Source organism: Dicentrarchus labrax, unplaced genomic scaffold (genome assembly GCF_905237075.1).
Source record: "Dicentrarchus labrax unplaced genomic scaffold, dlabrax2021, whole genome shotgun sequence".
Taxonomy (NCBI): Eukaryota; Metazoa; Chordata; class Actinopteri; family Moronidae; genus Dicentrarchus; species Dicentrarchus labrax.
Window position 1 is genome coordinate 1,252,547 of NW_026136723.1, and position 70,356 is coordinate 1,322,902.

At 40.8% G+C, this 70,356-nt stretch overlaps 4 protein-coding genes across 11 annotated transcripts in view; 3 read left to right on the forward strand and 1 right to left on the reverse strand.

Moving 5' to 3' along the window:
- Positions 1–9,988: 9,988 nt before the first annotated feature.
- LOC127357436 (glyceraldehyde-3-phosphate dehydrogenase) lies at positions 9,989–19,873 on the forward strand. The gene is made up of 12 exons (XM_051389665.1): positions 9,989–10,062; positions 10,332–10,379; positions 15,884–15,983; positions 16,294–16,403; positions 16,515–16,605; positions 16,735–16,850; positions 17,176–17,257; positions 17,759–17,910; positions 18,350–18,428; positions 18,622–18,705; positions 19,034–19,131; positions 19,489–19,873. The coding sequence occupies exons 2-12, from the start codon at positions 10,357–10,359 to the stop codon at positions 19,556–19,558; spliced, it is 1,005 nt and encodes a 334-aa protein (XP_051245625.1). The 5' UTR covers positions 9,989–10,062; positions 10,332–10,356; the 3' UTR covers positions 19,559–19,873.
- A 1,844-nt stretch (positions 19,874–21,717) lies between these two features.
- On the forward strand, positions 21,718–40,786 carry iffo1a (intermediate filament family orphan 1a). 2 transcript variants are annotated; one of them, XM_051389645.1, is made up of 10 exons: positions 21,719–21,837; positions 22,162–23,277; positions 31,076–31,136; positions 31,779–31,874; positions 32,461–32,601; positions 32,676–32,863; positions 32,939–33,056; positions 35,324–35,425; positions 35,883–36,013; positions 37,001–40,786. In XM_051389645.1, exons 2-10 carry the CDS (start codon positions 22,313–22,315, stop codon positions 37,152–37,154), a joined length of 1,956 nt encoding a protein of 651 aa, XP_051245605.1. In that variant the 5' UTR covers positions 21,719–21,837; positions 22,162–22,312; the 3' UTR covers positions 37,155–40,786. The 2 variants fall into 2 exon arrangements, with proteins under 2 accessions (XP_051245606.1, XP_051245605.1); XM_051389646.1 differs by having other exon boundaries at positions 21,718–23,277; positions 32,679–32,863.
- A 3,918-nt stretch (positions 40,787–44,704) lies between these two features.
- Positions 44,705–54,465, forward strand: vamp1a (vesicle associated membrane protein 1a). The gene is made up of 5 exons (XM_051389677.1): positions 44,705–44,921; positions 47,038–47,167; positions 48,189–48,347; positions 52,563–52,614; positions 53,003–54,465. Coding segments are annotated over exons 1-5 (360 nt in total). The 5' UTR covers positions 44,705–44,919; the 3' UTR covers positions 53,020–54,465.
- Positions 54,466–55,674: 1,209 nt separating this feature from the next.
- Positions 55,675–70,356, reverse strand: part of chd4a (chromodomain helicase DNA binding protein 4a) — a 26,401-nt gene continuing 11,719 nt past the window's right edge. For 4 of the 7 annotated variants that reach the window (XM_051389628.1, XM_051389625.1, XM_051389624.1 and 1 more), the window contains exons 10-41: positions 69,978–70,211; positions 68,877–69,080; positions 68,589–68,797; positions 68,147–68,278; positions 67,945–68,044; positions 67,439–67,630; positions 65,922–66,122; positions 65,669–65,806; positions 65,239–65,360; positions 64,370–64,543; positions 64,091–64,232; positions 63,844–63,975; positions 63,461–63,578; positions 63,164–63,288; positions 62,879–62,971; positions 62,446–62,584; positions 62,176–62,345; positions 61,675–61,864; positions 60,979–61,068; positions 60,535–60,626; positions 60,280–60,413; positions 59,993–60,137; positions 59,294–59,447; positions 59,084–59,184; positions 58,725–58,977; positions 58,236–58,301; positions 57,836–58,069; positions 57,611–57,719; positions 57,342–57,474; positions 56,863–57,058; positions 56,154–56,344; positions 55,675–55,980 (exon numbers count right to left, since the gene is read on the reverse strand). In XM_051389628.1, coding sequence (XP_051245588.1) covers positions 55,966–55,980; positions 56,154–56,344; positions 56,863–57,058; positions 57,342–57,474; positions 57,611–57,719; positions 57,836–58,069; positions 58,236–58,301; positions 58,725–58,977; positions 59,084–59,184; positions 59,294–59,447; positions 59,993–60,137; positions 60,280–60,413; positions 60,535–60,626; positions 60,979–61,068; positions 61,675–61,864; positions 62,176–62,345; positions 62,446–62,584; positions 62,879–62,971; positions 63,164–63,288; positions 63,461–63,578; positions 63,844–63,975; positions 64,091–64,232; positions 64,370–64,543; positions 65,239–65,360; positions 65,669–65,806; positions 65,922–66,122; positions 67,439–67,630; positions 67,945–68,044; positions 68,147–68,278; positions 68,589–68,797; positions 68,877–69,080; positions 69,978–70,211 — 4,728 coding nt within the window. In that variant the 3' untranslated portion in view covers positions 55,675–55,965. The remainder of the gene's footprint in view (positions 55,981–56,153; positions 56,345–56,862; positions 57,059–57,341; positions 57,475–57,610; positions 57,720–57,835; positions 58,070–58,235; positions 58,302–58,724; positions 58,978–59,083; positions 59,185–59,293; positions 59,448–59,992; positions 60,138–60,279; positions 60,414–60,534; positions 60,627–60,978; positions 61,069–61,674; positions 61,865–62,175; positions 62,346–62,445; positions 62,585–62,878; positions 62,972–63,163; positions 63,289–63,460; positions 63,579–63,843; positions 63,976–64,090; positions 64,233–64,369; positions 64,544–65,238; positions 65,361–65,668; positions 65,807–65,921; positions 66,123–67,438; positions 67,631–67,944; positions 68,045–68,146; positions 68,279–68,588; positions 68,798–68,876; positions 69,081–69,977; positions 70,212–70,356) is intronic. The other 3 variants (XM_051389630.1, XM_051389626.1, XM_051389627.1) reach the window with 2 other exon arrangements.

Genomic DNA, 70,356 nt, shown 5'->3' on the forward strand with positions numbered 1-70,356 from the left:
AAGCTTACCACCACCGTAGTTTCTCTCTATGCTTGGTTGAGTTAAGGGATTTTAGTTTAGTTTAGTTTCAAACTGCAATCTCACTGCTAAATCGTACACGCTGGTCCAACAATAGCCAGGTGCCCGATATAGATTTAAATAGTTTTTGCTTGCTGGACTCATCCTGGCCATTAAAAGATCCTTTCCTATTGTGCGCCTAATTTAAGTGATGGGGGACAAAATCCACAGTCCTCGCGCTGCGCAAACATTTATTCTAAAGTTCATCTGAAAGTAATATGAGGCTTCAGCAGTCTGGGTTAATCAAGCAGTTATCTTCCAAAGTTATTGTCTTCTTAGTAAAAATCTCCATCTTTATTCCCTTCTTGAGTCACAATGGAGGTAATACAAAAAGGACATTTTGCATTAAAAAGGCTGTAACTTAAGAAGACTGGAATGTACCTCCATATGTACATCTGCCTAAATTAACCAGCTGTAATGAGGCACTGAAAGCTTTATTTCTGTATTAATATCAAGCTCTTTTTCGAAATATTCAGCACTTTTATGTTTGACCCTTAGATTTGACTGGTTTGACTTGTCTACCTGTATTTACCTGAAAATAAACTCTTTTCCACATCTGCTCCAGAGAGAAAGTCTACAGAGGTTTTATTTCTGCTTTCGTTCTCTCAGAGGCTGAAGGAGCGATCTGAGTGACAGCAGCAGACCTCGGACCAGCCCCGAGTCTCATCGTTGGAGAGGCCGGCAGATAAGCTGTGGAGAGGTGACGAGCTCCTCGACACCTCAGCAGAAAAATCTTACAGAGCCCGAGACAGCACAAAGCCCAGGTGACACATACACAGAGTGGCAGTTAACTTAGCTGTGTGTGTGTGTGTGTGTGTGTGTGTGTGTGTGCATGTGTTTCAGAGAGATGCTTTGACTCCCTTCATGTTGTCACGTTTAGAGAAATGTTTCTGTGAATACTCAAATGAAGTTTTTTTTTATTTTATCTTCATTCATTCCACTGCAGAAATCTTTCATTTTATGAAATAATTTCTGTCTATAACTTAGTTTTTAAAACCTTATTTTCTTAAAACAAGTAAAACAAATGCCAGTTCAGGGAGAATATTTGGAGTTTTTTCTAGAAATGATTGTCAGTATCATAAAATAAGAGAGAACTGCACTATAATACACTTACAAAGCTCCAGAAAAAGCTACCAAGTGGACGTTTTAAGTTTATATTACGTTGCATTAAGACTTAAACTTGAAAGTTGTTTTCTTTCCAGAAGTGTTTTCACTGCACAGATTTCTTCACTTTAAAAAAAAAGAAATATTTAAACGATTAAATTACAGACTGACAAGATTGATAGTTAATAATAAAAAAGTAGCCTATACAATTATCTGAATTATTATTTAAATAATGATTTACCAGAGAGTCATTTTTCAGCAACAGAATTGTGCAGAATTATTGGGAAAAAGTCATAAAGTATGACCCCATCCACTAAAGACTGTGTGACACAAGATCAGTAAAAAAAAAAAAAAAAAGCCAGTAAGTAGACCTTGAGTTGGGATTATTTTGTTCCCTCTTGCACTCTTACAGTCCTGCTGCCAGGCTGCTGCTTCCCCACTGCTTAAAGGTCTTCTCCTTCCTCCTCAAACAAATAGTTGGTTTGAGCATCCAGATTAAAGCCAAAAATCGAAGACATTTAAAATGTATTTTTCATGGTTCACACTGAGCAGCTGTTCTGTATCTGTTATTTTTCTTTTGGTTACACAAAAAACCTCACAGCCGCTGCTTTACCTACAGTTTAATAATGCGTTCATTGAGAGCTGCAAACAAACACCTGCGTCCTATAGTTCACACTGTCCGCTTACTAAAAGTTCATCCACCACACCTTCCAGCCAATCAGAACTTAAAGTGGCCTTGGTATAAGTATCATAAAAACTACACCTGGAGCTTTCATAATGAAACTCCAGACTGACAGAGCGCCAACCTCACTATCTTTATCATCAGGCTGTAAGAAGCTTTTCTGTCCTCTTTTCTTACCCCATTGAATGAATTCATGAATGAAAGACAGATTTAAATACTTTGATAACCTCATGTAACCTAACATACCCTTAAAAAGTGCCCGCCACTTCAGTATTGAAGGACAGAATTAATGAATAAAATGATGAATGAGTTGGTGGAAAGACAAATTAATCAATGCAAGAAGAAGGGAAGGTGAGTGAACACTGCACAACAGGGGCAGAGTATATATATAAGTATTGAACATGACGTTGTTTGTGAGAGAATGTCCAAAACAAGAACATAATTTGTCAGTGCAGTACGGTTTTACAACTATACGATTATGTAAAACACAATGAATCACTTGTTTATCTGAGTAAACAATTCTTTGAATGTCATTCTGTGGTTGCTTTTTAATGTCAAATACATCATTCTTTCAGTGGGAACTAATAAACAACTGGGTGAATGAATTATGAATGAAAAATCCAACACAGCCCACCTCAGCCTACCTCAGCAGCATCCCGTCCCGTCTCACTTACCTCTCCTCACCTGGTTTCCTGCCAGTTATCCCAGCATCCTCTCTGCAGAGCTGATTAGAGGCCCCTTCCTGTAACAGAGGACAAGACAAGGACGATGCGCTCTCTCTCTCTCGTCTGCCAGGAAAGCTCTTAGATTTAGTCGGTCTGGCCGAGGCAGAGGCTGCAGCTCGATGAAGACGGATGGTCCAATCCTGCGAGGAGAAGGCGGGTTAAAATGGCGGTCGTTGGTAGTCACACAGGACTTCATTTAACGAGATAATCACAAACCGCTGTAGTTTCTCACTGTGATCTGCAAGTCAGCGTTGTTTAGTTCTATGTTATATTTCACTCACGCCGGGCGCGTTTGTTTGACCTCTGGAGCATCTCGTCCTTTAATTTTCGGTCTCTTTGCCCTCGTGAGAGTGAGATTCAAACACAGCTTGCAGCAAATAATGGCCACGTGCCACCTAGAAAATGATGTCTTTGCCCCCAAGTTAACAGCTGTGCAGTTTATTAGGAGCGAGAACATGATCTGAACTGGCCTCTGGAAATTATACCAGCAAGGAATCGAGAAAAAAATGATGGTCGTTTACATTTGACAGCTGCAGCGGTTTCTCATGCTGCTCCCAAAATCTGGACTGATGCATTCACTGCTCTGAACACCAGACAGGAAAAATGATGGCAAAGTGTCAGAAATCATAAAATACATGTCACACAACTCCAGTACACCATGCTTTATTCACATCGCCTGTCTGAGGCCCCAGAAGGATAGTAAGTGGACCTTGAGTTGAGATTGTCATATTCCACTGTTAAGTTAGTTTAAGCGACATTAGTGAGTCTACTGCTGCATCATATGTGCGTCATTAATCATTCTGTTGATGTGTGAGCAAATATTGTCAGCTGAAAGGTTCATGATCATCCTCAGCGGGTGGATCTGGATGTGACCCGGCTGCTGTCGGCGGTTCTGGTCTGATGTTTGAGTCATAGATTTTGTCATATAATACATAGTGTTTCTAAAAGCCAAGAATAAGCTCCCATGCTCAAGATGTGTTTGTTGGTGCGTCTCCTGGTGTCTCGGCATGTTTTCACTAGAGGGCGCCACACAGCAGTGAAAGAGTAAGTCTGTTCCTTTAACCCGACTGTAAAGATTTCTTCTCTCTTAGCTTGGTCAATGTTCGACTTTTTCTCTCTTTATTCTCTTTTTTTCTCCTGATCTCTTCTTACACCTGTCTCTCTCTCTATCTCACACACACACATCTGTCCCTGAACCTCCTCTCGCTCTTTATCCTCAAGGTTTGAGATCACTGCGTCTTTATTCATGTGGTTCAGTTTTATGAGATCCACATACGGAACAGTCACCACATTTGTCTGTTGGTCCAGAAATAATATTTATTTTGCTTTATTTTCCCCTTAAATGTGACTCAGATTTTCTAATCCTCCTGATCAATACAAAGCAGCATATATTTAGCTATGTTAGCAGTGTGGCTCCAGGGATCAGGTTAAGATTTTAATTTGTCCAATACTTATGTGCAAAGCAACTTTTCTTCCCTTCAGCCTTAGCTGATGACTACATGTAAAAAATGCCTGGCCACCCCAGTTTGGTGTCAAGTGTTTTAGCACATTAATTTAGATTAATTTAAAGAAAAAACTAAATAATTTCAAGAATTTAAGTATATATATCTATACAGGTTCAGTCTTAAGTGGAAATAAAACAATCTACTGATTTCTAATTCTACCTTTAGGTATTTCCATTCAGTGCTTTACTGATGTGCCACAATACTGTAATGTTGAGTTCAAATATCTTTATTTGGGGGCTTTTCCAAGCAAATATATGTGATTGTTTGCAATTAATTGAAAATTAATTAAAAAAAATAATGGTTATATAATAAATAAATATATACAAGAATACAGAATAATAGAATGATCCTATGAATACAATCCAGAAATGTCTCACTTTGATGATAACATTGAGACGCAAGCATGGTGAAGATATATGTCCACACATACCAATCATAAGTGAAAACATGGCTAAACTTGGCTGAATTAGTACTAAATGAAGAGCTGTTATTATCACACTTAAGGATGAGGATCCTTTATGGAGATGTGAGCAGACACGAATATGCTAAACAGACACCGTCTATATCGTCCTGGTGGCTCAGCAGGTTTTATCGCCCACTCCCGTCGTCTGCTTCTTGACCTTTGTGGTGCATCTTCCCTTTTCTTTCTCCCACATCCACTGTCACATCCGCTGTGTAATAAAGAGGAAATGCTATAAATGTCATCATCTTAAAATGAAATTATAAAAGGTCATCTCCATAAACAGTTTGAGCCTCCTGGGGCGACTCGGATTCAATCACTTCATGGAGAACGGTGAAGAAAAACAGCACAGTATCAAAGTAGTTACGCTGATTTCGTACTTTGTGGCTGCAGCTTCTTGCTGTATCTGATCTGACTGAATTATTTTTTACATTCTGATGTTTTTTTTCTACATTGTTATCAGGTACACCCTGCCTGGCTCTGTCACATCTGTAACCTGCTACCTGATCTGACCTGCCTGCTGGTTTCTGATATATGGTCTGTCTGCCTGCACGTTTCAAGCTGTAAGCCTTTTTATCTGCTCTTTGAACTTAGTAAAATGCCAAAATACTCAACATTTGGCTCTTAGTTTTGTGAATTCAGGTTCTCATTTATGTTGCCAGGGTCCTAAACTTCACCACAAATGTCTCTATGATAACAGAGCCAGTTTAATATGGAGTAATGTAGCCATAGAGTGTGTCATATGTATGGTTCTCATTTAATTGGTTTTACTTCTTATATAAGTGTGCTGCGCTCATTACCTTGTAGTTCTCTGTCTTTAGACACTAAACAACAACAAAAGATGATCACATGATAGATCAAGAGAAATATTTATGGGGTGGCCAGATAGTGGCGGATATATATTCTGATTTAATTACAAATAATCACATATATCAATATTTTCTTTACTTAAAATAAATAAATATGTTTTTAATACTAAGTTAAATTTGACAGCATTTGACACCAAACTGGGGTGGCCAGACATTTCAAGGGCTGCTGCCACCTGTCTAGATCCACCCCTGCACATGGCAAATCAGAAGGTACATTTCTGAAAATTCAATTCACATAACAGAAATATCCTGTTATGTTAAGTATACAGGGTACCATGCACTGTCTGTACATCTTGCCAAAACAAAAATGTACTAATTTAAAAGCCAACTCAGCATCTGACCTTCAGGAAACCAAAATAAATCAGGATTCTTTTAATTATTTTTTTTTTTCAAATAGTTGATTCCAGGTGGGACTTGGTCAGCATCACACAGATTATTTATATATTTGGAGAGACAATAAAGAGACAAAGAATACTCAAATCATTCAGAGTTGACAGATTTAAGCTGAAAATGTCGCGTTCATCATTTTCAGTAGCAATACTGTGTCGTCTGACCTTTAATGGTTGTATATAGTCGTACTAACCCAAGACGATGTGCTCACAAGGTTTTGGAGAAGTGCTGCCAAAAAACTGAAAGATTTATGCAGAAAATACAAAAATGTTTTGGCCTTCTGACATTAATCAGGTACCTTCACAGATAGTATGTACGTTTATGTTCATGTTATTGTGTCTCAATCATTGCTGCAGGTACTTAACACCTCAGACTCAGTAACCAGTGTCATTATCTAGTGTGGCTGATCTGTGTGGACATGTTTGGATTTTGCTGACCTTTATCGCATCATTTGATATCAATAGACTGCTCTAACAATGCTGACAGTGAAGGCATCACTGCTTCAATAATGGGCACAAAAATCTAAATAAAGAACAACAGTGCTTTAGAGTTCTTGGAGTATAAATTGGTGTTTTTAAAACAGGACAAATGAGGAAATTTTATTTAAATTTCTGTGAAAGGATTTTACAAGTAGGTCACTTTCTGGGAAAAGTACAGCAGCACAGTGTCACAGAATATAAATGAAAACGTGTAGTCGGAGGGCTTTAGCTCAACGGTAAAAGAGAGAGTAAGAAATGGAGGAAAAGTCATGAAAAAGTTGTGGAAATTTAAAACCAGGAACCCACACGTTTGTACAATCTGAGAAGCAGAAAGACAAATATCAGACGGGAGAGCGAGAGACTAACCAGCTGTCTAACCACAGGCGTTGCCATAGCCACCGGGTTCCCTTTTATTTGATAAAGCATGGTTGTGGTGGATCATGGGAGTTATCAGTGCAGCTGGAATGCACCGTTGACCAATGACAATGCATTTCTCAAGCCAGATCTTATATAAACTGCAGGTATGTACACCATTACACCATAACACGCATGTCCGCACAAAAGACCCACGTTTATCTTATCTTTGTGTTTTTACTCTTTTTTTTCTGTGTGCTGTTAAGGTTTCATTCAGTCACAGACGTTCTCGCCCCTGACGATGTTAACCTTTGACCCCCCGAGCGGAGGTGCCTTGCTCAACGTGTCGTCCTGCCAAATGTCACACCCTTTGACATATTGAGAGTATATGAAGAGGGCTCAGGCTCGGTGCAGGAGAGGGTTGCATGTCATATATATAGACTGACCTTTACCTCACCCTGTACCGCCTGACTTAAAGAACTGTATGTTCATGAGCCTGGAGCATTGTGAGTGCTCAACATGGCACAGGTTTGGATCCCACTGATTCTATATTTTTCTTCTTGTCAACAAACCCATGAAACAGGTTGATGCTTCTCACCAGTATTATGTGTGATATATCTTTTTCCTCTGTGCCGTAGAGCTCCATTGTCCATTGTTAGAAGACACAGTGAGGCTTACTGGCTGACATGTTCCATCATTACCACAAACACTGTAGTTTATCATGACCCAGTCCCACACACACCGTCCTGCTGCCATAAATACTCACTAAAGCACCAAATGTGTATTAATCCACTGCTGAAAATAGTCCCCAACAAATGCACTATTTCCTCTTGTTTGTCTGCTAAAGCATGAAGGGTAACACTTTACTTGAATAGTCCACATATACCTTATTACTTGAAACTCAACTGTTTTCTGATATTGTACCACTTTAAGGTTAGTGTACGTTGACATGAATTCTTCCATATATAGATAATCTGTTAAATATGCAGACAAAGCCAAACAGTTGAAATGTATCTGTAGTATCTGCAGTCCAAATAGGGCGTTATTGTAAAGTCACCAGTTGTTTTAGGACATTTCTGAGACTTTTTTAATAATGAAACTGTTCATATATTTTTTAGTATTTGTCAGAATGAACCAATAGGCAGAGATCAGGGCTGTAGCACAACGTTTTGACCCTGTACAGAGGAATTCTGGGGCGGCTGTGGCTCAGAGAGAGCGGGTCGTCCACTAAGCTCCTCCGGCTGCATGTGTATCTAAAACTTGATCCCTGTACCGTTGTCATGGCCAGAGAATTCAGCTATGAGACTGAAACCCGACTGTACACATGTTTATTTCTGCTGTAAAGTTGGGCATTGTAATATGGGGCCTTATGGAGATCGACTCACCTTTGCAGCCAGCCTCAAGTGGCCGTTAGAAGAACTGCAGTCTTTGTTAATTCCCTGTTGGCCTCATTTTCCAGCCATGGATGTTACTGCTTGGTTTGAACAGCGTGTCGACAGAATATAATTGATGTGAGTTATGATCTGTAGAGATCTGGCCTGCAGACTGATTATCCAAGAATAGACTTGGACAGTCTCTCTGTGAGGGAGACACAGGAGAATTTATTTCATAGACAGCAAGTCAACACAAACATTACAACAGTGTCTTTATCTGGTTGTGGGAACTGATGTCAAATTGGCTTCTTATTAGTTTAGATTATTAAGTGTTACACAGTAGTTGGTGATTTATGAGACAAAGGTTTAACGAGGGTAAATTTGGTTGTCTTATACATTTGGACGTCATATAGTTACTTAAAACCTTTGTTTTAACAGCATTTTACTGACTATATTAAAGCCTTAAAGGCAATACAGTAATCATTTTAGCCCAGTTTTGACCTTAAGTTCACCAAATCATTGCTTACTGGGTTACCTCACTTGTTTGTCATGATTAAGAAATACATTTTGTATTCTGCAGTGTTCACTGTTGTTCCTTTGTGCAGCATGTACAGCGGCTGTATCACTTCAGGGCTTTCTGCTGCTGCTACACGAGCCCACGTTGGAAAATGAATGTGCTGATTGTGATTCAGTCCTGCTTATGGCAAAAACGCGCAGTACCAGGGGAGCCATGTTGGCTCTAACTGCGCCTTGATTACAACACAGAGACTTAGCTTCATCAAATACACCCAGCAGGCCTCCAGGTATCACAGAACAACAAGAAACAAGTTCTCTGCAGGCCGCAAAAAGGGAAACAGATGCAGTGGTAGCGTTGTTTAAACATTAGTATTGATCTACTCCTGTCTGAACTAAACAGATGTAAAATATTGCACAAATGATTTTATTGCTATGGGACTATGAATAATGTACTCCTAGTTTTCTTTCCGCAGCTGTTCTCAAGTGCTGTGAATGATTACTGATTGATCAGGCGTAGCTCCGTGTCCAACAGTGAGGTAAAGCCATAGTGACTGAGGCAGCTTGAAGCCTGCGTGAGCCTCCCCTGACATTTCCTCTCCAGCTCCTCTGTGTGCGTGCTGTGGTTCATGTAGCATCACATGACCAGCAGTTTAATATATAGTGAACATGACACTGGACAGGAGGGTAGAAAAGGGGGGAGAGCTGGCTGGCTGGAGAGGTCTGGTTTTGGTTTGAGGACCAGTTGAAAGATCAATACTTTGCTTTAAGTCTTTCTCTTTGAAGCATTTCATGTTCAAAGCTCTGTTTGTGTCATCAGGAGGTTTTATTTCTTAATCAATGGCACTAAAACAAATATTGTGCTTGTTGCTACAGTGTATTGTGAAATATGAGAATATAATGATAATAAAATAATTTAATAAGTAGGCTTGATTAGCTGCCTGTCAGTCAGGGGTCTGGATTAAGCCAGTTCAATTAATTTTGATTTAAAGAAGTTATCTCAGGACACTTATTACACAAATTATACATTTTGTTTGTTTTATTAATGTGATGACAGGAAACAGTTAATGGTTGTGTGACAGGAGCACTTAATTTCACCTATACAGCAATGTCCATCTAAAGTTTGCTCTTATTATCTTTTTTTAGTTACATTTAGAAGGTATGTTTTATTACATATGAATTTTGAATTATGTAAAATCATCACATAGCTAGTTTGTCGCTTAGCAACCATATAATTTATCCCCTGCCCAGGAACTACTTTGCTTGGCGGAGGGTTGTTATTTTATAGGTGATCAGCCATTAAACGTGTCATTGTGTTGGATTAAAGGAAACTAGTCCCTCAGAGTGGGGGGGGTTCTCCAACCTCCTGTACACCTGCTGGCTCGTGAGTTTACATTAACTTTGAGGACAGCTTCACGCGACCTTGACGTGATGGCTTGGGGGGCGTGGCCGGCGGCGCGCGGCGGGTATAAATTGGCGGTGACACCTCAGCTCGTCCCCCGCTCTCACTTCTCCCCCAGAGGACAGCAGACCGAGGTGCCTTCACACACGGTGCGTCTGAGTTTCACTGGAGCTGTCAGGATATGAAGGTTTAGGTTTTAACTGACAGGCTGAACACAAACTGACAAAAAAACTGACCTTTTTATATAATATATAATATATATACTGACTGAAGGGTTGTCATGTGATTATAATTTAAGTTTTGTGTTATTATTTATCTTGTGGGTTTCTTGTTGCAGCGTCATACCTTTGCATGATGCTCTGTGTTGTTTATGGATAAAATATGAATTAAATGTGTTTTAAATATTTTTCCCTTCCAGTGTGGACTAGACCATATCAGACAAAATGGTGAAGATTGGAATCAACGGGTGAGTTGATGCATTTTATTTGAATTAAAGTCACATTTAGTCACAGAGTTTTCATCTGTACAACTTCCTGGCATGGATTGATCTCTGGGATCCATATAGTGCACGAGAACTCTCCAGAGTTAAGTGAGTTATTTAGTGTTATCACCTCATTTTGAGTGGCTTTGGAAAACTTTAAAGGGTAACAGTGTAACAATTATTATTAAAAATATGAATGAAACAGGGGCAAACCTCAGGAAGTACAACAACAAGTACTTACAATAAAAGAAAAGAGACCCCCCCATTTTCTATATCTGATGAAGATCTACTAGAGAGGAACCCTACTCAGTCAGCTGCATCCAAAATCCTCAAGTTCATCCTCTCCTTCCATGTCTGAAGAAGTGTGACACATTGGCATTTCGGGCTTCCTGCGGCTCATTGAGTGTGCATTAGAGGTGTCTGATGAGTGTGGGAAGTCTCCAGCAGATACACAACCTCTCTGGTTTACTGAGCCTGTCTGTGTTCTGTTGTTGGGCGGCTCTTCCAACTCAGAACGATGTGATGAAGAGGGCACGAGTAGAAAAAGCCTTCATTTCCTAAATCGCTAATATTATAAGCATCCAGTAGTCGGGAGTGCAAAGGTCTTCTAAGCACAGGACCCCAGACATTGTTCCTGTGACCCTCAAATGATTATCGGAGAGTGGATTTTAATGGTTTCACTCCAAGACGAGAGCGTAATAGAGTCAGTTGAGGGAGAGGAAATTGGAAATGAGGATGTGATTCAGTGAGGAGATGATATAACTTTTCTCTGAAGTATGGAAGTCAGAAATGTTATGCTTTGAGGATGTGAATGAGAACCAAGAGAGCAGAAAAAACTGACATATAGCCATAGCTGTCGGGTTTTTTTTATTTATTTAATTGTTAAAAAAAGTTGAAACGATGAGTTGATTAATCAGTTAATCGATATCTTGTGGGTTTTATTGGACTAAACAACTTGTGACAGGCCAATTTTTTTTATTTTGTCACATTTTGTGGATTAAATAATAATAATTATATTATAGAGGAAAAGTGAGGAAGTGAGGAAAAGTGCATATATAATTTTCTCACTTAATCTACACATACTAAAAATATAAAATATGTATTTATACACAATGAGTGGGACTGTAGCTCTGTGGGGAGATGAAATGTCGCTTTGAATTAAAGGATCTGCTAAATTAATCTAATGTAACATAAAATAAATATTTAAAGCAGAAACAAAGAACTTCCAGTTTTTGTTGATTCTGGCGGCCCCTGTGGACAAAAGTGGAAGTGTTTCTACCGCCTCGTTTCAGTGATTTCAAAGGAGAATTCGACCGAATCCAACCTGGGATTAAGAATAATTATACAGAAATATCAAATATTCTCACTGATGGTCATATATAATTGTACAGAATTGAATTGAGACCAGTTAAAAACTTCTTGTTGTAGATTGATATGTAAATTATACAACAATATTGTCCACAATATTCCCAAAAAATGAAGGGAATTTACAGATGCAACAATATAAAGTTTGGAATTCAACACAGTACACAGAGTTTATTTATACAACTCCTTTACTGACAGACACATTACGTGTGGAATTAATATCCTGCTGTGAGCATCAGCAGCCGAGCATCTGTTTATTTGAGACTTTCTTTGCCCAAATGCTGTTCAAGAGCCAGGAGAGGACTCTGTACAGGACCCGTCTATTCTCTGGTTATTTATAGTCCGGTTGGTGTTGTGGTGTCACGGTTGGCGTCCCCTCTTCTTCCACACGCTTCAATCCCCTCTCCGTCTGTACTGCTGCTCTGCTCAGCTGTCACATTCCTTTTATTCTCCCCTCGTCTATTTTTAACCCTCTAACCTTTCCGCTGAAGTTCAGAGATCAGCCGGCCGACGGTTCATGGACGATGCTCAGACTTGGAGATCGCCGGTGCAACATTTTCTCCTCCTCTGTGAAGCAGCTGCCGTCGAGCTGCGGTGAGATTTAGCTCCTCGATTCTGGCCTCCTACCAACACCAACACCGAGCCACAGAAGCACAAGACGGGCTCTGGTCCATTTTGGCCGTCTGGCTGCTTGGTGGCTGCCCAAAACTAACTGAGGAAAGCTGCACCACTGGCACCACCCCTCAGGCCCATTCCTTAGACAATGAGTTTTTATAATTGACAGTCTCAGCTTTATGGACGTCTGGCACTGCACTATGGCTGTCCACTGCTGCTAAAGAGTTAGACTGTTTCAAATACAGAGGGAAAGTGTCCCCACAGGGATTAATTAAAGTAAAAAGCCCTGCAGCTGCAAATAACCTCAGTTTGACACTCATCACTTTTTACGTCTTTTCACAGTAAATTGACAGGTTTTCTTTTTAACTCTCCTGAATCCTGAAAATGCCACTAAAAAGAAACTAGAGATCAGCAGGAGTGTGCAGACAGTTCTCTCTAAACTCAACACATCCTGATTGTCACTTCAGTTTTAATATGAATAGATGTTTTTTTTTTACTCTGCAGGCACCCATTTACCGTGTAATCAAGTCTCTCCTCCGCACTGGCTGCGTACTGTTTGATATTCTTGTTGATACCTTAGTTTCAGTTGAGTTTTTTTTTTTTTGTCATTTAAAGGTCCAGTGTGTAACATTTAGGAGGATCTATTGTCTAAAATGAAATATGTACATATTACATATATTATATATCACCCGAATATTGGAATCATTGCGTTTAAGATGTTTTTATCTACATATGCTGTGTGTCGCCATCCACGGAGTCCGCCATGTCTCTACAGTACCCCAGAAACAACAAACCAAACAATGGGTCTCCTACACACTTCACAGCCTGTTCTCATTTCCAGGCATTAAAGACATAGCGAGATGCGAGCAGTGTTCAGTTAGTTGCAATCTGAAACTTCACCGCTAGATGCCACTAAATCCTACACTGGTCCTTTCACAAAAGAAAAATTGTCTGATTTAAATCTGTAACTATCTCATTTTAAGTACAACAAGTACAATTTAATTTTCAATCCCAATTTTGTCTTCCAAAAATTATGAATCATCAATAATAATGTTTGATTGATAATGTTTGAATAGTGATTAGGATTTTTGCCATCAGAAATACTTTAATAATCCCAGGGGGAAATTATTTATTGCCATAATCAAGCAGCCCCAATTCGAGCAAACATTTAATGGCAACTTGTTGAGTTATCCCCGCAGTGTTAATGTTAATGAGTGTATAAGATTAATTAGTGATAAAAACATCACCTTGTTACCGACACTACTGTTCAGACTTCCTGGTGCGCTTTCAATCCTGACCTTTCTGGTGATGGACGGGGTCTCTTATTTTGGTACGCAGAGATTGTCTTAAACTGTCCCATGAGAACATATGTATGTAATGTGACCTCTGAGTGCGGGAGACATGTGATGTTACATAACAGGACTCATGTCAGTGCTGAATATCTGAATCATAAATAGTATAGTTACAGTATATGATGGCAGTGTGAAAGTCTTTATCCTCAGACTCAGCCGACTGGAGCCAGGCCTGTATTACTGTGGATTTTTAGAGTTATTATTACACACAATATACATTTTATTTATGTCATTTTACAAATGCATACAGTTTATCATATGTAACTCAGATTTTAGTCAAATGATTTAGATTAAATTGGGTTATATAGATAATAAATAGTGAATGAAATGGACAGAACACTGGGGATAAGCGAGTACACTGTTATGTATCTTAATCAGAAGTTTCTATATTTATTATAAGACTGTATACTACAGCTTAAGAATAGAGCTTCAGAGGAATGTTGCTATATTTACGAGTATGGATATTGACACATCGCACCGGATACTTGTTTCAACCGGGTACTCTCACTCAACCTTGCAAAACACCTTCAACTGCAGCCTCAAAATGTACCATAGAAAATAAAGCACGACACTCAAATGGCTAACACAAGTGTGAAAATTGTAGTAACCTAAGTAAGTTAATTAAACCCTCTCACTACTTCAACCTACTGAGTAAGATCCCAGACTTTCTCCTTCGTCCTGGCGTCTAAATGGTCCTATATGGCGTTTCCTTGTGATGACACAATGACTTTTGGTAGAAAATTATCATGGGAGTTGCAGTCAGTGGATATTTGCACATCCAGTGTTGACTGAAGTTAGTTCAACCTAACCTGATTTTAGTACGTGTTTCCACTGAAGAAACTTTACATGGGACTGCAGCAGCCTCCTCTGTGCTCTGATAAGGGCTCGTATCAGACGGCCATTACTTTTACAGTTCGGAAGAACTCACGCAAACTGACACATTTCACCAGCTGAACTTTACTTATCATGTGGCAGCTCTGCTCTGGACTTTTGACTGAATTCATTTATTGAAAGATCTTGCAAAGTAAAGAACCAAATCAGCTTTTTGGATGATCTCGTTATCAAAGAGGTGGTTTGAATTATAGCTTCTCAATGACAGTCAGATGGAGGACGTATGAACAACACTAGGGCTTGAGCTATTTCTTCCCTTTTAATTGCCATTAAAACACATGCCTTCAGCCAACTAATGAAGCTTTATCAGGCTCTCAGATGTTCTCTTAAGACACCAAACAGTGCTGTTTATCCCAAACTAGCTAAAAATCTGTCAGGAGGAAACCTGAGTAGACAGTTCTCTTGCAGTACATTTCTCTTTTCATGTACTCGATGTGACCTTTTTATAGGCCAATCTGTGTCTGGTAGGTCACATCTGCTTCCTCCTCCTCTCTCCTCCTGCAATCTAGAGTTAAAGTGAAGGATGGAGGAGATTTCTCTCCCCTGCTGTCTTTCCTCTCAGATGATCACTCATTAACAGAGCCCTCCTGTTGTCACATTTTACCTGCTGGATGAAATTATCAGTGAAGTGGTTTATATGTAAAATGGAAATCTGTTCTGCTCCTGACTGCACGTCCCTGCCCTCCGTTTGCTCCCCTCTCCAGTTTGAGGCCCCTTGCTGTTTGACCTGCTGTGACGGCAGCCATATTAGGCATAAACAGGCATTTTGCTGCCTGTGCCAACTATTGTTATCTTCAGTCAAGGTTGGCAGGCCTTGTATGGCCCTGCTGTCCTCCGCTGTGCCTCCCATCTTTAGTTTGGGTGTCAGTGCCACCTGCTGGTCAAAACGTGGTGTGAGGTGGATGGAGCAGGTTTTATTTTTCACATAAAGCTGCTCTAAAATAAAAGATAAAAGAGGTTTTTGAATTATTCAGTTTGGGCAAGTCTAGGGCTTAGAGCCAGAGGGACGTAAGCTCTGCTTCCTGCTACTTTGAGTATATTTTTATGAGACATTTTTTTTTCTGCAATCTAAGACAGCATACAAATGTTCATGTCTTCAAAGTATCTAAAATAGTATCTAATCTAATATTAGTCTGTTTTAATCCCTAAAGAACCTCATCTAAAGTCCTTTTTATCCATATTTAATACCCGATTGTCACTTAAATTTCTAAATAAACATGGGTTTTTACATCCTGACCCTGCTGTGATCCTCTTCCTGCATTTCAGATTCGGACGTATCGGCCGTCTGGTGACCCGTGCCGCCGCTCAAGGAGGCAAGGTCGAGGTGGTGGCCATCAACGACCCCTTCATCGATCTGGACTACATGGTGAGAGGACTGCCTGTACTCCAGTGGTCCAAACGGTTCATGATAATTTTGTAGATGTGGTTCTCAAAGCCTTTCCAAAGTTAATTTGGGGTAAAATGTGTTGAGTATCTGTATTGAAATATAGGCAAACGATCCTGTAAGGTAAGTTAAGTGGAGGCAGAGAGCTAATATAAAGGTTTGGAAACCTACCTGTGGAGATTTTATGTTACATGGAGCAGCCACACTATGATTACAGACACTCTTCTTTTCCTGTAAGATGCAGTTGTTGTGTTTTTAGATGTCCTCCTCATCCCATCTTGCCCTCCTGCAGGTCTACATGTTCAAGTATGACTCCACTCACGGCGTGTGGAAGCACGGAGAGGTGAAGGCCGAGGGGGGCAAGCTGATCATCGGCAACATGCAGATCATGGTCTTCCACGAGTACGTAGTCCTCACGCGTATAATACAGTATTCTAGCAACATTCCCCTGTGAGTGTGTTTCCAGCACAGTCCTGATGCTGTCTAACCTCTCTTATATGTGACTGCATGCAGGAGGGACCCCGCCAACATCAAATGGAGCGATGCTGGCGTGGATTACGTCGTGGAGTCCACCGGTGTGTTCACCACCATCGAGAAAGCCTCTGTAAGTATTGCACAGTACATGTAGAGTAAATAATTTTATTATAGAGCATGAGTGAACATGTGTTTAAAATGCACAAATACTATCACAGCTGTCATTTCCTGACCTTTGACCTCTTGTGTGTCCCTGTAGGCTCACCTGAAGGGCGGAGCTAAGAGGGTGGTGATCTCTGCTCCGAGTGCTGACGCTCCCATGTTCGTCATGGGCGTCAACCACGATAAGTACGAGAACTCCATGAAGGTTGTCAGGTGAGTTTCTGCTGAATTCTCTCATTTTAAACTTTTCAAAATGCTCTGTAGTTTTATGTCAGTTACAAAGTAAATCTGTTCAGCTGCAGTGACATCACCTGCTCACCCTGTCAGTGTGACACAGGATGTCAAGTGTTTTCAAATCTGGCAAGGACAGATGTGAACATCTGGTTGCTTTTAAGTGCTCTGCCAAAAAAGATTGAATGTCAAACCAAGATCATCTCTTAAAATGTACTGAGTGTCCCAAGTTTTAGCTTTACTACGCACATAATTGCACAAAATGGTAACTTTGTATAGTTTGTAACATATACTCTTGTCTCCATAGCAACGCTTCCTGCACAACTAACTGCCTGGCTCCCATCGCCAAGGTCGTCAACGACAACTTTGGCATCGTTGAGGGTCTCATGGTAAAGAACTAATTTCACTGATTAAAAATCACACACAGCAGTTACACTGCATCCTGTTCCAGTCTGTTATTAAAGAGCGTTTAAGGAACGAAGGAAACAAGCCTGAAACCTTTTAGTCAACTGGTCACATTAGTGATCATTTCAAGGTCATTTTCACATTTTATAGGCATTGTTGACGAATGCTAATTACAAACTACCAGAGCCCAAAGTAATGCCCTCTGATAAGGTTACTTAGTCTGACCAGCAGTCAAAAAGTTCTCAACGTGAAACACGAAAGCAAACAATGTTTTGGGTTTATAAAGCTGAAATATTAGAGTCAGTGTGGTTTGTTGACTCATATTCTTCAGATAAATTATATTTCCCAGTGTTTAAGAAGAATCAGACCAGCTACCTTTAACAGCCAACATTCCCCAGCACAAGTGTCATCTTATATCTTATGTCAATCTTATTCAGCACATAAATCATGGATCTGTCTTTTATTCTCTGCTTGTTCTCCTCCAGAGCACAGTCCACGCCATCACCGCCACACAGAAGACCGTTGATGGTCCCTCTGGTAAGTTGTGGAGGGATGGACGTGGTGCCTCCCAGAACATCATCCCCGCCTCCACCGGAGCTGCCAAGGCTGTGGGCAAGGTCGTCCCCGAGCTGAACGGGTACGACTGACTTCTACCAGGTTTTATTTAGGTTTGGGCAATTTGACCTGAGTTATGGTCGGACGCTGGTTTACCAAGCCTGCTGAACCGTCCTTGATGAAGACGCTCAGTCTCTTCCAATGGCCTATCCTAATATCGATGATGAAAAAGCATTTATCCTGACATAAGTTTGAAGGACAACATTTCATTCATGTATTTGTGTGAGCTCTAAGATGATCTACTTAATTATAAAACGTGGCCAAATGTGTTATCTCAACACACTATAAATACATGTACAAGTAGGCAGTGGAGTACTTATTATTGCAAGCATTAGGACAGACCATAGACCTCTGAGGAGAGATCATTTCCCTGTGGGGATCAATATCTGGGCTGTTAAGGGGAATAAAACCAAACTAAAATCATCTGTAACCAATTAGTTTTGTCTGTCTTGTTCTTACAGCAAACTGACCGGTATGGCTTTCCGTGTCCCCACCCCCAACGTCTCTGTCGTTGATCTGACTGTCCGTCTCGAGAAGCCCGTAAGTATCTCTGTCTCTAAAGTGATGACTTTTGACACATTTGTCATTCGCATCCCTGCGTTTGAAAGATAATTCTGTTCACACTTTATAATAAACACCTAAAATCAAGCTGCCATTTTGAAACCTAACCTTCAGTTTCTCGTCTACAATGTTAATCTTCCCTTTAGTTTAATTAAAACATCTCGTCCTTCAGGCCAAGTACGACGACATCAAGAAGGTTATCAAGGCCGCTGCTGAGGGACCCATGAGGGGAATTCTGGGATATACAGAGGACCAGGTACTGTACAGAATAGATGTCCACATATTCCAACAAGACACTCATGTATAATTCAGAGAGTCAGGTGTAGTTTTTGTGATGTTATGTTCATGTAGAGCCATACATGAACCACTAGATGGCAGCACATCTACAATAAGGCGTCAGCAACTTGTCCCTGCAACTTGAATTAGAACACTTTACATTCATGGACCTGGTTAGGACCTGGTTACTGACCCAAGTTTCATGTAGGATCAAAAATGACACACAGTAGCGTTCTTACTGACCATATGGACACAGCTCTTTATCCACTGTACTGTATAAAGCGTTATGTTTGCCTCTCTTTGCTCAGGTTGTGTCCACAGACTTCAACAGTGACCCTCGCTCCTCCATCTTTGATGCCGGCGCCGGCATCGCTCTCAACGACCACTTTGTCAAGCTGGTTTCATGGTGAGTTAACGCTTTCTAACTTTTAACAAGCAATTTTTTTTTTTAAGTATAGCCATATATATATATTTTAGTTTATAAAGGTCTATAACCATATTGTTATAGCTTCTTTGTTCAATTCTGTGCTGACAGTGCTTTTTTTTTTTTTAGAAATCTCACTTTCCTGTGCACTTAAGACTTTATCATTAAAGGAATAATTTCTTAAAACTTGCACATTTCACGATATAACCCTGACAAAAGCTACATGCCACTCTACAGAGCATGCATCCGTCTCATGAGCCAGGTTTTTCCATTCATAAATACCTCATATTTATTTCCCACTCTGTCTCTAACCTTAATCTATATTCTGTTTGTCTGCAGGTATGACAACGAGTTCGGATACAGCAACCGTGTGTGCGACCTGGTCCACCACATGTTCACCAAGGAGTAAAGTCCTGCTTCGACTCATTGTTCCTTCCCATGATTCCATCTCCTCACCTGTGACTGGATGCCGTGCCATCTACCCCCCCGGGAGCAAACTCTTCAACAACAACGTCTAGCTGATAATGATAACAATAATGATAATAATAATAATGATACACTAATAATGATAATAATACCTTTTTATATGATAAAGTCACCAGTGTTGTGTCCAGCAGTGAGGACTGCAGTAAGCAGTGTTTGTAGATCCATCACTGAACTGTATTGCACTGAATGGTCTTGTTGCACTGAACATGATAATAAAGTCATCAGTTTGTGGAAAGACTGCAAAGTTTATGATGTATGATTGTACTCGCTGTGCAAAATTAGTGTTTATACCTCCTTTCTTTAGACAGTATTAATTAATGATGGGTTCAAATGACAACATAGCATACATTAATACTTATTGTCATTCAATAATCTGCACTAATTCAGTCCTCTTCAGTCACATATTTAGTTCAAAGAGTGGGGCTGTTGAGCATTTTTCAGGCAGAATCCAACAGCTGCTCTAATGATCCTACTGAGACAAGTGACATTGAGTTTGGTGGAAAACAAGAAATTAATTCCTGGGAGAACGGCCAAAATACAATTAGTTAATTTGTCGAACATTATTAGACTGAAAGCCAGAGAGGAAGGCAGCACAGAAAGGAAGACACAGGAAGACACCTTTAAAGAGAGACATCACTCTTCATAATTTTATATAAATCATTTGTCTCCATTAATTACTTCTAACAATCCATCATGATAGTCTTACCGCTCCTCAAACTATGAGAGAGATGCTTTTTGAGAGGAAATGGACCCTGTTTACTGCAGAGATTTTTGTGATAGTAAGAAAACCACAGCTGTGAGTAAATGTTTGCCCCTGTCTGTATTGTATTGGTGCACTTAGTCAAAATACTTTAATTTAAACAGTGGGCAGTTAAAAGATATAACTTTGCAGCTGTTCTTTCAGTGCTGCCCAGACGAGTGTCAGTGAGTTTGGTGCAGACGATAAAATTATATTAGTTTCTGGGAGAAAAGCCAAAATAAGATCAGGCCTGTTTCAATGTTAAACCGACACCCAGAGAAGAGGGTGGGGGGCTGGACAGAGGAGGGTTTAACCCCCCCCCCAAAAAAAAGAAATCTCAAACAACTGCAGAGTATTTATCTGTTGTAGTCTCACTCAGTCATATACAGGTCTCACCTAGGGCTGCATGATAGGGTGAAAACATCATATTGCCATTTTTTTGCATTAGTGATTATTTTTGCATCAGAAATTGTATTTTTTCACTAAAAAAACAATTAAATCATGATGATGTGACAGAAATTTCTTTACCAAACAAACATGTTTTCCTAAATCTGAAGAACAAGATTTTTGCATTTCTGCAGCTCTACAGTGCTTCGAAATAGAAATAAACTTTATTGAACCTGTAAGTTAAAAAAACGTTACAGCCAGGGAGACTAAAGGTGATTAAAAGATAAAACATAAATAATACAAAATTGAAAATGTTTCTTGTAAAGTTTACAATAGTTACACATTTAAAAGCTTTTTTGTTTGTACGTTTACATTTAGATTTATGTGTTCACTGGTTCATTCACTCGTTACCCACCATCGGCCTCTATCCAGACCTGGACTGGAGGAAAATATGGTGTCTACTGTCTAAATATTTTATTTTAAATAAGGTCAAGGAAGTGTCTTTTAAAATAATGAATTGTTTTTATCTCCATTAGATTTATCATTTCACTTTATTTATTTTGGTCTTGTTCCCATTCTTTTTCTTTTTGGAAACATATTTCTGCTTTCATTTCATTTCATTGTAAGTTTCTTACAATATATATTTTTTTCTTACCTCTCTACCAAAAGAAATTCATATTATATCATCAATTTGATCCTAAATGCCAATTATAAACCATATTTTTTCATTTTGAAAGTGAAGTCTAACTAACTCCCATACTGCAAAAATAAGAAAATCCCAAAACTTGTACATGTATATATTGTTTGTATGTGTTACAAAAAGGATTATATTATATTTTAAAACGCTTTTGTTATCTAATGATAACGGACGTTTTAAAGCACAGGTGCGCCTCTACTGTGCTCACTACGGTACTGCCCGGTGCTCCTCTACCACCGTCAGTACGGTCAGTGAACGCCGCAGTCATTCAGTGTGTTTATCCCAGAGCTCTGCTGCACCGCTGCTCCACACTCTGCTTGGACCCGTTTAACCTCTCTATCTGGTGCCAAAGTTCGCCTTTTCCTCCTCTGACTAACAGGTATGGTGCTTAAATCTGCGCTGAAGCGCCAAAATACATCCGTCGCTTTATTCTAAGGCTTAGAATAAACATTTTAGGACCGGTGCGCGTCCCGAAATTGGTTCCTGCGTTGAAGTGAACTCGGTAATGTAATTTTGCTGCAGGGACCAGCTGTGTGTCTGCGAGTTTAGAGGCACCCTGTGGTACTTTATGTTATTTTATTTTTATATATTCCGTGTAGCGCATGAGCATGTGTTTACTGTAGTATCCCAGTGGGAGTTTGTTATTCTGCTGCGACTTCAGGCCCGTAAAGCATCCTCCTTACACCGCACTATCTGACTTCAGCTCACAGCTCCTCTGCATAAAGGTGATCCTCGGGTGAAACCAGGAGGAGGACTCTGAGGCGAGGCTGCTGGGCCTGATTCCGGTTCTGGACAATAATTGACGACTTTAGACGGAATTACCTGCCGTGTTGAGCATAAAGAAGTCTGGGTTCATGCCTGATTTCGAGCACTTCAGATTTTCCTATTCGAGCATGAATCCGGTTCTCGGGGAGAGTGGCTTTCTGGCCCCGCAGCAGCACCACCACCAGATGACGGGCCAGAACGACTCTGCCATCCCGGAGCCGGGCTACTTCCTGGGGGACCACGGTGGGTTCGGCCCCGATGGGTTGTCCGGGCTGGACCTGGGCGCCCTGCCGCCGTCGGGCCTCGCCTACCTGCACCTGAGCAGCCCCCTGCACCGCGTGCCCCCGGCGGCCACTGCGCTGCGCAACGACCTGGGATCCAACATCAGCGTCCTGAAGACCCTGAACCTGCGCTTCCGCTGCTTTCTGGCCAAAGTGCACGAGCTGGAGCGCAGGAACAAGGTGTTGGAGAAGCAGCTGCAGCAGGCTCTGGAGGATAACTGCGCAGGGGAAGCCCACCAGAAGCCGCTGACCAAAGAGATGGGGGTCCAGACTGGATTTATTGGGCCTATTCCATCCAGACCGGGCCTCATCCCTCTCCACAACGCCAACAACTCGGCCTACCTGCCCGGCGGCCTCCTCTCTCCGACCCTGAACCCTCCTCCTCTTTTTGACAACAAATACCTGCTGGGGAACAACCTCAACCCGATCACGGACTCAAACTCCAACCTCACCACATCCATCAGCCCGGCCCTGAGTCCCACCGACCCGTCCAAAACCATCACCAACATCAACGAGAGGTACGCCTCGCACGCCGGGACCAACACCAACAACGTCCCCCCTCCTCCCCCGCGCTTCCTCCCGGGGACGATCTGGTCCTTCAACCATACCCGCAGGTTCGGTACCGGGAGGGAGTCGTGCGTCACGGGCCCCGGAGTCTCCTGGACGCACCCGGACGGTGTCGGGGTCCAGATCGACACCATCACACCTGAGATCAGGGCCCTGTACAACGTGCTGGCCAAGGTGAAGAGAGAGAGGGACGAGTACAAGAGGAGGTAAGGGCTGTTTTTATCTGCACTGTATAAAAGGTTACCGGTTCTAATGCGCACAGTGTGGCGTTCAAGTGCCTGGTTTCTGATTGTGTGTGCACTGTTTGTTGTGTGTGTGTGTGTGTGTGTGTGTGTGTGTGTGTGTGTGTGTGTGTGTGTGTGTGTTTCCTGCAGAGGTTTATTCTTGTGTCAGGGTGAGCAACTTATTAAGGAAGGATATCTCAGGGCTGCTCAGTGTGTCTGACATTAAAAAAATAATATTTTACTGATATTTATTTACAGCAAAAACACACCACATTCACATAAACTTATGAATTGCTTGAAATCAGTCATTTAAAGAGTCACATTCAGTGAAATAATAACATAATGTGATCATATTGTCATCACGGCGTCAATAAAACTGATAACTGAAATATTGGCCAGCACCTGGATGACTCACCACACACATTCAGAGATAGAGGAATCAAAATGGAAAGTTTTGGCGTCTGGAGCTGTTTTTTTATTCTAATACATGAAGTCGCTGATGTTTAATAATTTCTATATTCAATTATTAATTTATCTCTCTTTTAAAGCTGAAGCCTGACAGCAGAGTTGAGCCACACAGTTCATGCTGAGGCAGTGATCACTGTAATGTCTCTGCTTGTATCAGGTCATCGAGGGCAGTGTTGCAAATCAAAGAGCAGGACAGCTTTATGGCAAGATGTGCTTTACAGGATGTTTTTTTTTTTTTTTTTTTTTTTACATTACGTGACTTTCATTTGGCAGATGATTTTGTCCAAAGCGACTTGCAAAGTGAAGCAAAGTGCATTATGAGAACAAGAGCTCAATGTCATAAAAACCAACTGGAAGTGTATTCCTTTGTGGATCGAAGTGAGAGGGACCTTTTTATGTCTCTGGTGTTTAATTCTCTATTGATCTGTTCATCTGTTTCTCAATTCAACTTAAACAAAAAGTATTATAGGCAATCTTTACAGCACATATTGAAACTGATATAACACATACAGTAATAGTTTATACATATATGGGGTAACTAGTTCTGTTTGGTATCTGAGCTCTCAGATTTGAGCAGATATATGACTGCATATATGACTTTATGATTGTTGTTTCTAGAGCTTTACCTAATTAAACCTGTAGTTATTGAATTCTTCTTTATTTTTTTGTGACCTTCATCACCTGTGAGTTTCTAATTTTTCTGTTTTACAACAGGAGCTTACACGATTGGTTTAAAGGAACAGCATATAAAAGAGACAAAAGTATTTAGCGTCAGGACATTAATGGCAGCATTTATGTTACTTTTAAGCAGCAGAAGAAAAATTAGTGTGTAAAAAAACTTCTGTCTTGTCCGTGAGAGGGTTTTGCTCAGCACGCAGCTTTTTGTCAGCACTGACCCTGTCCCCCACTCGTACACTGACACACATTAACACACATTCTCCCACTGCTGCTTTATGCTAAAAATCACTGACCTCGCTACTTTGTGCTTCAGCGTGCTGAGGCAGGACGCCTCTGCAGGACAAACCTTCAGTCACATCGATTTCAGAAGCAGCAGGATGTTTTACTGAACAGCAACAACTCACTCTCTGACCTGTGTGTTGCTGTGCTTGTCATTTACATTTTACTGCATTCAGGTTTTACATCTTTTCGAAGGCTATGAACGTGAGCTTGAAGTGGTTCAGGTGTTTACAGTTGTGTGCTGTAGTTTTTATTCCACAACATGAAACCATAGACCTATCAAGTGGGAGGATGATTTGAGGTGTCCAGTTAAAGTTTATTTTTCCTCAATGTCAAATGACTGATAGTTGGAGCACTTCAAGGCTTTGATGTAAAAAGTCAGAGGTACAAGCTTGTGGACATGAAAAGCTAAGGAGAGAAGTCAACTGTGGTGCATTTTAGAAAGAAACATCCAATCAGAGAGCTCAATACTGCTAGTGGCGAGCTAAAGTCAAAGTGAAACCTGATTTAAAAAACAAGTCTGTTGAAGAAACTGATGGTTTTGCTGCATAGCAATTATCGATGAAAGTTAAGGCTCATGGGTATTGTAGTGTGTAAAGCCATATACTGTACCAAAGTTGAATGATTAAAACTAACGTAACATAAACCTATATGATCCAGGAGCCTTCTGTGTTTCTATGCAGGGCAGTAGTGAGGACCCAAGTTCCCCAAAATACCCCTCACCACCCTCAACCAACATGCTGTCTTTAGTTCAGTTATACTTTCTGATACCGAGGACATGGCCTGGTTGCCCTCATTTTACTGAGGGCTGTTTCTTTGTTGAGGAATATTGAATTAAATTAAAAGAAAACTTTCAAATGGAAATTTACAGTGAGGGGAAACTATCTCCCAGATCTTCCGGTAAGGTTAAATGGTTCTTTATCTTGTGTACTGTGAATGTTTGGCTGCCTGTGCGTCTGAAGGGAGCAAGTGTCGGGGGGGAAAAGCTTAACATGAGCTGTTGTTTTCCTCTCACACTGTTGTCTCCCATCTTCCCCCTCCTTTCTTTCCTGCTCTTTTTCATTTAGTCTCTTTCTGTCTCTCTCTTCCTCTTTTCTATCTTTCCCTTCCCCTCCTCCTCCTCCTCTTCCTTGCTGGGTATTGTCCCGGTACCTGCAATGCAGCACTGGCCTGTGACCGCCAACAGTGATGTCACCCAGTCTGCCATCGCTCCTCTGTCTCCTCTCATTTTATTTTTTACCCTCTGCCTCTCTCTCTCTCTCTCTCTCTCTCTCTCTCTCTCTCTCTCTCTCTCTCTCTCTCTCTCTCTCTCCTCACATTACTCCCTCTCTGCTGTCTTGTTCTCTGTTTCTCTTTTAAATTGTTTGCTGCTGTCCCTGTTGACTCCTCATCCATCTCTGCCCTTCTGCCTGCCTCGTTTCACCCCCCCTCTGTCCCATGTGAGCCTCTGCAGCGTCAGGCAGCTGCTGACATCATCATTAACATCTTCATCCCCAAAGCCACACACCCATCTTCGGATTTCTTTCTCTTTTGCTTCTGTCAATTCGATTCAGTTGAATGAAGCTTCATCGTCACGTTGTTTTGATCAGAAAACACGTTATACGTGGCCAAAAATATGTGGACAGCCAAACCTGACACCCTTATGTGATTATTTGATATGTGATTCCAAAACCACATGCATTAATCTGCAGCTGTAACAGCGTCCACTCCTCTGGGAACATTTCCCATCCCGTTGGAACCTGGCTGCACAGATTTGCTCCGATTCAGCCACAAGAGCAACACTGATGCTGGGTGATCAGGTCTGGCTCACAGTCTCTGTGCCAGTTCATCCCAAAAGGAGCTGGATGGGGTTGAGGCCAGTCCACATCTTCCACACCAAACTAGGAAAACCATTTATTTATGGCTTGGAGCATTGTCATGTTTAACAGGAAAGGCACAAACACACACTTGTTGGAAACACTACTGTCTAAAATATCTGAGCATGCTGTAGCATGAAGACTTCCCTTAATAGGATTAAAGAGTTTGACCACATGCTTTTGGCCCTGTAGTGTTAATGCACACAGTTGTTTGTCTCTACAGGCTTAAATGCTCACAAATGTCAACTCTCTCACCTTACCGATATCACCTCTTAATAGATGCACTGTGAGGATGCAATGAGTCATACTGTGTGTGTGAGGGGAATAGAGTGAGAGAGATAAAAGTACATAGATACAAAGAGGCCACCCAGGTTGCTTGTTTGTGGTACTAATAGTTTGCTGATGCTGCTACCACCCATGCACTGTGCTATTAAAGGTGGGGTAAGCGATTATAATCCAATGCACTTTTTGTCGAATTCAGTGAATATCTCGTCACAGTCTGCTGGCTGTCCGTACTGTCTGTGTGCGCTGGTGTTTGTACACAGCCCTGGCTCAGTAAGTAGGAAACAAACAAAGTGGCTTGGAGCGAGCACATGACACTATTCCAGCCAGGATTTGTGTGTCAGGTTGTGTTAGAGTACTTGCCAACGAAGGCTCAGCTAACTGTCTGGTTTGCCAGGTTATGCTGTTGTTCTGAGCTGTTGTAGCAGGAGTGTTGTGTCGCTGTCTGGAGCTGTGTCGTTGTTCGCTAAATACAGGGCCAACCATAAAGGGGGGGGCTTAGCCAAATACTCCCTATTAATTCATAAAACAAGAAACTTTGTATTTATTGTTGCTCTAGTGAAATGTAGCTTGTTTCAGAATTCATAATAAGTTAAAAATGTGAAAAGTGCATTGGTAACAGCTGATCTTAATGAACTTCTGGCTAATGTTGGAGGGAATTTCCTTGCTGTGCCAGGACCTGCACGTAAGTCGGGATGCCAGAAAAGAAAGGAGAGGAAAAAAGAAGGCTTTAGACCCAGATAAAAGGTAATGACCAACTGTTTTCATTCGGCACAGAAAGAAACGAGCCGAGAGATGGTGTCAGTGAAGGAGCCACCGCCACTGGCTTCAATTAATTTCCGTACACTTCAGACTTCACTCCTGCTTTAAAGGAGATATTCCACAATAATGAATAGTTCCTACATTTGCTTTGTGGTCATATATGTGGTGTTAGCAGGGATTATGTTTTCTTTTTGTTATTTTTCAGATGTTTGGGAAATACATTTATTTGCATTGTTGCTGAGAGTTTAGAGGAGAAGATCAGTACCACTAATGTCTGAAGGCTAAAAACAAAGAGCCAGGTAAGGATTATCTTTGTGAGCACAGAGAATGGAAGGCAGGCTAGTTGTTTCCCTCTGCTTTCAGTCTTTATGTAAACTAAGCCAACTGCCTCCAAGTTCCAGTACCATCCCTAAAAACAGAGACATGAGAGTGGTATCGATCTTCTCATCAGCTCTCGCCAAGAAACTGTACATCCCGCAATGCTGAACTGTTCCTTTAAAGGAAGTCAGAGTTGACTGTTGGTAGGAGACTGTCGCAATGGCCGACACTTTTTTTCTAAAGACTTTAAATTGATGTCTGCATGACGTCCCAGTCTGCTGACATCACAGTTTGAGTGCAGTGCAGCAGCTTGGTCTCGTACTACCGACGGGAGAAATCCCAGATAAAACCCAATGGCTTGTGTAATTACCTGAAAGCTTTTATTATTCAGATGGACACTTTTTACAAGCTTTTGCATCATCCAGCGGTTATGCCATCATCAGTTTTACAAACAAACCAGCGTCTGTGTATCCAGTAAAACATAATGCCACCCAGCAGCCTCACTGCAGAGCCACGTGTTGAGACTGACAAACAGATCAGAGCAACAAGGACATCATCTCTCTCTCTGCTGTCTCTCTTTATCATATCTAAGGGTTTCTTTCTCTCCGTCTGCTGGTCACTGCAGCTGATATGTGACACACATCTGAGGTTTATAAGTATAAACACCCAAAAATCTGCATGGAGTCACCTTTCACTCAATGCATGTAACCTATATGTGAGGTGTACACTTAAGTTGGCAATCTGATCTGAGGTCAGCCAGCCGAGACGTGATCTCATAATTTCAGTGCTACAGCAGCTCAGCAAAAAGGATTCAAAGATGGAAAAGAAGACGGAACAGCAGCTGAGATGATTTAGTGATGCTATTTAAGAGCCTGGTGATATGATATGCATCAAGATACAGGGAATACAATTAAATATATAGCGATACTGTGAGCTTAGTGATATAGTGTGATTTAAAAATAAATAAATAAAAAAAGTTATAAAGTTTAAACAAATATTTGCATGTAAACTGTTAATTTAAAATAAATATACAGTGTTTTTGAGAATCGATACAGTATCATAAAAGGCAATATCACCATACTCAAGTGTATCGATATTTTCTTACACCCCTAGTATTTAGGAAAAGGAATCAGCTTTGTATTTGCATTTGTTGGAATAAGGTCAAAAATGTGTTTGCTATCGTCAGCACTAGTAGGGCATAAACTGAACAGGTTTGGCCTGAGGATGGCACCAGTTATTGGCTACTGTATGGTGGCCATTTAAGCATTAATGTCAAATTATAGAGACTGACAGGGATCTGGTTATCAGTAGTTTTAAAGGCTCCTTTTTATGAACTGAAGGGTTGGACAAGTAGAAATTCTGACCTTTTGTTGGCAGAGAAGAAAAGTAAATTCAGTGTGCCGGATTGGTGACGCTGACAGACAGACAGACAGACAGACAGACAGACAGACAGACAGACAGACTTTGTTAATCCCCAAATGGAAATTGGGTCCTTATAGCAGCCAGGTACATTAAAATACAATCAAATACAATAGAATATAATACTTGGATAGAAAATATAAAAAAAGATAAATAGGTAGGTAAGGTGCAAAGTTTTTAGTTTTTAGTTGCAAGATGGTGGTAATAGTACTGATCACATGATGGCAGTGTTATTGTTAATAATGATATATAATAATAACAGTATATAATGATAATATTAATACTATTTATAATATAATAATAATATGTATATATGATATGATGACTGAACAGATATATACATGTATACACAGATAATATACATTAATATTGATTGATAATATAATGTAAACATGTGTCATATATTCAGCCTGTGCAAAGTGTGCATACATACATACATACTGTAATATATATACTCAATATATATAATATGTACACACACACACACACACACACACACACACACACACACACACACATATATATAGACACACAAGATATGATATGATATATAGCATATGTATAATAGATACTTGACTATACAAGAAGATATACATACAATAGATAATATTTTATATATTGTTATATAATAATAATAATAGTAATAGTAATAATTGTAATATATAACATATAATAATAATAGTAATAACAATATAATATTATTAATATAATAATAATATATTGTATAAATATGATATATAATATCAACATGGTTTATATTAACACATATCACATATGATAGTATATGTTCCCCAGTTATATTTAGTCCAGTTCTGTGATTGTGGATCTGACAGAGGCAGATGAGTTATACAGTCTTATAACAGTGGGGGGGAATGATTTTCTGTATCGTTCCTTAGAGCAGCGTGGTTGAATGAGTCTGTTGCTGAAGCTGCTCTCAACTCAGTTTTTATTGCCACAGTAATCTCTGGCCTCGTGTTGTCTCGTATAAAAATCATTCCAGTCAGTTTCATGCAGAGAGGTATATTGGTTTTCAATTAAACGTGGGAGAGAGACAGCACTGGTATTGGATTGGTACTTCCTGAGTTGAGTTACTGGAATTACTATTGAAGAGAACTTTGGATTGGTGCATCCCTACCAAAGTGATCAGGATTCAGTCCTTTGACCTTTTGCCACCCCTCGTGAGTGTTACCTTTTGTCACAATCACTCTGCATGTATTTCTTTTCGTATGTTGCCATGAGTTTGTATTTGACTTCACAATAGAGTGACTATCATACTCAGCTCAGCTTCCGTCTATTTCTGTCCTCTGCATAGTGACTGACTGAGTGCTGCAGCGTGCTCTTTGGGCTCTACATGCACACTCCATGGTTTCTCTTATGTAAGCGTTGCTGAGTAATACTAGTGGTGGAAGGAGGAGCTTTAGTGTAGGTCAGTCAAGAAACCACAGGTGGGTTTTGCCTTGAAGCTGCAGAGAGAAAGATCAGGAAGCTCGACTTGACAGACTGAAACTCTTCACCCACCTCATCCAACCTGACAGTTGGGCCACTGTCACATGAGGCCAGACGTTCAGTTGTGCACTGAGATTGTTATTGTCTATTTTACCACCTGTGTCACGGCTTTTGAAGAAGTGTGTATGATCAAGTCTGTTTTTATGCTACAGTGCTGATTTATCTGTGTAATCTCTGCATCATTACATTCCTACTTTCTGTGTGTGTTGTAGATGGGAGGAGGAGTACACAGCCAGAATGGACCTGCAGGAGAAAGTGGCTGAACTGGAGGAGGTAAAGTGACTGTATTACCGAACTGCTCCAGTTCAGAACTCCATTAAAACGTTCTCTTTCTTCAGAAAAGGTTTTGGTTTTAAGATGCAATCAGCTTTTAATTAAAGCCACATTTTCCTACTTACAAAATGTAGCTCTAGTTCTTCTGAAGACATCTCGGCCCTTCTTCTTCCAAAGGATGAAAACCATCATGCTCTTTGTGGCAGGAAACAACTGGCTTTATGGCACATGTTATCTTTATTTTGAAATAGATAAAAGGCTATGCGAATATATGTGTATAACAAAATACACAGTGAATAACAGTCTCTCAATGAGATCAGAGAGCGCCTACCAATCATCTGGGGATTTCTGGGGAAGTAATTGATTGAATGGTGGCGAGAATGGCCGCTATGTACGTCCCTTACTTCAAGGACATGCCTTATCTGAAACAATCCTCTGCCCCCATTCTCCTCTGTAATTAATCAAACTGGAAATATAGCGAATCATTTTTTCGATTGAAGGAAATCAGGAGTCTGATATGTAGCTGAAACTTATATTTGTAGTTAGACAGAAAATAATATTGTCAACCACTGTCATTAATAACAGTAATATGAGTATTTGGGACATAGCTTCATACTGTGTGTGTCTGTGTGTGTTTTTCAGGACCTGCAGGAGAGCGAGGTGTGTCAGGATGAGCTGGCTCTGAGGGTGAAGCAGCTGAAGGCTGAACTAGTCCTCTTTAAAGGACTCGTCAGCAACGTAAGTCTGCTTTGAGCTTCTAAACAGGTAAAATGAGCAAAAGATTCAGAAATGAAGAAGATTCCAAAGTTTAGATTTTTCTCTTGTTTTGGTTCATTTAGTTTTGAGTTTTTAATATTAATATTTAATATTTTGGGGCTTTTATTGCCTTTTAATAGATAGTGACAGCTTAAGAGTGACAGGAAAGGGGGGGAAGAGAGAGAGAGGGGTGGGGGGGGGGATGATACGCAGCAGGGCCCACAGGTCGGAGTCGAACCTACGGATCCTGCAGCAAGGACTCAGCCTTGGTACATGCGGTGGAGCTCTGCCAGGTGAGCTACCAGGGCGAGTTCAGCCATTCAAATCTTATTTTAAAGCTCTCATCAGAGATAATGAAGGATGTGCTGGCAGAGGGTGTATTGTGTCTTTGTGATGTAGACGAAAGTGCGTGTGATCAGGGTGTGCCATGACGGGTTGGTCCTAGCTGTTCTCCGGGGTTACATATTGGTGGACACCTCGCTGAGTCCTGACAGTAAACATAACACATCAGTTTATATTATTTAGATGGATGTGAGCTCAGTGAGAGTCCTTTCTGTCTCTCCATTAGAACCTGTCAGATCTGGACAGTAAGATCCAGGAGAAGGCCATGAAGGTGGACATGGATATCTGCCGCCGCATCGACATCACCGCCCGCCTCTGTGACGTGGCCCAGCAGAGGAACTGTGAGGACATGATTAACATGTTCCAGGTATGTTAGTTTGGTTGTGAGTGTCCGCAACCAATCATCCACCTTCACTTTTAAATAAACACGTCTCCTTCCAGCAGGTGGCCACGCCCCCCTCCACACTGGGAGGCCGGGCCAGAAAACAGAGCGGGCAGTCGGCGAAGGGCGGGGACGGAGACGAACTGAGCATGTCTGAGAGTGAGGGAGGCGGGGCTAAAGACGAGGAGTCGTGCAGCACGTCGGCCAACCAGATCAACGAGCAGATGCACAGGATGCTGAATCAGCTGTAGGTGTTTTGGCCAATCACGTTTAAACAAACTGATGTTAAACCTGGTAGTCTAATGTGTGTGTGTTTGTCCAGGAGGGAGTGTGAGTTTGAGGATGACTGTGACAGTCTGGCCTGGGAGGAAACGGAGGAGACTCTTCTGCTCTGGGAAGATTTCCCTGGATACCCACTGGGACTGGAAACACAAGGGGAAGTGCGTAAACATACACACGCACACACACACTCTCTCACACACACACACTTTTTGCACACTTGAAATATCTCTAGGATATATCTACAAACATCTTGTTTTGTCCAAATCTCAAAGATAATCCGTTTAGAACGAAACAGAGACAAACCACAAATCCTGGTATTGAGAAGCTGCAACCAGCAAATATTTCACGTTTTCCTTTAATAAATGATTAAAATGATTATTTGATTATCAATGAATGACGTTAATTACCTCTCTGTAAGTTACTCAGTTAATCTTTTCAGGACCAGCTATGTTTAAACGATGCAGCTGGTTTAGCTTTCTGTAGCTGATCTTTCTAAATAAATCTCACAGAACACATTCAATTCAATTTTATTTGTATATCATTTTAGACATTCTCCATTTTTTTTCTAAGACTATAAATCTCCAGCCTGGGAACCAGACAAATCTGCCGAGCTCATGATGTCTCATTTGCTCTGACCTGCATCTGACGGGAGCGTACCTATGTTCCCCGGGTCCTATGTTCCTCGGGTCCTATGTTCCCCGGGTCCTATGTTCCCCGCTTTGTATGGGACCGGGGGACCCTACCCTAACCCGGGGAACATAGGACCTGGGGAACATAGGGATGACCCCCGTCTGACCACCCGTCCTGGGTCTGGTCGGGTTTTGTACTATATTCAGACCAAGTATGAATCAATATTTAGTTGCTGCATTGCCAGTTTTTAGCCTCAAATGTTTTTAGAAACACATTGTAGTGAACTGTTTAGCTGTAATTGGAGAAAGTTTGTGAGTTGCCATTTTTTCCTAAAATCGGTCCAAGCTCTGTCTTGTGTTACTCAGCGCTGCGTTACACGTTTGCTCAGATTGGTTGTAGGTGTACAGGCTTTAAAGTTATCATTTTGCAAGCTCAACATGGTATTGACCGTTATCGTATCCTATGACAGTTGTGCTCAGAATGACTGGTCAGCTCCCGAGCTCACCTACAGTATACGGTAGCTTTCTGTTCTGCATGTTTGATAAAAACTAGGATATAAAGTGGTAGAATGGACAGCTCTAAGTAGGAAATTGTTCATTATTGCTCCCAAATAAAATTCCTTAAAAACAACCAATAGCGAGACGTCAAAGCCACAGCAGCATTAGTTGGAACTTGTGAACTCTGTATAATAGAGAAGCAGTGAGTGAACACACAGGAGTCACCGTCCCCTCCCAGCTCCCTACAGATCTGTTTTCCCACTGTCAGGAAAGCCACTGGTGTTTCCTGTCGGGGGCACTTTGACTTTGTCCCACTTGGCAGAGCTGACCTGGTGGACCAGCTGTTTTTAAGGCGGCAGGGTTCATGCTTTTGTTGTTGAGTTCAGTGCAATGACGCAGACAGCTCGAGTCCATCCCGGTGACCTGTGAGCTGTTTTTAACTGAATAAGCCAGAGAGGCTAACGACCCGCTTAGTGAAGAGCGGAGAGACGCTGCAGGAAAACCAAAAGAGATTCAAAGACCTTCACACAGCCGTGGTGCACTCACACAGGGTGTTTGTTCATTTCATTTTGATAAATTATTATTATTATTAGTGCCAGAATAAAGTTATCAGTGTTTTTATTAATTGCTTAATCGTGTAAGTCATTTATGAAGGCAACAACAAGAAGAAAACTTTTAAAGTTACTAGTAATGACAACCACAAAGTTTCCTGTTTCTTCACAATAAAAGCTCCCATTTCCTCCTAATAGCAATGCAACCTGTCACAAATATTGTAATGATACATATGAATGCACATTAATACCTGGAGCTTCTCAAATGTGAGGATTTGCTGCTGCTTTTCTCTGTTTATTATATTTGTATGTTTTCAATATCTTTTAGGTTTTTAACTGTTTCTTCAGACAAAATAATCAATATAAGACGTTACCCTGGGTTCTTTTTTCTGCCATTTTATATAACAAACAGCCAAACTAAACAAAACTAATCATCAGATGTAGTAAACTGTTCAGTGTGTATTGAGGTTTTGTCGAAGATCCACTCTGACTGAGACTGTAGTTTGTGTTGTTGGTTTTTATTCTATATTTATATCATATTCTCAGCTCCTACATACTATTGGTTTCTTCACTCCGCTTACTAAGGTTTAATTTAACCAGTGACAAGATACAGATAAACAAAGTGTTACATATATGCCAACCGGACACAAAACACACATTTTATAAAAAAAGAAAATGTAATAAATAAACATCAAATGGACAATGTTTTATTCTTTCTCTCCCCCCACACACACTCACTGTATCCAGCTGCAGCAGCAGGAGGAGTCCATTGAGGAGGTCATTAAAGACACAGAGTGTCTGTTTAAAACCAGAGAGAAAGAATACCAGGAAACCATCGACCAGATAGAGGTGAGTCATTTCTTCTGCACTGCATTGTGGGACAAACGTACACATACGTACATCATACTGGTTTTATTCGTAGCTTGAGTTAAGGTAAGTTGAGGTAATTATGTTTTATCCCTCTTTTGTTGCCACGGAGTAGAGACACGAATCAACATTGTCATTACAAATCAGAACAAAAGGCTGCATCATAGTTACTGAATTCACCTAGAAATGAAAAATAAATTGATTTTAGCTGAATTTTAAGCCCAAATGTACCCTGGGAGTCGTAGTGAATGTCTTCTTTTTGATTCAAGAACCAGATATTTTCTCGTAACATTGTCTATGGGTAGAAATGAACGGGACCAGTGGCACCCGAAATGGCTCCTCCCACTTCCCGTCTCTTTAGTGGTATTAATTGAAGTAATTGGAGCTAATTGTGTCAGTGTTCATGGATTTAACGGACAGCGTTTCCTCTCATTGTCAGTTGGAACTGGCCACAGCAAAGAGCGACATGAACCGTCACCTGCACGAGTACATGGAGATGTGTTCGATGAAAAGAGGCCTGGACGTCCAGATGGAGACCTGCAGGAGACTCATCACACAGAGCGGAGACAGGTAACACACACACACACACACACACACACACACACACACACACACACACACACACACACACACACAGATCAAAACAAACCACTAGACATAATGACCCTGAGGCAGTGTAATCCAACAGTTTCTGTTTGTTTTAGAAGGTGTCGATTCAACTGGAGGATCATTTTGGACGCTGCAGTTTGTGCTGCTGTTAAATGACTATTTATAGAGTTTTTTTGAATATTTTGTCCACCTTCTACCCCTGGTATTAATGGGGTGGACAAAGTAACAGAAACATCTCTGTTAAACTCAATAAAACTCAACAGCATCACAAACTACAGCCATCAGTAGGATTTACTGCAGGGTTGTTGTATTGGACTGTATTAAGCTAGGTGTACACAATATTGTTTTACTAGACATTTTCTAAATCAAGAGACTTGAGAAAACTCCGATAGTCCTACATATGCTGAAAGACTTGCAGACATTTTGGTGTTCAGGGCTCTGGGATTGTGCATGCTGGGACACTGAAATAGAACAGAGCCATTGTTAATGATATTAGTTACTCCCAAGTTGCGACTCTTGGGAAACAAGTTTTTAATTCTAAACTAAGATTAACTGCTGGAAATGACCTCTTCTTGCTCATCAGCAGAGCAAAAAGAAAACTACAAAAGGAGAACAATAGTTTAAACAAATAAAACTGATAAATGTGTACTGACTGTACAAATAGCTTCAAGTAGCTTCATCTGGCGACCATCTTTGACAACTTGGTAAACGGGTTAAAAATCTTTTTTCGGTGCAGCAGACAATCAGTTTTTGGAAATGGAAACAAATTCTTCATTTATGTGTTTTAGAGCATCAGCAAATAGTGTTCAATTCCTGACATTCAACGTCCTATTCTTCAGAGAACTCCAGGATTTATCTCCCAGGAAGACATACTCAGCTGTGAATATAATGATAACTGGTGCTAGTCTGAGGTCTGCCACATTAAGCTCATGTCTTTTCCCTCTACAGAAAGTCCACCTCGCTCATCACGCTGCCGGTGGACGACTCTGACAGCGAGGAGAAGGAGAGGAAGAAGCCAGCTCTCCCTGCTGACTCTGAGAGCAGCGACTCTTACTGCGACGCCAACGCCGCCATCCCTCCTCTGACCTGGAGGAAACCCTAACACACACTCCAACACACACTGCTGGTACTCCGAATTAACGTCACCCGAATGCTCTCCTCCTCCTCCTCCTCCTCCTCCTCCTCCTCCTCCTCCTTCTCCAGGGCTGTTTGAGAGGAGGAAAACTGTAGAACTTCCGCACATCTAAACTTATGTTTCAGTGGTAGAAATTATTTTAAAACCAGCAGATGTAAACTATTTTTTTTTAATCTTCTCTGAAAGCAGCCTGTATGATGATGTTTGGTCATTTGTACTCGTCACAAACTCAGCTGATATGACCGCAGCTGAATTAGAGAAAGATATGATAAAGTTACACCAATGTCCTTACAAAAACCATAACTCGCTTACAAAGCTGATGTGTAGTATTAAACATTTTCCAGGCTGTTTGAGCTTCATCAAAATAGGCAATAATTCCTCACTTGAAGTTCCGCCGCTGCCCTCCTGTGGCCATCAGCGGTAACTGCACCTCAGTGAAGGTCAAACAGAACAAAATGGCACTTTAAAAAAGATCTTCACTGATTTTGTTTGCTGAGATGAAAAGGACGCATTTAGTTTAGTGCAGGAGTCAATTATTTGCACACTTTCTGTAAGGATACCTTTCAGCTGCAGGTTCAGACCCGTGCACATAGACGCAGCGATGCACAAAGAAATAGTTTGCACATAACTGTTCATTGTGATTAAGAGTGATCATATGTTTGAACAACTTTACTAATCAATTTCCACTTATTATAAAAAGGAAGTGCTTGTTTTTATTTATATTTGTATTTTTATTTATTTTATAATCCTGCAAGTACAGCAGAAAGTTTAATTGCTAATATATTGAACTACCCAGTGGCCATTTTCTGGGATTATACCTTCGGTGCAGCAATTATTTGACAGATCTCCAACTATCTAAGCCCAACTTGCCTTAAACTGCTATCCAACATTTGAGAAATATGACACCTTCTCTGATAAACTGTCCTGAGAATGCATCTTGAAGGTTTTAATTGTCCTGTTTGTATGATGCAGTACACAAAAGCATTATTCATTCACTGAAGTTAAAAGAATATTTTTAAAAGGAGACATTTGGGAACTCAACCTCAGATCTCTGAATAGGAAACTCTAAACAACACTCAGGGTTGTAGCCGTTGAGGACAATAAGGTAACAATATTGTTTCTGGAAATTTGGTATTTTATCACTAAGGAGCCGTTTATGTTCTACAGTTACAGACAAATTACACATGCTGGGTTTTTAAAGAGGAGATCTTGAAATCTTCTTGGGTTAAAATGAAATGAGGATTTAGTATTTCATGAATTGTGAGAAATTATTTGTACCACCATTTAGGACAGCAGTTCCCAACATGGGCTTTGGAAACCTTTAAGGGGGGGGTCACAAGATGACTGACTGGACAAGAAAGAAAATAATATTTTTATTCAGTAATCTTTGCTCTTTTTTAGAGTTACTACTCGTCAGGCCTCTACAATTTACCCACTCTGAGAGGCTAAGATCACTCTCTGCTGCTGACCGCTCAGGCAACCTGTGTGAGGACACATGGTTTCATTTAAAGGGATCACAAGCCAGAAAATGTTGGGAACCACAGATTTATTCCGTCATGTTGGTAGATCAAACTGAGATTTTTGGGGGGTTTACTGGAGGAATTTGGACTCTTTCTAAAACCCTGGCTACAGTCTGACCACACTGTCCATGTTAATGTCATACTGTAGTAAACAGGCCGATCTACAGTAATATCCATTCCTGAGACTATTTACATCATCAAGCAGGAAGAAGAAAAGATGATTATTTTTATAGATTTTCTGTTTTACATTTGACAGATGGGAGGTTTAGACAGGTGAAAGACAAATAATAATAATAATAATAATAACTGAATCTGTATAAAAGTAAGATATAGGGCTGTAACTGATGATTATTTTCATTATCGATTAATCTTGCCATTATTTCCATAAAATGTAAAGAAAAATAGTCAAAAGCCAAAGATCTTCAGTCTGCTACCACAGAAAACAAACAAGCAAATATTCATATTCCAGGAGGCAATATGGGGTATTTATGCTTAAACATTGCTAAACAATTAATTATCAAAATTATTTCTGATACATTTTTTGTCAATTATTAAACTGTCAGTTCAACTAATAACTGAAGTCTGTTTGCTAAGCGGAGTGTGAGTTTAGTTTTTAGAGTTCGAGGATTCTCACAGCTGCTTAATTTAAAGGGAAGGTGTCGTATTTATGTGCCATCAATCACAAGCCAACGTCCCCGTTAACATTCGCTCTCAGCACTAATGGAGAGTCATCGCTCTTAAAGTCCCACACGAAACGTTTCCTACATTTGTCCTGCAGAAATAACGGGCCACAGATCATTTGAAAGAACTCGTCTGAGACGGTTGACAACAGAAATTTAAGGGCATTTTTCCTTTTACTAAAGTGAAAAAAAAAAACTATTTTAAAAATGTATTTGTCCTCAAAAATTGTACAGTTTGTAAAGGCTAAATATTGTATCTAATGTAAATAATGAGGCTGTGTATAATGCTCAACTATAATGCTGTAAGCTTCATGTTCTTCTGATGTACATTTAGCCAAAAGCAGTGCAGTTTAACATTTTCTTTAGACCATCTTTTAGTTTTAGCGTTGTTATTGATATGACCTGAATAAGACATGTTAGTAGTATCATAGCGACTAAGAACAGTTGTCTTTCTGTAGTTGTTTGAGAGCAAATACACCTGCAGCAATGATTAAAAGGTGAGTTTGAAGACGTGTGTGTACAGATGTGGAGGGTTGAAGCCATTTTGCAGGAGGTGTGTTTAAAATTCAGGATTTTTACTTTGTCTGTGCCAGTTTTCTGACTTTTTGTTGACGTGCTGCAACGAACGTGTCACAGTTCACCTCTTCAAACACACCTGTGATTAAATGAATGTCTGCTTATTCAATAACCTGCCATGTTCACCACAGAAAACAGACTCATTAAAGGAACACTTTCAGTTTTAGTCCTGTAGTTTTCTCCACTGAGCACACTTCTAATCACATCAAAATGAGACTAATAAACCCTAAAAATGCTTGTTTCCGTATACTACGCTGTAATTTTACACTTTTTACAGATAGTTCTTAGTGCTCAGAGAAGAAATGGACTAAAACATTGAGAACTGTTCCTTTAATGTCAAGGAGAAACTAAACAAAGCAACTTGCAAGTGTACAGTCGACATTAAAGCAAAATAGACAAACATCACTCACCTCATGAAACTGTGTACAGATGCTGCTTAACCGGAACTGTTGACATCTATATTATCAGAATGTAAATAGCATCTGTGGAGAGAAAACTGAAATAAATCAAGTGTGAAAGGAAAAAAAAAAAAAGACTTGATGACCTCATGAAAGCGAGTTAGACCGTGTGATGGAGATAAAAGCTTTAGATGGTACAGGAAGGACAGCAGGAGCCCAAGAAGCTGAAGAACACAGTGTCCGAGCTCTCTGTGGCTGTTTGGGGGATTTTTATGAGCTGCGATTGAATTCTCCATCACGCCACGAGGGTTTTTTCATGAGGTCTTTAACGTTAACGTTTTTTTCCTCAGTCACAGTGTGCAGAGCTGAATGATCAATTTACTGAAGCAAAATGAAAAGTTGCACAGAATAAAAGACTGAAAGAACCTCTGTTGTGAGAGTTTGTTTACAGCGGCAGACATTATTTATTGGATTTCCACTGGATTGGAGCTACTTTATACTTTGATTCCACCACATTTTATTACAGTTACTTTGCAGACTCAGATTTTAGTTAAATGTAGCTCAGATATGATGCATTACTAGTAGTGAAGTACTCAGATTCTTTACTTCAGTAAAAGTAGCAAAAGCACACAGTAAACACTCGCTAGGAAGTAAAAGTTAGTATTGTTAGTCCGATGTCCTTCAAAGTATCAAAAGTAAAAGAAAGGCCCCCCTGTGGGTGTTATTATATACAGTAGTGTGTACTATAAGTACTTATACTCCACTACATTTATCCAATAACTTAAGTTACTTCTTAGATTCAGGTTACAAACACAAAATATCAAAACATTAATGGATGTATTTTGTTTTTTCATTCATAAAAGTAGTTCCACAGTATTTGCATCCCTGTCTCACATATTGACACGTTTTAATCGGCTCTGGTTTTTAAAAGTTTAACCACTGCAGGACCGACACTTTTAATCTAAAGTCTGGTTTTTATCCAGTGGCTGTGTTTGTCAGTGTGATCGCTCGGGTCAAGTGCAGGTTAAAGCTACACCCAACAGGGAAAATGGTGAGTCACCATGGAGTCACAAGCTAGATTTAGGAAGAACATGAGACTGGGAAACTATTCTAATAGCGAGGAGCTTCCTTTAATGCTCAGTGTATGTACTGATGCATTCAAATAAAACATATGTAAGTCAGTCACATGGCTAAAGGCCTCACCTGTAACCTTTATATAAATTGTGTGCTACTGAGCCAGAGGGCAAAGCAAAGGGGCGGAGTAGAAATATTTATTTTAAAGTTAAATTAAATCATATATATTGAGATCTCTCAGCTTTAATAACTTGTCCCACACTGTTGGGATCTAGTTAGAAACATTCACATTTACCAGCTGCAATGTTAAACTGATTCTTACAAGTCAGTGAATCAATAATAATGATCCAGTGATGTAATATTTATAATTCTGAATAATGAGTACTTTTACTTTTAGTACTTTAAACATATTTTGATGCTGATGCCTCTGCTAGATAGTTATTATGTGTGTAATCATTTGATACATTCTAGGTTTACAGGTGAATTTATCAATAATCTATAACAATCTTAAAAGGATTACTCTGCATTTAGAGTACTTTTACTTTTCTAAAGTCTACTTCAGTACACTACTTGAGTATGAACTGCTGCTACTAAATGAGAGAAATACTTCCTCCACTGGTTGTTTAGTCCCATTACACAAAACTAAACACTGAACAGCAATACAGTCATTTATTGATTAGTTACACTAATTACTAGAATGTATTCGGGCAGCAATGATCAGCTCCATTAGTTTCAGTTCAGTCGTCTCGCTCCTGTAATGATCTGATATTAATTGCCTGCTGCTCAGACGCAGCGGGTCCAAAGCAGCGAAACAAACAGCTTCACAGTGAATCGATGAGGAGGAACAAACAGCCAAACAGCAGCAGAAAGAAGAAGAAAGCCGCTGAGAGGAAGAAACAGCCGAGCTGCTTCAGCACGACAGAACCTCTACTGCAACATACTCACAAAGTAATCGAGTACATTTACTCAGTGACTGTACTTTACAATACGCAGATACTTTATACTTCGTGGGAGATATTGTTCTTTACATTTATCTGACAGCTTTAGTTTCTACGTGTATGAGTCAATATATGAATCAGTTTATTAAATATGACACATTTTATAGATTAACAAACTTTTTCATGTCAAAGACCCCCATAAAAGGTTTTACATCAGTCCACCGACCCCCAGTTTGAGAGTATTCTGTCTTAAAAAATTCCCTTTTTAGTGAATTTTTGTTTAAAATCTTCAGAATGGATCAATAATCAAACTAGGGCAATATTGTACTGCTACTTTACTGAAGTAAATGAGCTACATACTTCTTCCATTGGTGAACACAGTATATATACTTTATACTCAACTACATTTATCTGATCATTTATCTGAATAATCCTTTATCTTGATTATTCTGTAAATTAAAGATGAACTTAATGAATTGTTGAATATTAAACTACAAATAGTATATAGCACTGCAAATTCATTCCAAAATACTGCACATAACAATTTAGATAAAATAATGAAACATTTGTTTTTTTATATTTAAAGTTACTTTTTAGTTTTATTTTTGGAGTATTTTTCTAAGATTTAGGATTTAGGACTTTATTTGTCTCACATGGGAAATTCTGATCAAAAGCATCAGGAAAAAGATAAATAATAATGAAATTCAGGAGAAGTAATAGAAACATGTTTAATTTCAATTTGTTACTCAACTCAATTATTCTGCTGAGCAGCAAGAAAAACAGAAACCACCTAAAATCGAATGAAATATTAAAAAACAAATACAATGAAATAAAATACAATACCTTATATAATATATCATATAATGTAATATAATATGAGAGGTGCTGTATGTTGTGTTGCATTATACTGAGAGCTGTTCCTATTATTTGTATATCAGTGTGGATAATCAAACCAATAAATGATTGTGTATTATTATTGATTATACTGAAACTTTATTGATCCCTGTAGGAACATTCACAAGCTACAGAAAGTAACTGAAATGAGCTCCAGCAGCAAAGTGATGAACACATTAAAGGATCAATAATAATCCGATCATTATTGATTATTAGGAAATGGAACATTATCGTTAATAGTTTTGTATTTTCACACTCTGGTGCTGCGATTATAGATTATTTATCTGATTAAACATGAGTTCAGCCTCAGAATCAAACAAACAAACAAACAAACAAACAAACAAATGACTCAACATGTCAGAACCAAACACGAGGAAGAGGAAGATAATGAACTCACCTGTGTTTGAGTCTCTGAGAGGGTGCGTTTGATTTTATCACCGTGTGTTCTACGGAGTTCACGTCACAAATCTACCTATTTTTTTTCAGAATAAAGGTTCATTCTGACCCAAATAACAGCGTGAGGAAGCGATCGCAACTCAAGGCCCCCTTACTAACTTTCACCCGTATCACATGGTCTTCACCCTCATTGTTTTGACCATCTCCAACGTCAACTAATTAACCCTCAAATCTTTTACACACAAAATACACACAAACAAATCTTAACATGATCTTAACAAATAAACAACACAAATACAAACTGACTTTGATTCTTCATCTCTAAACCGGCTGATGATGATAATGATGATGACCATGTGGACCTCAGATACTCTATACTCTATAATACTGAACTATACTCTATAATACTGAACTATACTCTATAATACTGAACTATACTTTATAATACTGAACTATACTCTATAATACTGAACTATACTCTATAATACTGAACTATACTCTATAATACTGAACTATACTCTATAATACTGAACTATACCTTATAATACTGAACTATACCTTATAATACTGAACTATACTCTATAATACTGAACTATACTCTATAATACTGAACTATACCTTATAATACTGAACTATACCTTATAATACTGAACTATACTTTATAATACTGAACTATACTTTATAATACTGAACTATACTTCATTATAAAGCACTACTCTGAACTACACTGGGTCCTGTGGAGTCAGGGAGCTGCTGCTGTGTGGACACGATTTACTGCTTACCTGAGTGAACACCTATTGACTGACTACAGTGCATGTGCGCATGCGCGGCACATCTCAGCGCTATTTCAAGCAACAGTGTGTTAATATATGAGACAAATACTGATTTCCCTTACCGGTTATTACAGTGTGTGTGTGTGTGTGTGTGTGTGTGTGTGTGTGTGTGTGTGTGTGCGTGTGGTGTGTGTGCGTGTGCGTGTGGGGGCGGGGTGAGTGTGACGCAGAGATCTGCGCAGCTGCTTCAGTTGTAGTTTTTTCTTTTTGGTCTGAAAGAAAAAGTGAATTAAGAGGAGAGAGACTGAAGTCATCCTCCATTTATATTCAACTGGGATCTCTCTCGCTCTCTCTCGCTCTCTCTCTCACCCTCTCTCTCTCTCTCTCTCTCTCTCTCTCTCCCTCACCCTCTCTCTCTCTCACCCTCTCTCACCCTCTCCCTCTCTCTCGGACTCAGATTATCTCCATCATCCTGCCGCTGAGATGTGAGTACTCCAACATATTTGATTCATTTTAAAATATATATAAAGCAGAACTATGAGGAATGTCTATTTATTAACCTACATTAAAGTTGTGTAATTGCCACACACACACACACACACACACACACACACACACATTGTATAGAACATCCCTGTGAATGTATTAAAGCTGCACACTGTGAGTTGCAGTTGATATTTTCTGTCTGTCGCTGCTTTTTATGGCGTTTATTGCTGCTCAGATGAAAGTTGTCTGTGTGGAAATATCTGGAAACAGTGACTCACCGGCTGACTCACCTACACAACTATCCATCAATACTGTGATCGGCTAAAGTGCTTTTCTACATTTTACATCAGCTCTTATTTTCTCCAACAGCAGCATGAAGAACTCTGACTGCTGTTAGAACAAAAGAAAATGTGCCTTAAAACCTCACAGAACTACAAACAACTAAGAAACTTTAATTTTTTAAATATAAAAACCCCAAAATATGTTTTTTATCAGGATTTTATTTGGTGTATTTTGTCCTGTGGGGGGGGGGGGTGGGGGGGAGGTATTATTGCGTGCGTGTTTATCTCCCTCTGTCAGGTCCGGCCCTCTCTGCCTCTCTGCTGCTGCACTAATCTTTCTCCATTTTGCTTCTGGAAAACAAGCCTGTCTATTAGAGGCAATAAAAGTGAACTGATGTTCGGTGTAAATGTTCCTCAAACCACCTGCTGTGTGTGTGTGTGTGTGTGTGTGTGTGTGTGTGTGTGTGTGTGTGTGTGTGTGTGCTGTAAAAGCTGTTTGCTCAACAGTATTTCAAACAGTTTTTCATATTGTTTTGTTGGGGATTTTTGTCATTTTATTCCCTGGAACTGCTGAGCTGTTACAGCCTCTCATACTTTGATTATATGGATGGAGGCCCGAGTTTGATGAGTCATGTTTCTATTATTGAATTTTGTGTTTTTAAAATTCATGCTGTGTATAAGCAGTTTGTGATTTCATATTCCAGCTGAGAGTGAAAGACAGAGTAAGCGTAGCAACGCAACAATGTGGAAGTAATCAGATTACTTGTAAAGGAAAAGTCAAGCTTTAAAAAGTTTACTTGAGTAAAAGTACACAAGAATAGTCTTCAAAATATACTTAAAATACTAAAGTAAATGTATTCATTATGCCAAAAGGCCTATTTCAGGGGCGGATCTAGAGAATATTTATGGGGTGGCCAGAGGGCGGGGACTTTAAAGGTGGCAGAAATATTCAGATTTAATCACAAGCATCAATATTTGCTTGGAAAAACCTCCAAATGAAGATATTCTAACTAAAAACATAATTTTATTGTATAAAACATTGGATAGAAATATCTAAAGGTGGCATTAGAAATCAATACATTGTTTTATTTCCACTTCACTGAACTTTCTAAAGTCTAAATTGGGGCCATAACAGATCATTAAATCAATTTAATGATCTAGACCCCTCTCTGCCCTTTCAGAATAATATATATTATAGTATTGGATTGCAGTTATTGAAGCTTTAATCTGTAAACATCACTTTAATGTTGCAGCTGGTGAAGGTGAAGCTCATTTTAACATTTTAATCACTTTTTATAATTTACTTGTTTATATTTATAACTCTTCGTGAGAGTTTTTCAGGATCCAAACAAGATTTTAGCCCCATAACTGAAACACAAGGAGCCGTTTGTGTCACTGTAACATTTTATCTCATTAATATGGCAAAAACTTCAGATTAATAGATTTAAGATCACAACTGTCCTTCGCTCAGAGATCTTGGCATTCAGTCGGATCTATCATTTCTCCTCTCAGTGAACATCAAGTATTATCTGTGCAACTCTCTGATGTTACTACATTTCTTGAATAAGAAATATGTCATTCCTTCTCTTACAAATGAAAATGTACATTTATACGCAATAAAATCCACCTGTGGTCCGTTCAACACTCTCAGCTAATGGTGGCTGATGTTAGCAGAGTTAAGACGGACACAGACAAAGAGTACACAGTCTCCTGTTAGTGACGTGGTAACAGACTAAATCACCTCTGTACGTAAAGATATGACGTGATGGAGTTCATTTCTGTCACTTTAACTGTCGCCCTCTCTCCCTGTCTCACACTCGCTCTCGGCCTGCAGGTCGACTCCAGAAGCAGCAGGTGCTCAAGGAGCTCCCGGAGCCTCGGAGGGTGAGGGGGGGGCCCCGGGCGCGGCCCCAAACCTCACCAGCAACAGACGACTGCAGCAGACGCAGGCGCAGGTGGATGAGGTGAGGACACGGCTCTGTGTGTGTCTGTGGTGTGTGTGTGTGTTCCCCGAGTTCAAGTTCACTACAAACTGTCGAAGGCAACAACGTTACTGAGGAGAACTGAAAGCTCTAACACTAAACATAAGTAGGCTGTAATTAAATAATGGAATGAAATGATCAATAAAGGGAAAGTAGGAACAAGATACAGAGAGGCAGAAAAAACATACAAATAAATGAAATTAAGAAAGCTAAAAGTAACTGCGGCTAACATAAGAAAATATAGAAAATAATTCTTAATGATACCATACTACCATCCCACACTTGCTAGGCAGTACTGGAGGTGACTCGGTCAGATTGCATCTAGAGAGCATTTGTTCACTCGATTTCAAGTTGGGAGGTGATGCCGTAATTAAAGATAAAATAACTCAAAGGTTCAAGAAGCTCATCCTGTAATATATAATAAGATCGCAAGATGGTCTCAGCTTCTTTCTCTGTGCTAAACCAGCGTCACTGAACTGTTATAAGTAAAGCAATAAAGCACTCCCCTCCAAATCTGATGTGATGGCTCGCAGTGTGAAACGCAGAGTAAAGGTTTTTTCATTTATGTAAACTGAACAATTCGGCCCTCATTCACAGAACCTGGGCGATAAACGTGTCTCCTGTAGGACCAAAATGAATACATAAACTATTTAATTTCAACAAGATTGCATTCACTGAAAGAAGAAGAGGCTGAGCTCTTCTGTTAAGTAATTAAATGAAGGTTCTGGTAATGATTTAATGATGTAAAATTTGACCTATTGCACCTTTAAGGTTCAGTTTTATTCTCATTATATAACACAGGATGGCACACTGAAATGCAGCTGTAGCCCCCTTCTATTCTATAAAACTATTTATTGAATTTATAAAATTGTGTATAATATGTGCTATATCACTGTGTATAATGGGGTTAGCAAAGGTAAACAAAGGTGTTTCTGAGGCCGACGTGGAGGAGTTCACAGAAAGCTTTGTGGCAGTGATGCTGACAGGTGTCGCTGTCCCTCAGGTGGTGGACATCATGCGCGTGAACGTGGACAAAGTCCTGGAGAGGGACCAGAAGCTGTCGGAGCTGGACGACCGGGCCGACGCCCTGCAGGCCGGAGCCTCGCAGTTCGAGAGCAGCGCCGCCAAACTCAAGAACAAGTACTGGTGGAAAAACTGCAAGGTGTGTGTGTGTGTGTGTGTGTGTGTGTGTGTGTATACCTGGTTTCCCATCATGCATCGCTCCTATTCAGAATTACCTAAAGACTGAAGGATCCAACCCTCAGTGTGACCACAGCCTATCTGTAATCATTTAATTGTTGCATATATACATATACGTACATATGTATATACATGCATTTCACATCTGACACAATAGTTTTATTATACATATTTCTACATATTCAAACAAGTATTTTGTCCATGACGGATCAAAACATTGCAGCAGTTATAATTCAAATGGCTGCATATTTGCAACTGATTGCAAATATGCTTGTGGTTGATTTAATAAAATACCAGAGCTGGGAAATATCAATCTGAGAGTTTAAATGCAAATGTAGGAAACAATTTCATGTCTCCACTTGGTCAAGATGGGAAAATGTGACTCCAGCCAGCTTCTTTCAGCTTACACTGATTAGAAAACATGAGATTTTTGTTGCCAGGAAACCATTCTCCCTGGTTTTCAGCTGTGGAAGCAGTTTGTAGTTTAACGCTGCTGTGACAGTTTACCTGTGTATCATTAGTGAACAGAGACAGGGCTGCCTCACAGACAGGAAGTACACTGCTCGCCCTCTCATCACCTTACTGTAACTTCATCTGCTGCCAATAATGAGATTTAATTGTGATTGTGTTGGTTTTCTGAGAGAAAAAACTTTAAAACAGTGTGAGAAAATAACAAAAAAAGAAGTAAGAGTAAAGTGCACAGTGACAGAAAAGCTGCAGTCACAAAATATAATAGAAATAAGGCTGGAGGAAACAGAGAGACGTTTAAAACAGGAGTTTAAAAAGATCAGTTAACAGGTTTTTAATAATCAGAATAAACAGAATTTCTCCGCACAAACACACCTACAATCATAATGTAGATGACTTCAACCTCCATTAGAAGTCAAACAGAGCTCGTAAACACAGATCTGGACTCTGAAGCAGTTCATCCTCACTTTCTGCCAGGTTAGAGATTTCTGTTTAACTTCATCAAAAGCTTCAATCCCACTTTAATGAATGCTGAGCTCATCTGCAACTGATTATTGTGTATTCATTGCATAACTGTGTATTTATTGCAGCTAATAAAACAACAAGTACCTGAAATTTAGCATCATTCCAAACAGCACATCTGTTACCTGTACCACAGTTATTCTGTTTTTCTCCTCTGCTCATCAGAAATGTATTTTGTCCTTCTTTCTTTTCTGAGTACCACATGATGGAGGCAACTTGTGTCTGTCCCACAGGGCAGACACCCTCCAACTTACCAACTAACTTCTCTCACTTGTGTTGAAATGACAGCTGACGTTCTGCTCTTCAAATGCTAAAAACAACCGTTACTTACATTTTGCTGTAGGCAGACAGAGTGCAGGGGCAGAGGGGTTGTTGAGTTTAATATGTTGGTCTAGTCTGCCCGACTCACTGACCCTCATTGAGTCTGTGGCCCCGACCTCGGCTCTGCAATATCCGTAGTCTTTGTACTGGTAAATCTGAGGCGCTGTCCGTGGTGCTGAAGTAGCAGACGGATTCACAGCCGCGCCCTTCTGTGAGTTTCGTCTTTGATCTATGATATCTCCAAACTATGTACCATCAGTCCTCCATTCTGTACTCAACAGAGTAGCAACACCTCCATGATCAAAGAGAGAATTAGCAACGAGTAGTTGCAGAGGAGCGAGAGGATCAGAGAGACACACTGCCGCTCGTAGTATTCCTATAATATTCGTTGTAGTAGTCATTGTGCAGTAAATGGGTTTTATTATTATATAGGATGTTTCTGGATGTTGCTGCTGCATTAATGTGAATTTTACTGCTGTAGATGTTAAAGGTTGAGCTCATTTCAACTGCTTTATATGCTGCTGGTAGTTTAATGCATTATATCCTATAAAACCATGAACAACATTTTCCAGATAATCCTTAAACAGTTTACTTAAACATTCAAAATCAACACATCTGGACATTTCATTGGACTGGAGGTATAAAAATCTAAAAAGTAACTAAAGTTGAAAATGTATCAAATGAAAATACTCAAGTAAAGTACTTTGAATGTGCAGTTCTTCAGTAAATGTACTTTGTTACAATCCTCCACTAAAACCAGGAACTTATCGTCCATGTGAGACAAAGTTCAGTTTGAGTCCTGGATCAGCCGCCATCTTTATCTCTCATTCACCTCCATCACACAGTCCATCCATCATCCATCCATCCATCCATCCATCCATCCATCCATCCATCATCCATCCATCCATCATCCATCATCCATCCATCCATCCATCCATCATCCATCATCCATCCATCCATCCATCCATCATCCATCCATCCATCCTTCCATCCATCCATCCATCCATCCATCCATCCATCCATCCATCATCCATCCATCCATCATCCATCATCCATCCATCCATCCATCCATCATCCATCATCCATCCATCCATCCATCCATCATCCATCCATCCATCCATCCATCCATCCATCATCCATCATCCATCCATCATCCATCATCCATCCATCCATCCATCCATCCATCATCCATCATCCATCATCCATCATCCATCCATCCATCCATCCATCCATCATCCATCATCCATCCATCCATCCATCTATCATCCATCCATCCATCCATCATCCATCATCCATCCATCCATCCATCCATCATCCATCATCCATCCATCCATCCATCCATCATCCATCATCCATCCATCCATCCATCCATCCATCATCCATCATCCATCCATCCATCCATCCATCATCCATCCATCCATCCATCCATCATCCATCCATCCATCATCCATCCATCCATCATCCATCCATCCGCCCCTTCACTGCCAATCCATTTTTATCTCAGCATCAGTCCATCCAGCGCTCCGCCTCTGACGAACGGACGGCGCCGTCTCGCCTCATCCAATCAGAAACTGCCGTGTAGGAGGATTACATTAGAGAGAGAGAGTTTGACTGACAGCGAGCAGGAAGTCAGAGAGAGAGAAATCCCAATCTGGATTACAGTGACAGTCGGGGATTAAAGAGCCAGCTGTGATTTGTGATATAACTCCACCTACCGCCCCCCCCACCCCCCCTCCACCAATGCACACAAAACCACAAACACTTCTATACTTGTGAGGACCCTCGCTGACGTAATGCGGCCCACAGTCTCTAATATTAACCCTCACAACGCCATGGTTGTGTTCTTTGTGTTGGTTTGGGGGAGGTTTGATGACCTATTATATCTCACACACACACACACACTGTAGTTTATATTGACTCAGTCACACATACGCTAGAGCACCACCTGTGGATGAATCCGCCTCTGAAAATAGTCCCCGAACAAACACACTGTTTCCTTCCTGTTTGTTTGCTGAAAGCTTCAGTCAGCAGCTGTTTTAGGAAATTACTGAAGGCTTTTTTTAAATATGAAGCTGTTTGTTTGTAATTTGTTCAAAATAAGAAAAATGTAGAATAAAGTTGAGCCTTTAATTCTTTTTCATTCATTTCCACACACAAACAAACAAGCTCCCAATCAATCTGCTAACATCTGGTTTCTCTCTGCTCTACACACACACACACACCACACACACACACACACACACACACACACACACACACACACACACACACCAAGGCAGTACCAATCTCTCTCTCTCTTTCTCTCCCTATCCCCTTGTTATTGTTAATCTCTCTCGCCCTCCCCCCATCAGAGGTGATGTGATTTCCTGTCTGTCAGCAGCTCTGACTCTCACGTCATCATGTGGATTTATTTATGGAGCATCACACACACACACACACACACACACACACACACACACACACACCTTACTCTATCTGTGTTGTGTAACCTTACATATTGTACAACAAACAAACAAACAAAAGACAGAGAGAGTCTTGGGCGACAAAAACCTAAAAACAATATAACATGGTCTGAATTTTCTTTTTATATATAAAACATGTTGTAGCAGTGGTGGAATGTAACTAAGTACATTTACTTAGAGTACTTAAGTACAAATTTGTAGTCAGTTCAGTGATATCGGGATACTTTTAATTGAGTACTCCAACATGTCCCTTAATTTCCTACTAATAAATACACTTGCTTGAGGCTAAAATTTATTTTTACTGATTTGAGAAACAAAAGAAGATTTTTATTTTTTCAGCCTCCTTGTTTATTCACCTACGTGCAGTTTTTATTCTGACTTTGTTACTTCTGTTTCTCCTCCAGATGATGATCATGATGGCAGTTATAGGTGTTATATGTTTCGGAGTCATCTTCTGTAAGTATACACACACACACACACACACACACACACACACACACACACACACACACACACACACATGTTAGTCATATACAGTAATCAAGCTTCACTTTTAATCTTTTAATATCAACCCTCCTGTAGATCTAAAGTGGCTGTAAAAGGTTTGTAGTCTTGGTGTTTCACAGGAAACAGTAGCTGTGGAGTTCCATAAAAATAAAAAATTGAATAATTTATGTTAAGTTAATAACCCTGGATCCAGATTTCACTGTAGTTTGAGGGTGAGGCGAGCTGGTTGCAATCTGCAATCTCACCACTAGATGCCACTACATCCCTCCCACTGGCCCTGTAAGAGTTGTGGTTAATGTGAGTTTCATACATTCGTCCCTCCGCTCTCCGTCCGCAGTGTATTTCTTCTACTGAGCTGGTCTTCAGGGATGGACACACAAGTCGCAGGACGAGTCTGCACCAACACCACCGAGCCAAATCCAGCCTCTCCTCAGCTGCTCCCGCTGCTCTTCATCCTCCTCCTCTTCCTCACTGATGCCTTCCTCAGAAACTTCCATGCATGGTCTGTAATGTGCTCCAGTGCCTCCTTCTCTTTTTTTCTCGTGTCTCCAGACAGAAACCCTGAGTGGAACCACCGGTGGATGTGATGTCTGCTGGGAGCACCAGATGGGTTTACAGCATCAGGACAGTTTCAGTTCAGAGCTAATTCAACTAAACTCACTTTCTCTTCCTGTATTGTCCTGTGAAGTGTCACATTTCTTGTAGCCAAACACAAACAGAACTTGCTGCAGGTCTAAAATCCATTGACCCAGGTTTGTTCATCAAGGACGACGGACGAGTTTGACATGAAACTGAAAGCATCTAAAACATCATGTAACACGACCCGTTCTCTCTGGCTAGTGTTTGATTCTTTTCTCATATTTGTGCAAAAGGGAATAAAATATTATATAATATATAGTCATTTCATTTACTGAAGTAAATTCAGTAATATAAATGTAGCCCTGCAGTTAAAATCCTACTTCAGTAAAAGTTTTATCAGTAAAACTTACTTAACTTAAAGTATCAAAGTAAAAGTACTCGTACTTGTTCTGTTCATTCATTCATTCATTCATTCATTCATTCATTCATGGGCTGTAAAACAAGCTTTAGTCTTATAGTCTCTAGATTAAGATCAAGAAAGATTCAGACTAAATACACAATTTCTAAAAGATAACCCACTAACGTAAGATCAGTTGCTTTATTTGACATGAATCTGACTCTAAACTGACACAGTGAACACACAGCCGATGATGTTGAGTTGAAGCTGGGTTAATGGATCCTGCTTTTTCCTCTCTGTCCTCTTGTACAGTATTGTTCAGGAACGATGCCCCCTTGCTGTCAGCTTTGGTACTGCTACTGACGTATTTCCACTCGGAGCAGGAATTTGACAGGTTTTGTTCGTCTGTCCGTCTGTCCAGCGTCAGTTTGAGTTATTGTGATGCAGCAACAGTCCTGATTTTCTTCTTGTCGTCTTGTGAACCAACCTGTTTTGTGAACCACAGTTGTGGTTTTGAATGTTTCTTTCTTCTGAACTTGCTTGAATGTGATTCCTCTGTAATGAAGGATTCTGAGTGAGTGTGGGTTAGCTACCACGAGACTGTAGATAATAAAGGTTTGATTATTGAAAATGTGAGGAGAAATGATTAGATTGAAAACTGTGGATGAGTGAAGCTGAGCATTAATCCCACTGTCAGTGCTTCAGTACTGCTGGTTGTATACAAGGTCAGGAAACGTGAGGAACATTTGACATTTAAAGATTACAGGCACTGATATTCTGATTGTGGGCTGGAATTTCAAATAAATTCATGTTTGCAACAGAAATGTCGTGTTCGTGTCCTCATTTAAGTTCTTTCAATGTATCCTGCTTTTGGAAATGAACCCAAATGTTTCTCTCAAAGTCTTCATCTGCCTCTTATGGAAGCCCAATTCTGCCAATGTGATGGGAAATAAAATAGTTTCTTTAAGTCAATAATTTAATAAGAATATTTCTTTGTATTTTTTAGTGATAGTCAAAATATTGAGTTTCTCATTATGAATTACAGAATCTTTTTTTGGGCAGAAATGGGCTTCCATAGATCTCTAAAGAGGAATTGTAATAATAAAAAGTTGCCTTGTTTTAATTCAGATTCTAAGCAGGTTTTGAATTTATCTTCACCCTGGAAAACTGAGGAGCTGCTCAAAGCTGCAAAAAAATGGTGAGACAGCTGGAGACAAACCAATGAATTATAAGAAAATGTAGTAAATCTTTCAGTTTGATTGATGTCTTTAATACTTCATTTCTTTTTACATATTGTAAACTGTAATTTTGTTGTCAGCTCGTCTGAATGAGGAAATAAAACTGCCATTAAAATATAAAATAAACCAAAATTGGTGAGGTGGTTTAAGGAAGGGAGATTATTGCTTTACTTTAATGAAAAAGTCACAATTTTAGGACAAAAGTGGTTTTTAAACGCCTGGAGAGAATAAAGAAAGCTCTCCTGTATGACGCTTCAGGAAGGAGATTTTCTCCTCGAGCAGAAAAAAGACATTTAACCCAGAAACTTTTCCAGTCTCCTCTTATTCCCCCGCAGTTTTCCTTCATTTAATTTAAGATGCTTTTGGGAAAAGTTTCATCTTTGGAAAATATTAATATAAACAGAAATGGGGAAATAAACTTCTATCATCTCAAAATTAACAAAATTAAAGGACAGATGAACTTTATTCTGAAATATGAGTAAAGTCTAATTAAAGTTATATCATGGAGGGAATATAATCACAGATTACCCAACACGTTCATGGACTCAGATTTAAAGCCAACATTTCAGTTTCACTTTTACTCACCTTAAAATTTGTGTTGGAAAACCAAAATTCAACCAGCATTTCTTATTGTTAGTAAAAAATTGATCGTAAAAAGAAATTACACCTAAAAAAAATGATAGAAGTCCGTTAAACAGAGGATTTTAAGAATAAAATGATCTTGGCTTTATACCAATTAAGCTGGTCCAGTGTGACCATCCCTGCCCACCAACCCTAAAACTGACCACAGACAAATTCTTTATTACATTTTTTTATTTAGGTCCCAAAAAACCATCATAATAACATTATATCAATAATATTAATACAGAAATTGAAAAAAGGAGGAAAAAAATAAAATAGCTTTTCTGTCCACAGCCTCAAATCGGGAAGGGATTCGACCCTCCAGAAAAAGTCTGTTTAGGGGGGGAAAGTGAACTGGGCGTGGCTTCAAGCTTGAGCGCGCTGTCCATTATTCTGCTGTGCACCAATCAGGAATGTCAAGGTGAGGCAGGGGGTGGTTTTCGAGGTAACGAGTAGAGTTTCAGTCTACTGCTGCGACATCTGAAGGAGGGAAAACGGAAACAACAACGTTACTTTAATTTGATTTTTCTACATGTTTTTATTGATTAAATCTTAAAGGAACAGTTACACAGTTTGGGAAATACACTTATGGTTAATATAACCGTGTGTGTGTGTGTGTGTGTGTGTGTGTGTGTGTGTGTGCGCGTGTGTACCTGTTGTGTGTGTACCTGTTGTGTCTGTGCCTGCGTCTGTGTCTCGGGTCCTCGGCTCGCCAGCCGGCTCAAGATGTTCCTCTCTGACATCTGCAGCCGCACGGCAACCGGCGGTATCCGGGCGATGGTTGCTGGGAGGCGGGTGACATCTGCCTTCATGTCGCTCAGCAGCTCCTCCAACTGCTTCAGCACTGAGAGAGAGAAAGAGATATATATAAAGACCTGTAGTCGCTCGCTCACTGTCGGGTCTTCAGGACACATCTGTGCTCGTTCATTTATGATCAGGTTTCTTTTATTCCCCAAAATAGTTTAATTTCCTTCACTTTAGATTTTCCCTCAACTCCAGAATGTTATGTTCTGATCTGAGGATGCGTTTTAACTCGATGTTATTTTTATTAAATAATATCCCCCTGGGATTATTAAAGTATTTCTGATTTGCAGCAGGTTACATTTATAGTGCATTCAGCAGAACATAAAAACTATTTAAGATAATGAATAGAAGGGTAAATAAATGAGTAGAAGCACCAGTAAAGTAGGAAAAAGTAATAACGAATGAATTAGTTGCTGTTCGTCACTCTCACATCAGGAAACTGAAATTAAACCATAACCTCAACCATACTGGCCAACTGGGTAAATATTAATATTTTAATTAATTTGATCTGTGTGTATAGAAAACCCCTTCCTGTCCACTTCCTGCGTTCTGCCTCACCTTTGTGGAGGACGGCGTTGGCCGGTTTGTTCCCGGACATGGACTCCTTGCTCAGGTGCTGGTGGGACTCGGCCAGACACTCCACCTCGCTGAAGCGGGTGTTGAGGGCCATGGAGGGGTGGGAGGGGTCCTCTGACATGTTGAGGTAGGCGGCGCGGCGCAGCTGCTCCTCGATCACCAACGCCTGCTCCAAAAGCTGGATTGGGGGGGGGGAGAGGTGGCCCCCCCGTAAAATGCGTATCAACTGAGTTGCTGGTTTGGTGTTAAAGAACTAAAGTTTTGAGGTCTTGGGTTGATTTAGTCGTTAAGTGTTTCTATTTACTGCTTAAATTTACGCCACAGAACCCACAGCTTTTTTTTTTTTTAATTTTAATCTTTAAAAACCAGAATCTTTAAAAAGGGAAAAAGGGACCAGGGAGCAAACAAACAAACAAATTCAACGGTAATGTAATTCTCTCAGTCTATGAAGGCCAACCTACCTTGAACCTCCTGGCGAGGAACTTGTTCTTGATTTCCAGGAAGTTGCCTCGGTTCATCTCTCCCTTAAAAGGCTCGTTGAGGATTGCGAACTTCACGTCGTTCTGGATGTCCTGCCAGCGAGCGTAACCGTGTCTGGGAGAAGCCTTGGTTAAGCGGAACAACTACTCTGAGTGGACAAAACAACCCTTGCCTATTACAACCCCCCCCAACACACACATACACACACCCAGCAAGAGCAGTGAGCCAATCACAGGTGGGGAAAGGATACTGTATGATGCCAGCCAGCAGCCAGTAGTCATGACGACGGTGCCAGATCTCATTGGTTTTCTTGGTAACAGTGGCGGCGCGCTCCTCGTTCTGCCACAAAGAGTGAAGCTCTGAGAGAGAGAGAGAGAGAGAAAAAGACGTCAGTTATATAATGGAAACAAATGTATAGCCGTTGTGTTTCTGTGTGTGTGTTTCTGTGTGTGTGTGTGTGTGTGTGTGTGTTTACCTGTGAAACCTCCGTCTGCGATGTTGAACATGAATCTGGTCTTTGCCTTCTTTTTCTCCTCGGTGGCTGCTCCAGTAGTGGCAGTAGCAGTGGCAGTAGCAGTGGCGGTAGAGGTAGCGGTGGTGGTGGTGGTGGCGGTGGCGGCCACTGAGGCGCCACTCTCCTTGCTGCTGTCTCCGTTCTGCAGTTTGGTCGCCTCCTCCGGCTTCTGAGCCTCCTTCTCCTCCTTCAGATCTGCAGCAGGAGGGTGAAAGGAGACAATTAACGACGACAGGCGACAGGGCGTGAAGACATCAGGGGATTAACCTGAGAACGATACTGAGCTGTACTGAAGTTATGTCCTTCATTACGCTGTCCAGGGTGAAATATTTAAAAAGAAAAACAGTGCGGGGTTTGGTACCTTTCTTTTCGTCAGCAGGAGAAGTGGTGTCCATCTTTTCTGTCTTTTCTTCTTTCTTTTCTTCTGCTGCAAAACAGACGGAAACAAAGAGGGAAACATTGAGGACAAAATAAAGACGACAGGGACTTTAAACAGCGACTTCAGCAGGTTACACTCAGACAAAGACACTGCAGTAAAGTTTGTGTCAGACTGCAGAATCACTGTCTGTGACTCAGTCTGGAGACGTGAATCCTAAATTTCATACAATTAATGTTTGGAAAGTGAGAGAGCGAGCACAACAGTGGAAGAGATGTGCAAGTTTAAAAATGACGTTCTGTTAAAATTCAGCCAACGCTGGCTTAAGCTGCTACACCCGTTTGATGTGGTTGTGCTTTTGCTTTAAATACAGAATAGTAAGTTGCTGAGCTTTGTTTTTGTGAAAAATAAAAATTGAACAATACTGATGAGAAATTGTTGTGAAAATAGTAAAAGCAGAACAAACTGTTTTACCTTTGACCTCAGAGTCCTCAGATTTGACCTCTGACCCCTCCGTCTTGGCCTCTGAAGGCGACTTTGTCTCCTCTCCTCCCTCTGGACTCTTCTTTTCGCCCTCTCCCTCCTTCTCTTTCTCGCCCTCCGTCTCTTTAAGGGTCTCTGCTTCTCCGTTGCTCGGTTTGTCCGTCTCCATCGGCTCCTCTCCGTTCTTCTTGCTCTCCGGCTCCGCTGTCGGACTCTTCTCGTCGTCGTCTGGGATGGCGATCACCTGGAGGGAAACAAATCGATTTCGTCAAGCATCGTGAAAAAATAAACGCAGAATGAGAAGATCCTACTTTTAGTTACGTCACTCAAACACATCATCGTGTCTTTACCTCGTTGCTGGCCTTTGTGGGCTCTTTGCCGTTCTTCTCCGCCTCGCCCTCTTTCTTCACTTCTTTCTCTGCCTCGTCAGTCTTCGAGGAGGCGTCGTCAACTACAAAGACAAACAGATTCATTCATTATGTTGTTTTAACTTTGTAAAGTTCCCGTAAAAAGAGCAGTGTGTGTGTGTGTGTGTGTGTGTGTGTGTGTGTGTGTGTTACCTGGAGCAGGTGTGTTGGGCTGTGTGTCGGCGGGGGTGCCGGTGGACGGGGTTTTTCCCGGCGAGTCGGGCTGAGCTGCAGCCTTCTTGCTCTCCTCCAGCTCGGCCATCCAGGGCATCGACCACTGACCGTTCACATGCTCGAACTCCTGAACCTGGGAAACAACGACAGCACAGACCTCAGTTAGTTACCTCAGAGTGGCACATAATAGCAGCAAATCATGGTTTCTTTCATTATCAATTAATGTCATAGTAATAGTTTTGTTTTAGTTTTGGTTAATCAATGAAAATGTCAGTAAACAGTCAAAGCTGCTAATCCCAATTCACAATTTCATAAAATGAACCAATCGACTGACTCAAAGATATTCAACTTCAGTTAAAAGCAGCCAATTTTACAAGCTGGAACTTGTACGTTTTCCCTTTTTGCTTGATAAATTATTATTAATCACAGTTACTTCATCAGAACTGCTGCTGGTTCATTTTTGTTAGATTATCTACCACAGAACAGTTTTCAGGGGACAAACTGGACTTGGTGAACTGAAATGTTTCGATTTTAAACCCAAATATGGATCTCAAAGACGATCAGCAGCTTCTTCCGTCTTTTTCTGTCGTCATTGCGTTCTCTCTCTCTCATTTTAACAACAGAAGTTAAGTTTGAAGTGAGACAAAGAAAAAAAAAAGGCAAAGCTGCGTTTGTTACCTTCTTGCGAATAAGTGACATAACACCGATACGGGTGAGGACATGTTGCCGTGACAACCCTTCTCTGGGGACGCCGTCTGCGAAGGTCTCGGCCCCGTCGGCTCCGGGCTCGCAGAGGTGACGCATAAACAGAGAGACATAGGCCCTGAAAGGGAGAGAAAGAAAGGGTTGATGAAGGACATCTCTCTCCTTCCGTATTCATTCATCTTAAATTTTAAGGTCTTTGTCCCACTGATGTCCTGCTGTTCTATACATTTAAGGCCCAGAGACATTTTTGCATTTCTTACTTGAACTCTTTCTCAGATTTCCCTCGAAGGTCTCGGACCAGCCACTGGGTGGTGAAGGCATCTTGGGGAGGCATCCCATAACGCATCACTGCGTTCAGGAAGGCTTTCCTCTGCCGAGAGTTGAAACCCAACACCTGGGACACAGAGAGCGCTCATTTACAAAAACACTACAACACTTCAGAACCATGAAAAATCCAACGCAGCTGTTTGAAGGAGGGATAACAAACGGTCCCAGACGAGCGCTGAGCTGCTCACCTCGATGTTGCCTCCCACCCTGGCCAGCAGGGGGGGCAGCGGTTTGTCTTTGTCGTTCCTCAGGCCCTTCCTGTTCGGCCTGCGAGAGTTGGCTGCAGAGAGGAAACAGATGTGGTGGTTATAAACAGCTGCTCTGCAGGGAGGCAGGTGTGCTGCATCAATTATATCTATATGAGAATAAACATGTAATACAACAGGTCCTTTTACTGCTTCTTTATAGTATTTGTTGTTCATTAGCTCTCTTTATGGTTTAGGAGCAAATGAGGGACCGTTACCTCTCCTAATTGTATCCTGTATATACAATAATTAAAGAATCATGAGAGGTTGGAGCTACTTAACCTCTGGTGCAGAAGACAATTTATGTTTTATAAAACCAACATTAGCTTAAGATCAATACTGTTCAATGCTCTTTACCTCTACAGACAAACACATACTGGTTCTTACCTTCTGTTCGCTCATCAAAGTCCTCGTCTCCCTCCTCAGATGCCACAGAGTAATCTGATTGGCCGTCAGACTGGTCATCCTGCCAATCAGCTATGAGAGAAAAAAAAAAACAACAAAAAAATTAATTTACAGTCCAAACTTCAACAAGAGCTATTTCGTCACAAGTGCTTGTTGAACCGTCATGGCAGTTGGAACATGTGACCCTCCCAGTGTGACTGTAATTTAGTGTGATTAAAAGAACCCCAAATTAAATCTGCAGCAAAGACAACTATGAAAAGGTTAAATCAGGGTAATTTGGTTTCACTGCACAAAGTTAACAAGCCTTCTTTGGAAAGCTCTGTGTCCTCTTTCTACCATCTCTTTACTTAGGTAGTAGTCAGATTAACAATCAACAGTTAACAGATAATCAGCTGACAGACATCTGTAACTTCACTCCACTAGTTCCCAACATGTGCATGTAAACAAAAAACACAATAACCTATATGCTGAAAGTCTTTGAGAACACCAGCAGGAAGAGATGAAGTCAGCACATTCTCCTCTAACCTGAAAGTTGGCTATTTTTGCCTCCCATTATGCAACTTTGAAGGTTGAATGTAAATGTGTATGCAAGTGTTCCCCCACGCTGCCATTTCTTGTAACGAAGCATTGTCCAAACACTTTAAAAAATATATTTTTGAAGATTAAAGCGAATATCACCTCTCCTCGTACCTCTGTCTTCTTGAGAGCCGTCGTTGTAGTTGACCTGTTTGCGTATACGTTTGCCTTTGCCCAGGTTGCGGGCAAGGTCTTCTTGCTGCTGCTCATAATGGTGACGCAGCAGCTTCTCCCAGTAATCTGGGTCTACACTCTCCTCCTGCTTGATGATCTCTCGCTGCACCTCCTCCTCCTGAGCAAAGGAGAAAAGATGGAGAAACGCTGAGTGTTTACGTAATATACTAACATTTCCAAGAGAGCGCCGGCCTTTTAAATGCTGTGATTAGTTCTGTTACATCTGTTTTTGTTCTTTATGTCAAACAAATACATCATCAGGACCATCAGTCGTATAAGAAAAGAGCTGACAAAGTCCAGATGTTTAAAATATAAAAGCATTTATAATTTGAATGAAGTTTGGCTCACTGCTGTGAAACAGACTTCCTACATTAAGCAATGACTGATTTGCACTCTTCATCCTCACTCCACATAACCGCAGGGGCTCACCTCTTCCTCCTCGTCTTTGACCACATACTGAGCCACCTTGAAGGAGCTCAGGTACTCGTTCATGCTCTGCAGCTCCGTGTCGTCTGTGGCGTCCTGGTTCCTGTCCAGCAGACGGTCGATGGCCTTGTCGTCGTAGTGAATGATGCTGCTGTCCTCCTCCCTGTTCTCACCTGAACACAAACATCAGTTAAATATAAATACATATATCTCACTTCTTCAGTCCCACCGAGGCTCTCAGCTCCTGCACATCTGCACTGTTTCAACTCTCACCTTCGGTCTCATCCTTGAAGAGCTCCTCTGTTCCAAATTTGAGGATGTCGTCCAGTTCCTGTTTGGACATGGAGCCCGTCTTGGATCCGAGACCAGGTCGGACCACCAAGTGAGTCAACATCATCTTTTTCTTGGCAACCTGGACAGGGGAAGAAAGATAGAGGGAGCACAGGAGAAAGAGGGCAATTTCTTAATATGCCAGGTAAGATTAGATCTAAAATGTGACAGTTTCTTCCTCAAATATTTGTCACAAATCAGGTTTGCTTTGTGTACATGGCTCAGGGCCGATGTTTCAAGGTTTTTTTCCCAGTCTGGTAGTAAAATTATAAAGTAAAATACAAGTTCTCAGAAAAGGACAAAATGTATTGTTCCTCTCTGGTCATGCAGTAGCCAGATCTAAGCAGCTGTTTAGTATTACACCTGTCCTGTTTACCTGAGTAATCCTCTCCTCTACAGAGGCCTTGGTGACGAAGCGGTAGATCATCACCTTCTTGTTCTGACCGATACGATGAGCTCTGCTGAAGGCCTGGACACAGAGGAAGAGGTGGTTAAAATACAGACAGTTAAAATATAAAGATACAACAACCTTTCAACAAGCTACATAAACAGCAGTTTCTAGAACTCGTTCTCACGCTCATAAACAACTTGTGCCTTCAGCTGCACTTTATTATCATCAATAAAAACCACCAGAAAAGGAGTAGCAGTGATCCTGCTGTACCTGGATGTCGTTGTGGGGGTTCCAGTCAGAGTCGTAGATGATGACGGTGTCGGCGGTGGCCAGGTTGATACCCAGACCTCCGGCCCTCGTTGACAGCAGGAAGGCAAACTGTGGAGCTCCAGGAGCTGAGGGGAGGGAATTGAGGAAAATGTCAATTTACATATTGTTTAAATGGACTTAAATTTTGAACTTTAATAACACATCCAACTAAAAAGTTATTTAAAACTGTCGAAAGAAAGATTAAGGAATCACCACAAAAGAAAACAAAAAAGGTGGAGTTTGTGATCTCAGTCTCACCATTGAAGCGATCAATAGCTTCCTGCCTCATGCCTCCAGTGATCCCTCCATCAATCCTCTCGTACTTGTAGCCCTCGTTCTCCAGGAAGTCCTCGAGCAAGTCCAACATCTTGGTCATCTGCAGCAAAACGCAGAGGAGATGGCTTGTTAGGAAAAGCTGATGATATTTCTGGCTTTTAAACCTCTCTTATTCAGTTCAATCCATCTTGTTGCGGCTCCATTTGCAAATACTTCAAGGCTTTTTCAACTTGCAGTTAAGAGTCAGAACCGTAGAGACCATGTTCCCCCCTTTTCTCCAGACAGAATATACACGAGCCTGGGTGCCAGTTAGAGGACATGTACAGCTTTTATGAGTCAATACTAAGAGTCAAGTTGTGTCTTACCTGAGAGAAGACGAGCACTCTGTGTCCTCCATTCTTCAGCTTCCTCATCATCTTCTGCAGTAACAGTAGTTTCCCAGCAGCCTTTGTGAGAGCGCTGCCATCGTACATCCCGTTGGGCATCTTTGGAGCTTCCTGTTTGGAGTGACCAATAAAACGTTTAGGTTTTGACAACACTGAAATGACTGCAGAGAAAGTTATATCCCATATAAATTGCTCAACAGTTCACTCAAATGATCTAATGTCTTACAATAGCAGCCGCGGGGAAGAGGTAGGGGTGGTTACAGCATTTCTTAAGATCCATGACGACGTTGAGCAGAGAGACCTGGTTTCCTCCTCCTTTGGTGTTCAGAGCCTCAAAGTTTTTCGTCAGGATGAATTTGTAGTACTTCCTGCACACAGACGATAAACACATTTACCCTTTTCTTTTTAAGCTTCCTTGTTTTCAAACTTACTTCTCCATTTGTACACAACTCTGATCTTTTTGAGGGATCAACATCTAAAAAAGAAAAACGCACGACCGACTCACTTCTGCATGGGGCTGAGCTCCACTCTGACGATAAGCTCTGTCTTGGAGGGCATGTGTTTGAAGACGTCAGCCTTCAGCCTCCTGAGCATGTGTGGACCCAGCATGTCGTGCAGCTTCTTGATCTGGTCCTCCTTTGCGATGTCGGCAAACTCCTCCAGGAAGATCTCCAGTTTACTGCAGACAGAAAGGCACAAACAAGCCAGCTCATGTTAATGTTTTTGTTTTTGTGTAATCTCCTAAAGCTCAGCAGATGTGGACTACGGGCCACCTGCCTAACATTACTCATCAACAGTAAACCGCTTGTGCTCCAGCAACTAATTTGTTTAAGTACACAGTACAGTAATTTTTTTTGATGTAATATTTTAACATTCATGCACTACTCAATTTAAAACCTTTTTTTTTAAACTCTCAAAGTCGCTTCAAATTAGTGTCTATTTATTAGGAGAACAGCCGACAGCTAAAAAGCGTTTCTGATTAGGATTATTTCTGTAGATTGTCTTATAATCTTCGCTTTTTCCCCTATTTTTAGTGTTCACATAGAACAATTTGAGAAGGACAGCGGTGCAAACTGTGAAGAAGGGGTTACAAGAATATTAAGACGACTATCTGTTCAAGACAGCAGCCTTATGAGTACCATTGCATAGTCATAGATAAACTCAAAAATTAATTACATAAGCTGTCAGAGCAGTAATCTGTGAATTCCCCCCCTCAAAAGTCCCATATCAGCTGGGCTCTTAAAAAGGTTGCAAACACTAATTTTGCAATTAATTAGCATTTATTATGATATAGACACTTCAGTGCCTGAAAAATAGCACAACTTCCCTGGGAAAAAAAAAGGAATATCTAATACAACAGAGTCCGGAGCCTACCTGAACCTCTCCGGTGTGAGGAAGTTGAGCAGGTGGAAAAGCTCCTCCAGGTTGTTCTGCAGAGGAGTTCCAGTCAGCAGCAGTTTGTGTTGCAGAGGGTAGTTGTTCAATACCCGGAAAAACTACAGCAGGGGAAAGAAAAGGACGACATGTTTACACCAGTTTCAGCTTCAGTTAAACTTCAGTAACAGCTGCCTGCACATGCTTCCAGTTCAGAGTGTTTCATTCCAGCTGTTCACAAGAAACAACTTCAGAAAAATAAACGGTAATCATTCAGATTGTAGAACCTCTGAATCATAAAGTAGTAAAATCTATTTCCTGCTCAGAAACATGGTGTAGCAATTACAGCTAACAATTACTATCTTCATTACTGCATCTGAATTCTTTAGCCTCTCATTCAGGGTTTAATAAAAATGTATCCTTATCTCACCTTGGACTGGTTGTTTTTCAATCTGTGGGCCTCGTCCACCACCAGGCAGGCCCAGTCTATGGAGCCCAGGATCGCCATGTCGATGGTGATCAGCTCGTAGGAGGTCAGCAGGACGTGGAACTTGATCGACGAATCTTTCTGTTGGTGGAAATTAACACAAAAGATGTTAAAACTAAAAGTTTCAACCCAACTCCAAAACGTTACTTGATTTATCTGGACTTTTATCTATGTCTTCAATTCCTCCTCCTCTCACCTTCATCCTGGAGGCCTTCTTCCCTCCTCGGATGGCGTTGTCCTCGAAGGAGAACTCGTTCTCTCTGATGACGGCTCTGCTGTCTTTGTCGCCGACGTAGGTCACCACGTACATGCCGGGAGCCCACATCTCAAACTCTCTCTCCCAGTTGATGATGGTAGAGAGCGGGGCGCTAACCAGGAACGGTCCCTTAGAGTGGCCCTGGAGGTGCAGAGAGTTAGTCCGTTTAACATGTCCTACTTACCAGTGGTTGTGTGTTTGTCCAGCAACTGGACTTTTGCACTAAACGTAAAGGATCGGTGCACAATGCGTCATTATGCAATAATGCTAGTACAAGTTAGCATCACTGTCACGGGACACGTTACTGTACATTCAACTGTGATCTCAATTTCCATTTGCAGCTGACTCGAGGCAACAAAATCAAGAGCAAGCAACCAACTCTGTTTCTCGTTTCAAACTAATGCCAACTGAAATTAAGAGCAGAAATTAACGAATAATGGGAAAAATAAAAGGTTAAAAAAAAATCCCAATTTGCACATTTATCTTCCAAAACAAGATATTAGCCTTTTGATCACATTGACATCTACATTTGAATATTGATGGCTCAGAACAAACTTTATGGTTCCAAGAATTACTTGTCATAAATGCTCGTTTATGTTCTTAGAAGGAAGTAAATATTTTACAGACTGGATCCTTAATCATGTTAAAGCTTCAGATTATAACTTTTAATTGAGCTAAAATGAACAATTAATTAAATCACAAATAATCAGACCAAAATTTTGGTCACAATAGTTTCAGATTCAATTTATCCAAGTTTTACAAATAAAAGACGGAAAACTCTGGACAAACATTCAGATACTGGATCATGAATTCAAGTCATTTGTAACCCAGCATCTCCCCTAGTTCTGAACTTCCTATATTAAAAAAACAAAACATTATTGTAGAGAGACCCGTAAATTCAGCATTATAAGATAAAAATATCAGTAGTGTCAAAATAAAATCATCACATGACATTTGAGAAAGCTACAAGATGTCCTGCTGCTCTGGCAGGAAGTGTATTCTGGCCTCCCACCCTTAGGTGGCAGCAGCCGCACACATGATCAGTGTCTGAATGTTTACAGCTTGAGATCGAACTTAATGTCGTCAGATTTCACCTGACTTATACAAAATGGCTGGATGGCTCCTGGCCAATAGGACGACAGCTACCTAGAGACAGCTACAGGGAGGCAAAGCCATGACTGCTGAGCCAAAGTGGTATTAAAAAAGTTCAAATTAATTGGTTTCAAACTAAATCTGTAACAAATTTAATAAAACATCATGAAGAGGACAAACTTCAAAGTCAAAACTCATTTCAACTTTGTGTGCTGGGCTCATGTTTCCGACAAACCGGCTGAGAAGAAGCACACCAAAAGCATTTTACCACAAAACGCAGCGTATACAGCTCCAGTGTGTGGGGGCCTTCGAGGGACTGTAACACACGTCAGACAGACACAACCCCGTATCTCACAGCCACCCACCTCTTTATAGAGCGAGTAGAGGAAGACGGCGGTCTGGACCGTCTTTCCCAAACCCATCTCATCAGCCAGGATGGTGTCGGTGCCTTGAGCCCAGGAGAAGCGCAGCCAGTTGAGTCCCTCCAGCTGGTAGGGGTGCAGCGTCCCCCCCGTGCTGTCCAGGTACTCCGGCTGACGCTCAAACTTTATAGTAGGCTGGGGGAGAAGAGAGAGACAAATGCTGTCAATATTAGGCTTAAAAGAACAGCTGGATTAAGTAGAGTTCTTCATAAACTGGCCACATCAAATCTGCAGTAAAAATTGATTTTATTAAACTGTCTCAAGTGATTAATGTCTTCAGTTTGGGTTTTAAAGAGATTCAATGTCTCATAAACTCTAAATGATGTTGTTAACCAGACGAAATATAGCTCTGGGCCGAATTTATTAATCTAAATCTTTGGTAAAGATCGGCTCCTCTGTGAGTCTAAAAAAAGGATTTTTAATTTTAAATATCCCTTCTGTGGACTTACATCTACCACGGGGTTCTCTGGAGGTCTGTCAGGTCGCTTCACTCTTCCTTTCACTTTGATCTTCTTCCCGGGTTTCCCCTCCTCTCCCATCATCAGCTCTCTGAAGCAGACATACACAGTTAGCAAAGCAGTACGTTATGGTTGATAGTGTATATTATGGTGCATCTGTGTCCAAAGGTCTTGTCCTGTGTCTGTGTCTTACCTGTGGTTCCAGTACTGCACCTTGTAGGTGTCAAAGTCAGGTACGTCCATGTCATCGGCCTCCCAGGTCGCCTGGTCATACGCCAGCTCTTTCCACTTGATCAGGTAGTGGATGTTGTTCTTCCTGTCCACACTGTAAAACAGAAAAATTTACTTTAAGTTATTCTCATATTTGCCTTGCCATGTTGAACCTAATGTTCCTCAAATTGGATAAAAGATGTAATAAAAACTTCCTAAAAGATGGGAAAGAAACATCATTCTGGCACTGACTCTTAACAAACGGAGATAGGCCAAACTCAGAAGAATATTCTTTTAAATTAAATTGGTTAAATAAACAATTAAAATGATACATATTAATGCAGCCAATCCATGCAGTCATTAAACCTTCCTAACAAGTAAAGTTGTAGCAACAAATCTGGACTGCAAGACGAGTGTGTGCTGACCTGTGGTTGAGGATGCGGTGGATCATCAGCCACTCAAACTTGATTCCAAAGCGGAGGTATTTCTCCTCCAGCTGTGCATACATGGGATCCTTGTTTCTCCTCTTGACGCTCTTGTCCTCCTCGCCTTCGCCAAAGTCGATAGGCGGCGGATCGTCCATGTCGTTCTTCCTCTGATAGTTTCTGAACATCACCTGGCAATGGAGCTCAAGCTACAGGTGAGAAATAGGAAGAAGGTTAGAGAGGAAATTTCTTGTCATGCATACTTTTGTGTGTGTTTACTCCACAAACCTGGAGCTCTGTGACCCAGGAGCAGTGCCAGTACGACATGGCGGACCACTTGGCGAAGAACTCCCTGTCCGGCCGCCCTGCCAGCGGGGCGGGATCTGGGGCATCGGCCGGAAGGTCTGGAGGGCGTGGGACTGGTGTGGGGGCAGGAGGGTCGCCCCACCGCCATGTCAGGATCTTCTGGACCTTCCCCTTCATAGGTGGACACTGTAGGGCAAGCAAAAGAAAAAAATGTTATAGTGTTTACCTTTTCCTTTCGATCTCAGGTCTTCTAAAAAGACTCCCAGATTCTTTTGTAACAGTTAACAGTTAAGAAAGAGGCGTTATGGTTACGTGTGTGAGACTTAACAGTTTTATATCTGAACAATGATGAAATTTACAATGACTTTTCTCAGACTTGTCAGTCAGAGCACGTACGCCAGAAATGGGTCGATCAACAGAAAAATTAATTGGATCATTTGTCCCTTTTCAATCCAAAAGATGCCGAACATTCCCAGGTTCCAACTTCTCTATTCAGCTGTAAATATCTTTGGCTTTTGAACTGTAAAAACAATACATGTAGAGACATCACCATGGTCTGCGGGAAATAGTGATGTACATCTTCTTCTTTATGGGTGTTTTGACAACTATTTTGATCATTGCTTTTCACCTAATTGATTCAGCTCTAAAAGTAATTGTTAGCTGCAGCTCTACTTCGACACTTCTCATTATTCCAGGATTTACCTGACTAATCAGTAATATCAGAGGGACACAACTCTGTATTCATCAAAGCTGCCAGAGATGGAAGCAAACAAATCTGCTTCATGTTTCTCTGGTTACACAGAGACAATCTCTTAACCTTCCTCTGCTTCGGTTTTCTTGAGTTGGTTGTGGAATGATTTTTAAAATACTAATCAAACCATTCTGACCTGAACCAGCACAGAAATACCACCTGGATCAATAAAATACCACTTTCCAATCAAGCAGCTCTTGGCAGAAAGAGCAAAAACATTCACTTTATCAATGAATAAACTTTGCCAGGCCCTGCAAGTTGTCTCACCTCAGCTGTCACTACTCTGACAGGTCAAACTTCACATCAATCACCCCATTTGACCCCAGGCTCACCGTGCAGCGGGGGCAGATCCACTCTCCGTTGGGGATCTCTGGGAGCGGCGGGTTGAGGCAGTGGATGTGGTAGGACGACGGGCACGAGTCGCAGCAGAGGAGCTCTCCTCCGTCTTTGCACACCCTGCAGAACTCCATGTGGTGGTCGTCCTCCTCCATCTCTCCAGTGTCGCCGTTGTCCTCCTCAACATCAGAGACCTCCTCCCTGGCCTCCCACTGGATGCCCTCCTTCTCCTGGAATTATACGGGGGGAAAAAAATCTTATTTTTTTTTATCTGTTTAATGAGATCAAATAAATAGGCCTTGGAGAGCTTTCAATATCCTTACATGTAGACCATCTGACACTCTCAGACCTGCAGGAACCATTCTGAACCCTCTT

What these genes read in the sequence shown, in the direction of transcription:
- LOC127357436 (XM_051389665.1), top strand. Translation starts at nt 10,357, where the DNA reads ATGGTGAAGATTGGAATCAACGG. An exon ending in TCATCGATCTGGACTACATG is followed by an intron (nt 15,984 to 16,293) that starts GTGAGAGGACTG and finishes GCCCTCCTGCAG; the next exon opens with GTCTACATGTTCAAGTATGA. An exon ending in CAGATCATGGTCTTCCACGA is followed by an intron (nt 16,404 to 16,514) that starts GTACGTAGTCCT and finishes GACTGCATGCAG; the next exon opens with GAGGGACCCCGCCAACATCA.
- iffo1a (XM_051389645.1), top strand. Translation starts at nt 22,313, where the DNA reads ATGCCTGATTTCGAGCACTTCAGATTTTCCTATTCGAGCATGAATCCG. An exon ending in TTAAAGGACTCGTCAGCAAC is followed by an intron (nt 31,875 to 32,460) that starts GTAAGTCTGCTT and finishes TCTCTCCATTAG; the next exon opens with AACCTGTCAGATCTGGACAG. An exon ending in GACTGGAAACACAAGGGGAA is followed by an intron (nt 33,057 to 35,323) that starts GTGCGTAAACAT and finishes CACTGTATCCAG; the next exon opens with CTGCAGCAGCAGGAGGAGTC.
- vamp1a (XM_051389677.1), top strand. An exon ending in CGCAGGCGCAGGTGGATGAG is followed by an intron (nt 47,168 to 48,188) that starts GTGAGGACACGG and finishes GCTGTCCCTCAG; the next exon opens with GTGGTGGACATCATGCGCGT. An exon ending in ACTGGTGGAAAAACTGCAAG is followed by an intron (nt 48,348 to 52,562) that starts GTGTGTGTGTGT and finishes TTTCTCCTCCAG; the next exon opens with ATGATGATCATGATGGCAGT.